At 42.9% G+C, this 58,447-nt stretch overlaps 1 protein-coding gene across 2 annotated transcripts; it reads left to right on the plus strand.

Moving 5' to 3' along the window:
- The first annotated feature begins 2,070 nt into the window (after positions 1-2,070).
- On the plus strand, positions 2,071-57,399 carry SUV39H1 (SUV39H1 histone lysine methyltransferase). Of its 2 annotated transcripts, XM_069209568.1 has the most exons (7): positions 2,071-2,202; positions 28,003-28,248; positions 29,466-29,611; positions 39,676-40,341; positions 53,240-53,386; positions 54,488-54,617; positions 55,347-57,399. In XM_069209568.1, the coding sequence occupies exons 1-7, from the start codon at positions 2,184-2,186 to the stop codon at positions 55,478-55,480; spliced, it is 1,488 nt and encodes a 495-aa protein (XP_069065669.1). In that variant the 5' UTR covers positions 2,071-2,183; the 3' UTR covers positions 55,481-57,399. The 2 variants fall into 2 exon arrangements, with proteins under 2 accessions (XP_069065669.1, XP_069065670.1); XM_069209569.1 differs by lacking the exon at positions 28,003-28,248 and having other exon boundaries at positions 55,347-55,621.
- The last annotated feature ends 1,048 nt before the right edge of the window (positions 57,400-58,447 follow it).

The following is a 58,447-nucleotide window of genomic DNA, read 5'->3' on the forward strand; positions in this document are numbered from 1 at the left end:
ATTTGTTTTGATAGCAGTAGAATATAAGTTTCCAATACACTTGAAAATTACCAAAAATTTGCTTTGTTTTGAGCTTTATATACTCTGAAATATCTGCACAGTTCATTTAGATACATTTAAATTTTGTTTTGTGCTAGAAAAAAATAACATTATACAGCACATCATGAGCAACCAGCATGATTGTCACATAAATCCTATCAGTTTGAAGTCAGAGAAAGAAAAGTAAACAACAAGATTCCTGAAAGACAGAGCCTGACTTTTGAACTCTGTCTTTGAATGCACAACAAATGTGACAAAATGAGTACAAGATTTAAAGTCCCATTTACAGAAATCCAGTCCTGGTGGAAGAATCCAGTAAATAGGGTTTAGGCAAGGGAAGGGATGAACTCAAACTGAACAGCATAGATCAAATAAAGCTAATAAATAAAAAGCAAGCAAATGTGAGTTGCAAACCACAAAGTTGATGGTAAGCAACAAGTGGAAAGCGTTCTCAGGGAAACTTTCCGAATGTCTTCAAGATGATGTGAGCAAACCAGACAGCCATGCTGTCTGTTAGGCTTTGACCTAAAAATGAACTATTGCGTTAGGTAGTGGCTATTATGAATCAAGCTTCCATTGTGTACCCAAAGCATCGTAATCAACAACTTACGCTGGAAGTTCAGTTGAAGATGTGGTATTTCTATGCGCCATTGTTTGAGAAATGTTTCTTTTTGTGCAAGTCATCTCTGGACTCAAGTCACTGAGAGAGTAGGTGGAAGATTTCTCTTACTTTAAGACATGGGTTAGTGTTAAAGATATGCTTTCTTGTCTAATACCGAGGAACGAAGAACTCCACCCTTAACTTTATCAACAGCTGCTGAGATGACAGAACATTTCCGATGGGGATATCCACTCATGACAAAAGCCTCTAACCAGTAAACTTAACCTGTCCTTGCCAGATGTCAGTGAGAATATGGTAAAAAAAAAAAAAAGCTTTCTATTTCATACCATATCCATGCCTGGGGTGCCGTGTATCTCATGGGGGTGCAAGGTGTGGTCAGGCCTTCCCAAAAAAACATTACTACATCTTTTGCGGTTTACTTAACACATCTGTCTCTAGTCACCGCAGAAGTGTGGACCTCTCCCCGGGCCCGTCCTCAGCCAGGCCTGCTCTCCTTTCTCAGCTTTACTCTGCACGTTTTGTTCTCAGTCTTGGCTTGCTCCTGCCTGCGAAGCGGTGACCCACCCTCACTAACTTAGATTTAGTTCTCAATTAATTTCAACCATGCTATCGTAGCATTGTTAAGATGCAAACCAAGCTGCATAAATACACCGCACGAATGTGAGTAACTTGCCTCGACAAACAGAACCGAGAAACATTGATGCTAATATAGGAGAAAAGATCATTCATACATACAGGTCATGGAAATGTTGCAGTAACCGAGCTATTTTAGACTTCCTTTTGTTATTTAAATATAGTGAGGGCTTGTTCCCTGGCAAAGTGACTGTCACAAAACGCTACTACCAAAAATCAAGGGTAAGCGCCGCTTTAACTGATCTGACATTTCAGGCAGCTTGTGGCGTAATTCGAAAGCTGAATATTAAGAAGAATCACCATAAGGGTCTTGTCAAGGAAACGTTAATCGCTCAGGAAAACTGCGGGGAGAGCCTGCAACAGGAATATCGATGCGGCCTTGACACGACGAATCTGCGTCAGAGCTGGCTGTTAATTACAGTTTAACATTTCCTTCGTGTCTAATCACACTATACTAGCATTACAGTCCTTCTTCTATGTTCATCACGGCTCCCACTGAAGTCAACCGAAAGATTAAACTGCCGCCTTTCAATCCAAAACCCTGCCCGTCCTCTAATCGGTTCCAGCAGCGTCCCCTAACGGCCTCCTCCATTGGCCTCTCCGTTGTCCGTCATCTTTTACTCAACCAGTCCGAGATCAGCTCTGCCAAGACATCCTATTGGTCGCCTCCCGTCCGAGAGTTCCAAGAATCTACATTTGCTGTCTCCCACCTCCCTAGCTGAGCGGTCTGTTCCATTGGTTAAGGTTGACGTCTCGCAGCCACTCAGCTCCAATCCCGGGATCGTTCTTCTCCTCGCCCGCGCGCTATCTTGGGAGAGAGGCTATTCGCGCAGGCTTGTACTGGAAAACTGAAAAAAGTTTTTTTTCTCAATTTGGCGCTTGTTGGAAGATGGCGGAAAATTTAAAAGGTAAGCGGAGCAGCGTGGGGAGTCCAACTGCCACTAAAATCTACCAAAGTGTACATGCGAAACAGTGTGTGGTGAGTTGGACAGTCGCAAGCTGTTTCTGGACTGCACCAAACTCGAACTGTCGTTGGGAGGAATTATAAGTCAGCCTCGTTCCTACTCAATTATCCTAGAGTAACATTCCCTGGTGCAGCTGCTCAGCTTTGGTTATGAATACAAGCGAACGGCGCGAGACCCCTTTTCGTTTGTGCTGATTGGTGGCGTGTGCGGCGGGTAAGTTCGAAGCTCGCGCCGGTTGTCCTGTGCGTGAAAGGATAGCAGGCGCGTTGGGAAAGCAGGAGGTATATATCCACGCGCGTTAGACCGACTCGAGGCCTCTGTCGGCGTTCTGATTGGTGGTGGGGCCCGGCGGTTGGAACCCGGCGTCTTTTTAAACGGGCTGGTGTGTAAATCGCCACGCGCTCGCTGGTATAAATGTGGAGAGCCAGTGGCAGTTAAGCAGAAATGCGTAGCTCTGAGACGGAGTAGAGGGGTGGCGGGAAAGCCGCGAGGCGGCCTCTGGGGTGGGATGGGTCAGCCTGTCCTTTGAGCGGTGTACCCTAACCCCTTCGGGTTATTTACAACCTCGGCGATTTCCGGGCGCCCGGTTCCTCACGAGCTTCTTAGCGCTGCTGTAGCCAGTCTGTTTTCCGCGTGTGCCGTTCATTTTTTTTCTCTTAAAAAAAAACTTTACTTAGGATAGGGTAGACTAAAGGGCCCACCGTTAATTTCTCCTTGAAATGTCCCGCAGTGTACTTTTTAAAACGCTCTTCAACGAGAGGCAGATTGATGCATTTAGCACGAGGAGTGACCGGGCTCAGTTACTGGTACTGACGCTCCTAGAGTTTAAACGGCCTTCCCCGTTGCAGCTCAGAAACGTCCAGACTCGCTGCGCTTCCTTGTTCAACAGATTAATTTATCTCAGTTCGCGCTGCGGTGGGGCCAGGGACCCCGTGTGAAGGGATCGGCAAAATCAGGCTCCTGGTTGTGTTTTGGGAGTCTTCCCCCGGCCACCTGCAGTGATAGACTGAGGAGGGCTTTAAAGAAGATGTGTGACTTTTATGGATTGCTGCACAATCTTGAAGCGTGTTACCAAACTCGGCATGTTGAGTTCCTGCATCCATAGCATCAATAACCTAAGGTTTTAAGAGCACATTCATATCTACTGACCACGGCTCAGCTCCCGCAGCTGACGTTTAGTTTACATGGTTTCGGTATCGGTGTTTGCAGTATTTCCTTGCCCTCGGTACTCTGTTCCTGCTTCAGGATTTTAAAAACATTTCCTCTTTGAACCCAGCGTCATTGTATCTCCCAATTCACTCACATGGGCTTGTGTTGGTGATTTATTTGAAAGGCCATACACGATATTTTCACATTTACATTGTTAGCTTCATTTAATATTTTCTAGTACCCCTGCCTTGAGTTGTATCTTTTTTTGATTCTAATTTCTCGCATTTGAGAGCATAGTCACCCACGAGATTTCAGACTACTATCTTGTTCAAATTCAAGTAATTGGGAAACTTAATTCCAGTGGCGTTAGCCAATAATGCTGCGTTTTCTGCATGGTCATGGGTTTGCACCATAATCATCCTTATGCATAACTTGCAGATTTTTTACAAAAAAGATGTTCGTGGCTCAAACGGATCAGAAGTTTAATAAAAATATACCACACGTTCCATTGGAAGGCTTCTTTTCGCGAAGAAGCGGCTCACCCTTCACTTATTTGCAGCATGTAGCTGTTAAACTGATATTAATAGAATTAAACATTTACCCATACAGAGTTGACTTGTGTAAAAGTGACAGTGAAATAAGTGTGTTGCATATTTATTTCTTCTGTTGCTTAATTTAGTTATCCCTGCAGCGTGAATTGGTTCTTTCCTGACTCATGGTTCCAGTCATCTGCTTAAGAACCATACATTTACATGTTAACGTAACGCTGTTGAAGTATCATAGGAATAGATTTATGCTTTTTAAAAGTGGGCCAGTACCCACCATAGCATCTATCGTACCTAGGTAAAAATACATTGAAATACCCTTTCAGAAGCACAACATTCAAAAATATACATCTGGGTGACAAAAAGCTCTGTCATATTTGGGGAATTTCATTAATGACATCCTTTCAGGGCACTCAAACGTGGTACGAGTATTATGTTATTTTGCCACACTGGTGTTTAATTCCAAATCGAACTTAATCATCCCATTTACAGTGAGACCGCTTGGCCATTTCTTTATTAAAGATATGCTAAGCATGTACAATCAACTTACGCAAAATTGTATTTACCGTGATCGCCAATCTTTTCGTTCTCGAGAGCAGTTATTGGATGTAAAAAAAGGAGTAATACCATAGCTGATTGGAAACTTTATAATAATTATGGACCAGGTATTAAAATGGTTCACATGTTAGTCCTGTATTTAATTGTAATTCGGATTGTGTAGTGATGCCGTAGTAAAGATCCAGTGACAATTGTAAATATTTGAAGCTTTATTCCTAGAACCGGGCACCACAGAATGCATTACTTCCTCTTCCCACCAGCTCTGCCCTTCATCTTCCGGCACTGGAATCGGAGATATTAGAATTCTGGAACTGATGACAGCATACTTATGCATCACAATGTTTGGCAGCGAATACCACAACTACAAGCTGCTATATACGACATCCCTCTGTAATTTGAACAAACTTTATAATAACTACCATACCAGTATTCCTCACATCAAGACATATAAACCAAAGAAAAATACATAATCGTATACCCTCCTATCTAGATATGAAATTACCCTTCTATGTAATAATGCACACCAAACTCAAGAAATGGGTACCTATAAGGTGGATAATTTTCTGTCCAGGCAACTATACAAAAAAAATTGGAGCTAAAACCATGCGTATCAAAACTACAATGCTAAATATGGAACCATAAGTACCATAAAATGGTAATGCTACTCAAACAAGTGTGTGTGCCCAGGCTTATCTCTTGAATTACAGTAATTTATAAGCAGACACGTCCTCAAGGCCGATGAGCCTTTTGGGCTTGTTTAAGATGATCATACCCTAAATAGGACATACGTCATCAATATTAAACCATACAAATAGTTAGAGGGTCAGTAAAGAAAGCCCCATGACCTATTTGGCCACAAGAACCACATGTTTGATTATCAATTAAACTGTTTATTTCCCTATGTTAACAATGCTACAGTCACAAAAGTTAGTCTCAAAACCAAATGGTACATGTAAAGAAACAGCCTGACCAAATATTCTAAAGAATCTCAATTTGAACAAAGCTATAATCACAATGATTTCGATAATGATCATGCAAATTAATAACAATATCTGAGCAAGAGAAATGGCATACATTTGTTCAGCAACAGAAATAGCATTCAAGTCATAGATGAGAAAGGTAACACCTCACTAACCACAGATTAGTGTTGGCATGTTGGGTTTCATGTAAAAGTTCTAGTAACAGATTTAGAAAACATCTAGCTATGGCACTATCAAAACAGCAGTTGGTACCTGAAAAACAAAAGACAAATAGTGCACAGTTTGCTGATATTACCTAGCCTTAAGGATCAGCACACAGCATAAGCTTCTTCAGGAGGACATCCGCATCAGAATAGAGGATTTGGAAAAAGGGTGACAGTTTAGAATTTAGACTATAAGATCAGTAAACCATCAGATCAGTGGTTCAGCATTGACCAGGCAAGGTAAATTCAGAAAATAATAAAGTACCAGAATGTCAGTAAACTCACTGGCAAGGAACGAAGTGTCAAAGTGACAGGTCACACAAGAATGCACCCAAGACTCAGAACACCAAGTTGTTAAATTAAATCTCACACACGGTTGCTATTGGTCAGAAACATCAGGCGAAGAAAGAATTATCCAATTACAAAAATATTGGATATCAGGAAAAATATACTAGCCAGACATCCTCATATCGGTGATTGATTGGTTCTTTGTTTGCATACATCCAGTCGATACAATAAGAATCAACTTGTTCATCAGAGAGTTCATTGTTCTTCTCCATTCCAATTACTCTACAAATCAACAGTGACAGTGATGTAGAAACATTCTTGGGTTATTCAACATTTCCTCGAAAGAAATGCATTTTATTAATACAAACTCAAAACAAGTTTGAGATTCAGACAAATAACTTTTTATACAGCGGGAATGAGATCGTTCTACTAACGTATCAGTTTGCAGTACTTTGGCATATGCTCAATTTGACCATGGCCTTGTTAAAACTTGAGGCCTTTTCAGTTAGCTTAAGCAAAGTTCAAAATATTTAGCTGCAAGTATGACTGAGTAATGAATTTTCAAGCATATATAAACTCGTAATTCATATTAAGACATTAGTTAATCATCCTATACACAATGGTGGCCAATCAAGTGAGCACCTTACGAGTCACACGTTACTTTCTGTGCTAATTACATCCTATGTCAAATATAGGAATACATTTAAAATTATTAGCATTATTTTCATTGCTCACACAAGCAATCTACGAGCATGCTGTCTTTTCACACATCTTCCAAATCTCCCATACTCGCCTATTGTTTCGTACCAGCACCTCTTAAACAGGCCCACCACTATACCCATCACATCTAGTGCCTGACCGCGATGAGTTGGCAGGTAGAGAGAGGGTGAAATGTGCTGGCTGGGATATATCTCCCCACATTTCTCTGTGGAGGCACAGATAGGAAGGAATGCAGACCCTACTGCAATTGGACGTCCACCCTAAGGTGTGCCTGGTAACTGCCCTTCTCAAAAGTTCCAATGGTCTGTAACCGGTCATCACACAAGGAGTAACTCTTTAGACCCAAAGCATATTCATCACTTCTTCCTCCAATTCAAATTGGCATTTTTGGGAAGTTTTGTGGCTCCCTTTATCACACAACTAAATAGCTCCACAGCGCCCATGACCAACAGGATGGTGTACTGAAGTAGTATTAGGAGTGATCCCATTCCTCTTCAAAAATAACTTGGTTATCAAATGTGAATTGTGGCTCATTGTCATTAACTATAGTTTTTTTTTTTTTGTAACCTATTTCTCAACCGTAACTGGTTAAGAAGCTTTACAAATTCATTAGAATCTGCCCTAGAAATAATGTCCACCTCTGGCCGCTTTGAGAAATAATCAGCATAACACAGAGGTCTGTGTGCCTTTCACATATCAAAATTATGACCTCAGTACCATTCTTACCCTATGGCATGTTAAGTGCACTAACTGGGTGCAATGATCTTGTGGTAAGGCAACATTACATAAAATGCATTCTGTGACTAATTTCTCATTGGGCCACCAATAGGAGTGTTTCTCTCTATTGTTTTTTATTATCATTAGACATATATTTAGTAATTTCTCTGTAAGGCTTAAAGGACGCACACACTTTAAATTTTTCAATTCTGTTTCGTAAGAAAAGAATGTAATATGTGAGAGCCCGTATGCATGCAAGCACCCCTCGCTTGATAACTGAATCCCTCGTCTGTGACCTAGAGTGAACAGGCCACATTGGCCTCCCACCAGTTACCTTGTCAACAAAGCTCCTAACTCCCTCCTGCCTGCCTCTGTGGTGACACTACTTTTATGTGTAGAATCAAAGGCTGCATGTTAAAACATCTTTTAACTCATTGGAAATCTGGCACTCATCAGACCACCCAAATTCGTTCTTCAGCTTCACAAGTTGTTGAATTGGCTACATTTTGCATGAAAAAATATTTACAAACTAAATTACATTTAGCAAGGCCCAAAATTGTGCTCACTTCATTCTTATTCTTGGCAGAAGGTGAATTCCTTATGGCACCCACCAATTCTGCTCTGGGCTTTATGCCTTCCCCACTTACTTCATAACAGAGATAAGTAACCTTTTCTTTCAGTTTTACATTTACTGTGTTCAGCCATGAGACCTCTTACTTAAAATTTCTCATACCTATACAAGCCTTTTACAACATTCCAGCTTAGTTCTTCCAGTGACCAAGATGTCATCCTGGAAAAATCAGTTTTCCTGAACAGTTCCTGCCTTAATCTTTAGAATGTTGCTGCTGCTGAAGCAAGTCCTAAGGGGCCTCTGACAAATTGGTAACACCCGCATGTAGTGATAAATGCTGTTAATCTCTTTCCATCTGGGTGAAATGCAACCTGATGAAAGGCTACAGTAAGGTCAATGGTACTAAACCACCTAACACCCTTTGTCAAAGATAACATTTTACATTTTCAGAAGAGGGAATAGATCCACTTAAATATTCGTGTTTTAAATCCCTTAAGTCCACACACAATCTCAATCTGCCATTAAATTTGTATGCTACCACTAAGATAACCACCCAGTAATAACTCGCATGCAGATTGCAACCTCTTCCAGGTCTTTTAATACTTTTTTTTCCCCCTTTCCAAAATGGGAATACTTCTGGTTTTGTGAACACATACAACAGCAAAATTCTATGTTGAAGCCCCTTTAAGCATTCTCATATCTCTTGGGGAAAAGACTTGTGAATCGCCAAAATTTTTGCATTTCAGTTTCACTTGCTTAGCACAATCATGACAGCTTCTCAACTACTTTGGTCCAGTCTCCTGCCTGAATACCCCAGATCCCTCCAACCTAATACAAATGGCCCATCCTTGGAGTTTACAATTTACACTGTCTGTTTTTTAACTCTAATTCAATTTCCTGTATCCTGTGTGAAACTTCGAGGTGAAGTATCAGTAGGCTGCAAATTTGTAGAAGCAGACATTCCTGTTAACAGTGATGAACCTGGATCAGTGATATCTTGCAATTTAACCCCACCCAAATACATATTGCGTACAGGTTTCTTCTTCATGCTTTGTCTATCAGGTCCAATAAGCTTGTTGATCTGTTCTTCAGTGCTCAACGCGGGTTAGTGACCTGTTCTAATTCAGACCCACCTTCATCATTTGAGTCTTTGTTCCTCCATGCTTTGAAGAAATGTTCTACAGTAGCGCAACCTGAACACTTTTGCTTACATGTAGGACACCTCTTGTCATTAACCTTTAGGCGTGTGACCATTAAGGTATCTTCTCCTCTCTAAGACTCCTTAATGTTTGGTTGATCCCCTGACTTTTTTTTTTTTCTTCTTTTTTTTCTTCTTCACTTTGATAGATGTTTCCCTTTGGCACATCTTCTAGTTATATCTGCTGTTTTTAACAAGGTCTACAAAATCCTTTAGTGTAGACTAACCCTTTGCTCATAAATTTCTCTGAGTAAGATTAGAGACATGTATGACTGTTTGGTACTGAATAAGCTGATCATGCAACACCTCAAAACTGAAAGACCATGCCAAATTCTCTAAGGCTGAAACAATGTAAAATCTATATATTCTTTTTCTCAGTGTAATACCCTCAGTCATCAAATGTGGAGATATGATTGATGAAATACTCACTCTTCAATTAAATGGAAAAAAATAGATTCACTTAAAGGCTATCTGAATGGCTGAGGTGGTAAGATTCTTTCGGTTTGGTGTAGCCATACTTGAAATGCAAAAATTACAATATTTTTTACACTGGACAAACTGTTGTATTTTGATAGTAAAATGCACACTTCAGAGTAAACTTGGAAGAGGCAAAGGAGCTAGTTTTTCCAACTCGTGTTACTAATGAATACATTACTGATGCACACTACACCCATGAATGGTAAATTATTAAAACGGCAGCCATGCAATTGTGACTTAACAGAGGTGATATGTTGTTTAGTGCGTGCCAAACTAATCAGTAATTTTGAGCCAAGGCCCTTTTTTACAGGGATTCACCAATTAAAGATGTATTTGTGAGTGTTGGAATTTGTGCCCAATGCTTTTCTCAAATGTTTTGACTTTTTTCTCACAATGGGTGTTGCAAGAGCCACTGTTCTCGTAGTTAAGTGACAATATTGCTTCCAAAAACATAATTGGTAGCTAGAGTTTGTGCTTGGAGGAATGCTGCAGCCCCCACCTCCCACTCATTGCATTACTATTATGTTGTTGAGGAACTGTCTGAGCAAAACTGCTTTGTTAGAAGAATGTTTATTTATGATTCCCTTTTGGTGTGTTAAACATTTTGGAGATTGCGCAGAAACAGCGTGTGGAAATTACGACGTTAAAAGAATTTGTATTTATGGTGTTAAGTCCTCAACAGGGCCGCTTATCATGAGTTTTGTGTGATGAGCATCAAGTCACTATATACTTTTACTGGTGTCCACCAATGCCAAACAGGTTGTTCCTTTCAACTTGAGAGAGATGGCGAAGCTGGGGATTTCTTGAATGGCAAGGGAAGTTGTGGAACCCATTAATCAGGGAAATGTGTGATGTAGTATGGAAGGTGGTGCAGGTTTGGTAGAATGGATGGTTACACAAAGGAATTATTTTTATTTTTGAGCAGGTTAGAGGGAATGTTCTCTTACACTGCAGAGTATCTGGTGCAAGTGTAAAACTTAAGTTGTTGCAAGTAAAATGAGAGAAGATCAGTACAGGATGGGCAAAGAAGTATGATGAAAAAACTATCTTATCTAAAGGACTTTGTCATGGGTTTGCAATTTTTATGGGCTTTGTTTGTCAAGGGTTTGTTGCATAGATTTATTTCCTGGTCTACTTCTGTAAATTCATGTGCATTCATGAAATAAGTAAATCTGCAATACTGCTTAGACTCATACCATGGGTGCATTTTGTGACTTCGTTTAAGAATGTACAAATTCCTATCTATCATAACGGAGAGTTTCAGTTCTATTAAGGACAAAGATTATGCTGTTCTTTCTTCACTTTATTTCTCAGCGGCCATTAAAGAACAATAACCATAAGAAAAAAGGAATTGCCCAAAAGGCTTAGGAAAAAGGAAGCACACCATTCACATCAGTTTAGCTAATCTGGTTCCAGCACTTTCTTTCAAGGTCCCCTATAGACAGTCTTGCCCCCTCTTTCTTCCTGCATCAATGGCCAGTCAGGTTGCAATTCATTCAGTTTAGAAGACTGTCCGTACTGGAAAAAAGGAAACCGATTTTTTTTTAAAATCCTGAAACCTCTTTTTCCTGACAGTCTTGCACGTGGCTAACTTTAAGACTAAGCTTTGCGGTTACATCAGGAGTACACCACGTTATGAAAGGGAATAGACAAAAGACTACTTGCATGTAAAGCAGATGCCGCCGAATAGACTCATTATATACTGGCAAGGCACCCACTGTAAAGGGTGGGTTAGTCCTCACTTTTGTGTTGGGACCGGAGGGGAGGATTACACTATTTCAAGGCTTCTGCTCTACCAGCGACTCAATAGAAGGTACTAGCTCATAGTTGAACCTTTATGAAGATGGAATATGAAGACCAGTCAGCTGCATTTAGAATGTCCCCAATATGTGCCCTTGGGGTGATAGCGCCCGTAGCCCCTCTTGCTGAATGGGCCCTAAAAGTCCTAATGTCAGTACCCGCTTCTTGCTTGACCCACTGTACCCATCTGGCAATGGTGAGAGAAGAGACCACCTTATGGGGCTTTGTTGCAGCAATGAGCAATTGTTGTTCCCCGGGGTGACCAATATAATCCATCATATACTAATACATCTTAATTGCATGCACCACACACAGCTTTGGAACAGATGGAAATCTAGGATGTGAGTCTTGTGAATTGCTCGTAGTTCTTCTAGAGATATGGAGAGTAATCCAGTTTCGCTACTCCACTGATTGCCACACTAGTTCCTGGCATTAAAACTACACTCACAGTAAAGCCAGCCGACCGAGGGAGAAATAGAAGTTGAATCAAAACAAAATGTCTTTGTTTACGCCAGGCCTAGTTAGGGACTCTATTCTCTTTAAAAAAAAAAAAAATGGTTGCATCTTTGTTACTGGCTTTCATGAATTCACAAGACCTTAAAGATGTAGACCAGGAAATCGTACTCCTAGAAAATAATCGTGAACTGCATTTTAGCATGAGCAAATATGTATGTGTAGATTTGCTCATGTGAAAATCTGTTGAGTGTTTACAAATTCACTTTACCTCCATCCACTTTTTTTCCAACCCTAGAAGAACTACTTCTGCCATTATTGAGAGTACATTTCCAATCTTCCTCATTATGGGAAAAGATTAGAGAAGAGCTTGTGAAAATCCTTAAAACATGCAAGTTAGTAGGTTTGCAACTCCAAGGCATTCCAGTCTTGGAACTATTACTTACTGGTTCCTCCAGCCCCAGTATGCAGATCTGTGGAAAATAAGGAAATTGCTATAGTAGTAGCCCTGGCATAATCAGAAAGGCTGTTACATAATGCGATTGCTGCCATAATGTATCGCCACACTAGATGGCACCAAACGGACAAGTAGATTTAAGAAGCAACCTGTCCCATGGGCAAGTAGCTAGTTTTATTAAATTCCACAGCCCGTGCCTGTCTCAAAAGACCAGGGACTTTCAAATGTTCCCTTTTAAATCCACCACGCCATGAGATGCAGAGCACTCTCTAATACTAGATGGTGAGGATTGGCCATAGGATCTTGGAGAAGACCTGGAAACGGGTAGATGGAGTGGAGAGCCCCAAGAAAGTTCAATCAGAACTGGAAACCATACTTGAGATCTTCATATTGGGGAAATTACCACTACATCTGCTTGTAGCCTCTGGATGCGAGTTGGGAGGTGGAGAGCCTCATTATTGCAAACAGGGGAAAAGCATAAACTCCCTCATTTTGCCACACACACGCGTGGAGGTTTATGTGGAGCACCTTCCTGCAGAAGAGCACTTTCCTCCAGTAGTGCACTCCCCACAAAATGCTTCCTATCCTGTGCCACTTGCATCTGATTGGATTACCAGATTGGGCCAGGATCTGAAGATGGCCTGGCTGTTCCAGGCTTCCATGTGTGCTAGCCACCGTGCAGTTACACTCTGGCTTTTTCTGACAACAGGACCTGTTGTGTGTAGGTGAGGCCACACCTCAGGTAGTAGGCTTTTAGACGTTGTAGGGCCCAGTAATGCGAGGAGCCCAGAAATACGACCTGGATGGAGGATGACTGAAGACTCTCAATCCAGGCAATGGTTGGAGACAGGTGGAGGGTTTCAATTTGTTTTGCAAGTTTCTAAGAAGGGAGATATGGGGTCGCCCTGACTGCTTCCACCATGAAACCCAGTAAGACTGTGGGGTGGGCTGGCAGCATCCGATTTGTGCTTGTTGAAGACAGACCCGAGTTCTGTCACTTTCACTGGTCACTGACCCATAAGAAAGATATCTTCCAGTAAACAATTGGATGAATAGCCTTGGCATGACGATGTTCCACTGCTGGCTTAAAGATTTTGATGAAGCACCTTAGTGCGGAGGACAGTCCGAAGGGAAGTGTTGTGAACTGATAAGTCTGGAGATGCCATTGAAATTGGAGGAACCAACGATGTGGTGGGGAGCAGATGAGAGAAATAAGCATCTTTTAAGTCCAGTTGTACCATCCAGTCGTTTGCTTGCAGGATATCCCGGAGGAGGTGAATTCCCCTCTATTTTGAAGTGGCCGCAAAACAGCCACTTGTTTAACTCCTTCAAGTTGATCACGGAGCACTGACTCAAGTCCCTCATGTCCACCAGGAATATGTTGCTGAGGGGTGAAGCCTAAACAGTCACCCCCCTCGCCAGACTTTCTTCACGTCCAGTAGTGTGGCCTCTTCGGAGAGATTGACCAGAGAATTTGGTCTGGAAAGCTGATTGGGGGAAAAAGGGGGGGGGGGGGGGGGAGGGGGCATAGACATCTAAATGGAAACCTTGAATAACCCATCCGTCTGATGCAAGTGCCTCCCATTTATGAGTAAACTCTTAAGATGCACCCTAATTTTACTGGTAGTAATGCTGCCACACTCTTCTTGCGAAGAAGACTTGTTGCCTCTTCCTTATGATCCTCTGGACCCACAATAGTGGTAAGAGCTTCTGGTGGGATAAAAGGAGCCGATCAGGAGTCATGCCATTGTCCCAGGCGTGTTGATGAACCTTGTCCGACATCTTGCAAGGAAGCATGGCCAGCCTAGTGCCCCCCTGTCTTGACCAGCCCCAGCAAAAATACGCTGGGTGACAATCCTTTCTGTTGACGCTTGGGCCTTGTCCAAAGAATTGAAAGCCCCATCATCCCTTTGGATGATAAGGCTTTCAATTATGAGGTCGCCAAATCTCCTAGTTTGGAGTCTACCTTAATTGACAGAGGCTACACTTGATGGAAATGGTGCAGTCGTCCTTTCCAAGAAACATGATGGCTATTGAGCCAAGCCTGACATTCCCTCTGGGGAAATGAGGGTCCAATGCCTTGGTGTCCTCTGTCACGTCCAGTATTTTGGAGAGGGGACCAGATATGTCCAAGAGTTTATCCTGACATGATCAGTTCCCTTCTTAAGGTCTCGGAATTATTCGGCCAGGAAAGTAGCCATCTGTCTGTTGATTTCCGGTGTCAAAGCCACTCCTCCATCAGGGGAGGGGCACGGACATTCTGCCTGAAGGTGGTGGTTGGCTTTTGTAGGCAACTAGCCACGTAGATGGTTACTTCTGGTGCTGGTGTCCAGAACACTGGTGCAAATGGTCATCTGGGTCTAGCATATCAGGCCCATCACCCTGTGGATCTTTGTCCTTGGCGCTCATTATTTGTTTTGGGAGGGATATGGGGGAAAGTCATTACTGCTAAATGATCCGGGGCTTAAATAGGCCTTTTTTAATCTGTCAAAAATGTTGATCGCTGGAGTTTTCTGCACATTTTCTCTTGTCCTCCTGAGGTGTCATGATGGGCTTCCTAGAGGTAGGGGGCCCAGGTGAGTTTTCCCTCTGTGTTGACTGTCTACTGTGCTACTATAAGGAATAGTTTTTTCTCTAGGGGCGCCACCGCTTCAGACACTCATTTAGTAACAGAGGTGTCAATTTTCTCACAAAATAATCATCTACAGGGGTGTGGTATTTTTTAAATCTACTTGGCCAAGGGACAAAATGCTAATGAGATCTACATGTCCTGAAAAATCCACTTGTCCCACCTACTTCCTACATCAATTATAAGGGCTAACACATACGTGTAATATGTTTATTTTGTTTTATTAAACCAAGAACTATTCAGTGCTTTGTAATCATGCTAAAGAAAAACTTGAAAAACGGCTACATTATCCCTATTGTCCTAAAGTATAGAAATTGTATAGGAATACAGCAGTAAATGATCTTGCATTGCAAGCTGCTCAAAGACTCATTATTGACAATACTTGAGTAGTTATGATAGATGTGGCCTCTTATGTCCGCGCACATGCTTTGCGCCTCCTGTTGTAAGCCAGAGATCAATAGCTCTGCTGGGGTCATATTCCTCAAAGTTGGGACCTTCTATTTTAGGAAGCATTAGATCTTGGAGAACATCTTAATTTAACTGTGTTCTTAGTGGGTTCTTAATGACATTCATTGCAGAAAACCAACGTTCCGCTTCTGCTGTAAACACTAAATGTGAACATCATCTCCATGAGCTTTAATGTATTAGTTAACGTAGAAAGTTTTGTTGCTAGCAGGGTGTAGTATGCAGGCAATACAAGAATCTTTGCTCTCAAAGCTTTTCATAGGGTTTTAAGTCCACAAAACTCTACAATTGCCAACTGCTCGTCTGTGGTGAAAAGTACTTCAAAATGTTGAACAATTGCCTCCATATCAGCCCATATTTATTCAGTTCCTCTCTACTCTCTGGCCATAGTGTATAATCAAATGCCTGAAATCTTTGAACTGGCATGGAATTAAAATTTGCAAACCTCATCAATATACTTAAGTACACTGTCAATGAGCTCACTGTCACTTTGGATTGTTGTTGCTGGTGGAGAGCAGCCTGCTAACTTTATTTCCCAGCCATCAGTAGAAATGTTTCCAAACGTTTTTTTCTTCAGGGTGGTACACTTTTTTTATTTTTTTATTTTTTTTATACAACTGCTGCATGTATTCACTCAACGCACTCTTAAGGCCTACTAGGGTCCATGCACACCTCTACAGCAGGTGGAACATGCAATAAAAGCCGTTCATTAGACTGAAATAATTCTGAAAGCTGAGACACTGGCTTCAGAACATCTGTCAGGCTATAAAGGTTTTTTCTAAATGTAAAGCTAGTTACAATTGAGAAGTACTTTTTTGCCTTGGCAGCACAATCATCACTCCCAGCTGCAACCTGTCCCAGGTGTAGAACCACTGTCTGCAGGTTTTGTTGCATGGCTGCCAAAGCTCAGGGTTTTGCTGGATACCCATCTAACCTGTTTAATATCAGTGAAATGTGCAAAGTTTTCATCAATTCTTGAAGTTTCTTTGGCATCTCGTCACCTCTTAGGACTATACCAGTAAAATTTGAAAATCAATTTCAAAGTTTCTTCAAACTGACAAATAGAGGGTTTGGATTTTACAGAGTCTAGAACCCCAGGCTGACGTTTGTGAGCTACACAGTGGAACGGTAGAAGAAAAGGAATATCTTTCGTTAAAAGTGCTGCAACTCCTTCCTTAGATCCCGTCATAACTGCAGCACCATCAAAATTGACAGCTATTAGTGATGGGCCTGGATATTCTGTGGACCTCATACCTACTAAATCCAAAGATAACCTTTGGATTCCTTTAGCTATACCATCCAGGACACCGTGAGCATGTGCATGTTCAAGTGGAACAAGATCTGCAAATAGAGTGTAGGGTTTCCCATCACTGACTACTCTCACAGCACGGTTTCCTGTTCAATGATGGCACTATCTGTGCTTCCTTCCGCAATAATGCAAATGAAGTGAGAATTTGAAACCATTTTTTGATGTCCTGTCGAAGTATAGCTGCCTCGCATCTTATGAACTGAGGCCTTTTCACAGGTTTTTATAATTTTCTCCTATATCTACACCAGCTTTCTTCATAGCCCTACATACGTTTTCCATGTCTGAGTAGCTTACCTTGTTTTACACTTAGGTAAGCATTGTTGCAAGATGGACAGTTTCTTTCTCTTTCAGCTTTTGCAGTGCTTGCATGAGGGGCTGCTCTGTAGGGGGACTGGAATTTGAGGTACTCGCTCTGAGTCTGAGACTGCAACGTTGTTTCTTTCATTTCCTGGTGGTGCCATGAAACGTGTCATATGTGCCTTTCTAGTTTCATGAGCTCGAATTGGCTCAATGCGCAACTGGTCACATCCACCTAAGAATGCATTTCTACCTGAACCTGAATAGCTGACTGCTACAGTAGGATATTTTTGGCAAATAGTGCAGTACATTTTAGGTCCTTCTCCTTCCTGGCTTTCCTTCGGGGCTAGCCATGGCAAGGATTCCACCCAGTTAGACTGAAACTCGTTTTCTTTTTACAGCATCATACTTTTTGTTCTGGTTTAGGTTAGGATTATGTGGGGTGGTACAACATGGAACCTCAGTTGATTCTTCTTGGTTTCCTTCTCCTGGCTTTTCTTTATCAGTGTCTTTACTTCTTTTGAATCCAAAGTTGAAAAGACTTTGCTAAGACATATTTTCTGTCAACCGGACAAAGTGATGAAGTCTGAGACTGCTTGATTCAGTTTTACACCCACAGTCCCAAAATGTAGAGCCAGTTGCAACAAGCCTTTCACATAGACTCCAATAAATCTAGAGACAGTTTTCCAAACTCTGAGAACAAGGGGCTGAGACAACCTGCTGCAACAGTATTTAGTGATTTCCTGCCAAGTTGTGAACACACGGAGTCTGGTGCTACAGTGGCTGCATAGTAGACCAAGAAAAGATTTACACTAAGAACAAGGATGTGGGCTTTGGAAAAGGACAAGCTTACCTAAATGAGATTCAAATCTACCATCATGTTACCATAACAAAAACTCAAAACCATTAGAAATTATGTATAATTGACTGCTTAAAGATACCTCTCGTGATTAATTTTCCTGCTAGGGAGAGAGATGGAAGTTCTCTAGTGGCAGCCATAAAGTTAACGTACAGGGTTAATAAATATGCCTGCTGCAAAGAACAGATTTATATTTTATGTCCTATTTAAGTCGATAAGTAAAGTCACAGCCTTTACAAGTGCTTTCAAACAAATTAATGCGTGTGAAAGGGGTAATTGGAAAGATGAGGGGCTGGGTGGTAGTGAGAGAATCGAAGGTGGCCATGGGGTGATGAGGGCACAAAAGTGTCGCACAGGGTACCACCAGCGCTAAAGCAGGCCCTGAACTGACGTCACAGTGTGAACAATGACCGTGCAGACAGTCAAATGGAGGAAATTGAGCAAATCTCAGCAGCACTTTTTGCTGGGATTTTCACATTTCCTGACCTTCGTCATTTTGAATGTTTGCGCATGCCCACTGTGATGTTAAAGAAACCTGCCCAATGAACACACGGGGAGCAAGGCCCTTTACTGTTAAACAAAGACCTAGATGCCTGTGTGATGACTAGGCAGGGCAGGCCATCGTCACCACAAGTATGTACTTGTAATGACGATGGCCTGGCCTGCCCCACCCAGTGCTTAACTTGTGCTTGTTGTTTCCGGTGCTGAGAAGCGCCACTTATTTTTTAGGGTCGGTGCTTATGCACAATGGGAGAAAGGAGAATGCTGCAAAAGTGAGCTGAAGGGGGAGGGATTGCCAGAGACATTAAATGAATAAAGAGGCGGCTGCCCGAGATGGCTTCAGGATTACGGTGCCTCGGTATACTATTCCGTGTTCCCATGAGCAGCCCCAGGTTTAAGAGGAGGGCTTTTAGCACCAACACGTTTTAATTTACAGTTTTAGCTGTCAGAAGCAGGCCTGATCACACAGGTAGCATGGTCCTTTTTACTCCATATATTCCAGCAGTATTTAGACATTCCTTGAAGTTCCTTTCCAAGAACACTGCCATGCAAAACATTTGGTCCATTACAGGTTTTGCAGTGGTCATTAAGCCTGTAATGCTACAAGTTTGAATGTAGCACATTTACAGTGCAGTTTTGTAAAGCAATAATCTAGTTCATTGTGTCTTGGCCAGGAGGGGGGGTAGGACGTGGCTCATTATAAATGTTGACTGTTTTCTGCTGGCTGCAGGATAGTTCAGTGGTCAGGGTTTGACATACGACCTTCCAGTTTATCACATTTCAGTCACTGTGACCAATTCCGTGTCTCCTGATCAAAATTATTCTGTCTCCAATTCAGTATATTGCCTGACTCAGTGTTAGTGTGCTTCCTGTGAGGGGAAATATCCCATACACTGTGTGATGGGATGCAAGGAAACACCGGGGACAAACAAGGAATTACCCCCACAAACAGGGCGCACTGTGTGTAAAGAGATACAGGAAAGAAGACATGAGCACACCAGGAAAGGGCACAGTGTGTGATGGGATGGAAGGAAATAAGAAAGACAGAACGAAGAGCCTTGTGCACTGTGGGAAGGAGCGCAGAAAAAGGGAAGCAGAAAGGAACAAACCTGGAATCAGCAGCACAAAATGTACACAGCATGTGAATGGGTGCACGGTAGGTGAGCAGATAAGTCTAAACATGAATTCAGCAGCAGAAAGTGCTGAAGGGATTCATTGTGATGAAACCAACCGCAATAAACAGATATTCTGCTGACAATGCAACCAGAGTGTGAAGTGAAAACCACAGCAAAGAATAGCTTGCACCCACTGTAAGAGTGAAAAGAGATACAGGGGGGACAGGTGAAGGAGTAGATATGGATACACAACTAATCACCAGATTTCAATTTACAGAGTTGAGGGAGTCAAGAGGAAAATCAAACAGAAGGCAGCACACACGGTGTGTGAAGGGCAGTATTCCTTAAACAGTGTGTAACTGGATAAAGGGCAAAAACAAAACTCAGTGGCAGAAGGGAGTCAACGAGACATTCGCTGTAACAGGAGCATGGATTGGTGCAGTGGCAAGGGTAAGGCCCTGCAGGAGAGGTGCAGAAACATCCAATCAGCACTCAAAGTGTAAACCGCGTGAAGGGAGAAGTGACAGGAAAACACACCCTTCAAAAGAGGTGGATTAACATTCTGCAACAAAGTACAGAGGGAAGAACATTACGTAGTCTTAGATCCTGTCCATTATATTGGTATATTATACACCAATAATTAGCAAGCAAGCATATTGGGCAGACAAAGGAGGTAAAAACAGCAGAAGACTATAAAAGAGTTATGAGCAAGTCACAACATATATGCCAATAGCGTACTGTTGTGGAAAGGAGGTGCCTGAAAATGGATAACATGCGCAAGAATTAAACACAGACAACATAAGAGATGGGTACACAGGTCAGCTCCAGTGAATATGATACACAGCAAAAGAAAGCAACCTACGAGCAAGGGGTAACCAGAACACCAAAGACGCACAGACCACAGAAAGACGCGGGTGTCTAGCAGACCTAGATACAGACAAACAAGGACCCAGGAACGGGAACAGTGCGTTTAAGATAATTAAGTCTAGGCAGACCAAGCCAATGGGCTGCTGGCCAGGAAGAGGCAGCAACGGTATGCAGAGGGAGAGACAGGGTTGTCTCAAGGAACAGGGCTGGAGAGGCTTCTTCCCAGCACCCAACTGTGGGCTTGATAACCAACTAACCAAAAAACTGCCAATCCGGAGAGGGACGGCTTCTTCGTTGGACACCTATAGTACTTAAAATGCATAATATATGTATTGCTGAACAAGTGCCATCTTTCCCTGCAAAGAATAAATGGAAATTAAGTCGTGAGACCAGACCCTTCTGTCCGCCGAATGAACCCGTCCTCTAACGAAACCCAAATCATATTTGGTGCCCCAAATTCCCATCATGTCAACCACAAAATGAAGTCCTTTACAGGTACCATGAACGGTGCTGCAATCTTCCCCCAAAGTGCTCGTCCTTGGATCTTAAGCTACACCTGCATGTGCCCTCCAGTCCCCATTTCACTGCCAGCACATGGCCTTCTGTTATCTGACAACCCGCCCCTGTGGTGCCGGTGCCCCCACAAAGATAAGCTGCAATTGTCCCCCAAAGTGCTTGTCTATGGATCTTAAGCTACGCCTGCAGTCTCACGCTCAGAGTCCCCGCTCGCTGCTGCCTGGGCACCCCAAGCTCCCAGCCCTCTGCCGCCATCCCCGGAGCCGAGGAACATATGTACCCTCCCTGCAGCCCTTACCTGGTGTGTTGCTCGAGCGTGGCAGCCACTCTGCTCCGGTTTACCCGCCACAGGGTTTTTGGAGAGGGTGGGCCACATATTTTTCGAGTGTCTCCTTGGGGGAGGGAAGCGCAGACTGGCAAAGCCCAAGCGCTCACAGATAATTATTTATTTAATGTCTACTTGTCCGTCAAATAAGACATTAAATCTTATTGCCTATGGTGACAATCAACATGGCTCGGGCGTTGGGCAATACGATTTCCCCATCCCTGCAACTATGAGGCGGTACATTGGGTTTCCCTCCTCCATGTATTAAGGACACAGGCGAGGATTATGCCTCTTTCTTTACTACTCTTGAAAGAGCAGCCAATCAAATTATTAATAATGTACATTAACATATAACCAGAGTACCCATCCCATCATGCCTGGTGTTCATTTATTAATCCCATAACTTCCTTCTTTCTTTGCAGATAAAGTTCATAAGTTTTCCAGGATAACAATACTAAACCTAGAACAAACAAGCATTTCTACGACAGACCAACTATATGGATACTGGAGACTTGAAACCATAATTGTCATCTCCACTGAACGCCTGGAGAGCATTCTGCACTCCGTCTTTTGATCTGTATCTCCATCTGAAGATCGGTCCTCATTCCATCTTCTGTTCTGTACCTAAAACAACGCATAATATTATAAACCTAGAAACTCTCAGTAACGTAATTCATGGCGGGTTAATCATATAGACTAAAGAGGCATGCAGTTTCCTTAATCATTAACATGTTGACAATAACGGATTATACAATTTATGTCCTCATTTATTCTCCCGGATCACAGAAACCAGGATGGGATAATCCTCTCCCTGTGTCCTTAATAGAATTGAAAATTCTTGGCGCGTATGCTAGCAGAGTTTTCATTCTATGTTGGGATCAGAGGTTCAGATTATGATACTTTAAAGCTGAGCAATTGCCAATGAAGCAACATCCACAACGGGTTTATAATAACAGTTTAAAAACTGATGAACAATCTGCTGTTTTCATAATATCTTGCAGAGACGTACCCAGCCCTACCGTTTTCTAAGCCATAGCACCCCTAAGGGAGTGTGCTCTGAAGACTCCAGTATCAATACCGGCTTCCTTCATGACATCTCTGACCCATCTCACTACAGTAGCGGATGACACAGGTTTGAAAGCTTCCTGTAAAGCAATCTAACTGCCCGTTCGGATCATTCCTTATCGACTGTGTATTGAATTTGTAGGTTTTTAAGCATTTAACTGCACATAATTGTTCATTAAATGGAAAACCAGATAGTTATAGATTTGGTCATGGTTTTCGTTCTTTTAGCAATGGAAAAAGATACTCCCTCTTGAGTTAATACTCAACCTGTAAGATCCAGCGCCTTCACGTCCACTGTTCTGCAGGAAACTAGACAGAGTAACATAGCCAGTTTAGCTGAAAGCTGCTTCCTAGTCCACAAACTATTCTGCGGCCATTTCCTAAAAAGGTTTAAAAACATATTACCATCCTACAAAAAATTATTTTTAGGTTGTGGGGGATTTTAAATTCTAATACCCTTCAATAATTTACAAACCACAAGATGCATGCCCACTGACATGCTACCTAGCTGTACATGCCCTGCTGGAATAGCTGAACGAAAATTACTTACTGACCTGTAAGATAAGCCTTCATGGATAGAATTCACAATGTGTGCAATTCTACTTCCACTGGATCCACGTATCGTTCCATGCACTTACCCATCCAGCATTTCCAGGCTGACGCTTACCGTCTCCTAGTGGATGGGGCCTATGCTTGTTTAATGAGTTCTGTAGCTGTCTCTGAAATGCCTGGCAAATACCAATGCTCACACCAGAAAGGTTAATTGGCATTTATCACTCTAGATAGCACACTTGGAAGGTATGGATCATATAGACCCAGGAGAAATGAAAGGGTGAGGCCGCTCTGTGGGATTCGAACCTGATACCTGAAGGTCCAGCACAGATTGCGAAAGCTGCTCCAACGTCACCATCGGCTGAAGTTCTCCCAGAGGTCCATGGAGCATGTCTTGATTTCATTGACGAAGCCGCGGATATTCGCATGTTGGTGCAAACAGAAGTGGAAACCATGGTTGTGCTTTCCACACTGGGCCGATTAGGATCACTTCTGCTCTCTGGTGTTTCACTTGAGCTGCCACTCTCGATGATATGCTGAATGGAGGGGGGTGTAATTCAGATTCCCTGCCCAGTCCTGGAGAAAAGCATCGGTCTCCATTGCTTCTGGATCTGGTCTCCAGCCGAAGAACCTCTCCAGCTGTTGATTCAGTCGAGATGCGAACAGATCTATGTAACAACTTCCCCATGTGTCTTGAATCAAAGCAAATAACTGAGGATGCAGTTTCCAGTCGCTGGGATCTTTCAGAAATCTGGAATTCCAGTGCGCTATAGTGTTGGACTGCCCCAAAATAATATATTCTGCCATCACTATGATCTTGCGCTTCAGGCAAAGGTGCCAGAAGTCCTCGGCCATCTCCACCAGGAGTCTGGACCTGTTCACCTCACCCCAACCTGTTAACGTACCAGACCGCTGAGATATTGTCCATCCCCAATAGGAGGCAACTTGATGGTGAAGGATCCTGCCAACAGTTCCAGGCAATCTGTGCATCTCCAGCTCATGATGGGTGCTTCTGCCTCCCATGGATATATCTCCACAAAGCGCTCCCCAGAGCCATTGGCTGTCGTCTGAATCTACTATGAAGTCTGGCTGACCGAAAATTGCCTTGCCATTCCACCCTTCGATGTGTTCTAACCACCACTGCAGTTCTGCTCTGACCTCTGAAGATGGAGGAACCTGCTCTGAGTAGGCCAAGCCTTTCCGGAACTGCTGAATCTTTAATCGGCAAGACTTGGTAATGCAGTGGTTCCGGAAACACTGCCTGAATGGATGAAGCGAGGAGACCCACCAACCTTGCCATCTGCTGCAAAGACACTGTCGAACTGGAGAGGGCTATCCTCCATTCTTTCTTGATGTCCCGAATTTTTGAATTGGGGAGCAGAAGCGTCACTTTGACAATCCACTAGAAATTCTAGAAACTTCATGTACTGAGATGGGACTAAGCTGGATTTCTCGTAGTCGATCTTCAAGACTTAGGATTTGTGAGCAACAGTCAGCTGGAGATGCTCGATCACCCTCTCGTGTGATTGTGCCATGATTGGTATGTTGTCCACATAGACAATCATGTGTATTCCCTTCTCTCTCAGGTACTATCACTCGCTTCATAACCTTGGTGAAGCACCATGGGGCTGAGGCCAGTCCGTACAGTAGCACCAGGTATTTATACCACTGGTCTTTCCATTGGAACTGTAAGAAATGCCTGCGGAGAGGAAAAATAGGAATGGTCAGATAATGCGTCTTTCAAGTCCAGTCGGACCATCCAGTTGCCTTCCTGAAGAAGGTCCCTCAGGAGGTGAATCACCTCCATTTTGAAGTCTGTAAACAATCCAGAAATTTAATTTGCCCAAGTTTCAAAACCAATCTGTGACCTCTTTTTTGTATTAGGAAGATATTGCTGCAGAAGCCTTGAGGATGGGAATCTCATTGCATCACGGCCTGGTTCTGCAGCAATTATCCTATTTCTGCATCTATAAACTCTTCCTCTTGTTGGGAGAAATGGAGAGGTTTTGGAATCAATCCATTGTTGGTAGGAGGTTTGGTAAAACTCTGTGAAACCCTTGGACTGTCTGAAGAACCCACGCATCGTGTGTTAGTTTCTAGCTGTGTATTAACAGTTTGACGTGGCCCCCGAAAGGAACGCTTGATAGTCATCTTACCTGAGTTGCCAGAGGGATAGTATCCCCTCAAACCTCTGCTGAGTCTTGATTTGTGCTCTCAGGCTCGAGAAGCAAAGACTTTTCCCCTCTAGTGGAGTCTTGATAGCCTCCTTGTTGACGTCCATACGCCCCTCTTTGGAGGTCTTGCAAAGATTGACAGCCTGACGATCAGCCTCTACCTCGTCTGGCCCTGAGGAAAAGGTTTGGGTGAGACTTTTTTTCAAGGAAGTCTGAGCCTTGTCAAGGGCTGTAAAGGTACTGATGTGCTTCCCAATATCCTTAACAAATTTTCCTCCTATGAGTCCATCTGCTAAGGGCCCCGCTGGCGCCAATTCTGTAAGTTTAGAATCTATCCTCATGAGGATAGACTTTCGGCGTTCCGTCTAACTCACAATTAACTTTGCCAAGGAGGCAGATGGCACACTGAGTCCAACCAGCCAAAATATCAGGGTTGCTGGGATCACCTTTTTCTTTAGTGTTTAGAGTCATCTCTAGGATCTTTGTGAGGGGACCCACAACGTCCAGCATCTTATCCTGGCATGCTCTCCGTGCGCTGTTGATTTCCCTTCTTGGGCTCTCTGGAGTATTTCTTTAAGGAGGTCGTGATGCTGGGGTCCACCTCTGGCATAAGTGCCACCTTGTCCGGCAGGTCTGGTCTGGGACATTCTGCCCTGAGGGGATTGCGCCCCTCCTTATCAAAAGGTTTGCGCAAGTTAGTATGTAGGTAATCTGCCACCTCTCGCTCAGGGGCCCAGTCTGAAGACCTAGGATGGATGTCCTCTGGGTTGCTATTAAAAGGAGTAGAAGGAGATGGATCAACGGGAGAGGATTGCTTTGTTTTTATGACTGCGTGATCGATCATCCCCTGAACTACCGGAGTCATCAGATTGGGACTGTATCCAAACTTGAGGTAGAATGAGTGCGCTTGGTCCTGGGCACGCAGTATTTGTGATCTACAGTGGGTTTCTGCTCCAAGGAAGAGAGAACCTCCTCATGAGGCCAGTGATTGGACTTCTCTTTGCGTTTGCAAGGAGCATCCAAAGACTCCCCTATGGAATTAGAGGAGGCTGGAGTTCTGCAGCTTTGTGCTTTGGCAAATAATTGCAGTTGGGCCACAATGCTGTTGCTAGGGCCTTATTAATAGACTGTTGACTGGAGGCGTCCAAGGCCTAAAGTGGGTCAATGTCTTCATTGTACTCCATATCCTCCTGAGTACCCTCTTCATAGGTCGCCCCTTCAAAGAAATCTGCTATCATTGGGAACAATCACGGTCCAAGTCACACTTTGTGTCGGGGGTAACAGCCCCAAGGTGCAAGGAGTTAAATGAACAGAATGAGAATCTGCCACAGCAGCCGACTTTCTGAGCTCCTCAAGCAAGCCTGTCATATTATTATTGCAGCCCACACCTACTCTGGGGATGTGGACGTCCAAATCGAGCCAGAACTTTTAACCGAGCATGCACCTCCGTTCAAAATCAATAAATTTGGACTTGTGATGCCTTCACTATTGCAGCATCTGCCAAGGCGCCTCACTCGCACTCTGACAGCTCGAGCGTATGTGTTGCCTAGCAACAAATGCTGTCTGTCAAAACAATTGCCGGACTTGCATGTAGCCCAGTCCTACTAGAAATCACCCAATCTGGCTACGCGCAATTCCTTTGAGTGCCCTTCTCGAGCCCGATTAGGGAAGGCACTGATCATTTGTGCCGTTGCGGTTGTGTTGGCACAATAAAGAGGGCTGGACAACTGCAGTAGCGGGGTGAGGTCGATTGTCAGCGCGATGCAGTGCTCGTGGCTAACATTACAACTACAGTCGAAGTCACTCTTATACTGAAGCACTGATTAACACAGTGCCACACCAATCCTGTCAGTTTCAAAATAAAGGCATGAAGCATCAATCGTACTTATCTTGGTATGAGCAGCAAAGAAAGAGGAAGTTGTGGAAGCGTACCGTACCTTTGAAGGGTCAGCTCTTGTGGGATTGGTGGATGGACACAAGGCATGATGGGATAGGTACTCTATGGTTATTTTGTTAACGTACGTTGTTATTTATAATTTGATTGGCTGCTGTTTTAAGAGCAGTAAAGAAAGACGCATAATCTGAGCCTCTGGTCCTGACAATCTAAGGGGGATTAGTCACTCACTTGGGTCAGTGTCCAGCAGCTAATGACCTCCAGGCAGTCGCTCTAAATAACCCTGGCAAGCATACTTGCAACACAGTGGCTGGCCGCGCTTCTTGCTTTGAAATCTACAGCGGTGTGCAGCTTTCACTGCGGGGAAATACAGAAGCGCTAAGCGAAGACTGTATTGAGAGGCTGCGAAGGAGCATCTAAGCTTTTTTGCAGCCGTTCTGTAATGGAAATAAAGGGGAATTGGCCTCACATGGCAAAGACTAATCTTAAATAATACCAAAGACCGTTTGGAACAGAGGCCAGTGTGCTTAACTGATGGCTGCTGGAGAGCAAAGAAAGCGGGGGTAAGAAGGTCTACAGGGGATCTTGAAGGCGTGCAGCGCCTTGAGACGCTCACAGGTGATTTGCTGCACTTTATAAATCCTGATTGATTGAATGTGCTCGAACCTGATTGGCTGAACTGACATTAATGTTCTGCTTCCTATTGCCTAATCCTCTTGAGAAATGAACTACTTCTTATGGGTATTGTTCCAAAATGGCTGCTGACCGTGAAGGGAGAACAGTGTAATCCTTATCTCCGGTCCGGACATAGAATTGGGCCCCTTAATAGGTCTGATAACCAAGACCTTTTGTTCATATTAATATTTTCTCTAACCATCTATTGGTTGGCTTCACTGTGGGTGAATTACTTGCCTTTTAATCTTAAAGCTACTTTGGGAGGAGTCTTCAAAGGAAGAGAGGGATAAAATCAGTCAACTGTGTAAAATTCAAACCGGGTTAAAAAAATCTAGTTCAGTTTTGAATATTCTTATTTATTTATTTTTTCCCTTCGTTTCTCAGGTCAGCCTAGAGATCTCTTCGGGCCACTCCGGGGGCCTTATCAAGACAAGAGTTTGAACCCTACCACGAGTCTTAACCTCCATTACACAGAAGGAGGATTTGCTTTGAGGCTTGAAGCTGTACCTGTACCTTTACCTTCACCTGAAATGGAACCAGCAAAGGAATGCCAGGCTTTGGGACGGACGCTGGAATGTAAGACTCCACAGTCACCCCAACAAGAAAAGGAACAACCCCTTAAATTACCAGGTGCGTAACATTTTTTTTGGTTTTCTTGTGGCTGGTACAGTGGCAACAATGCTTATTGAACTATAATTAACGTTACTAGTAAAACCTAAACTACATCATGATTCTGCTTCTCAAACTCATTTGTGACTTGGAGCCAGTTTACGATTGGTTATTTTAGGTGTCATTTTTAAGTTTCAATGGCAGAGCCTCCTTCACCCACTTTCCGTTCACCTGCCTGTTCTCACCTTGCCTTTAACAATCGTGCCACCGTGCCCCATCCCAAGATCCCCCCAGTTAAATTTTTATTGATCTAGCATGGCCTTCCAGTTGCTATTTCTCTACACCCACCCCTGTATCTGTTTCGTCTTATGACTTTTCTGGCTTTATCTGATGGGCATTAGTTAGCGTCTTATGGTTTAGTCTGAATTTGTGCCCTCTCCTTCCCCATAATTTTCTTGATACCACTGTGCAAGAGAAATGTGTTTTTTTTATTTTGGGGGGGGGGGGTGGTATTTGTAGAAGCGCATTCAGACCAGAGGTTCCAAAGGCTGAAGCAAAGCAGCCAGCTACAATGCAAACAGCCAAGTCTTTAGATGCTTTTGTAATGGCAGGAGGGACAATATCTCTTTTCGAGGGAGCAAGTTCCAGAGCCTGACCGCTGAGGAGGCTTTGTCTCCCTGTTAAGATTTTTTTTTTTAATGCCTGATCATTCTCTCTAGTGTTCATGGCAATTCATTACATTAGTGATGATGTGGTAGCACTGTTGTTGGACCAGCGTGGATGGTAAGGTCCGCACATTAGATTCCAAATGGAAATTCTGGACCGTTTTTAAACCCCTGTCAAGTCGCCTACTTACCGGTTCATTGGGATGGATTGTTCTTCAAGGATTCATCGTTGCAGTTGATGCTGTGCTTATAAAGGTATCCACTGGCTCCATTATCTCGTAGATTCACAAGCTCCATGTCTTATTAGCTGGCAGAGCTGTTGGATCCCTCTTAAAGGGCATAATGTTTTGAAATCTTGACCAGCTGACCTGTTGGACGAACTTTGAAAATAACACATTTGTTGCAAAACTTAATCCGGAAATTTTGGGGTAATGGTAGTCACAAGTGGAGTAGGATGCGCAGTGTCTCTGCTTGCCTCAAGTCTAAATTTCATAGTAGCACTGGACTTGGATGTAAAGTTTTATTTGACTACTTAGTTTATGCGGTTTGTGATTATTTCTGTTCTTCCTTTAGGTTGTGTGGTCTCTTGCAAATCTTCATGGGATCGACTGCAGGACCTATGTCGTTTGGAGAAGTTGTCATGTGCTTTGCTTGATGTCAATAAGAAGAACTTATTTGATTTTGAAGTAGAGTACCTGTGTGATTATAAAAAAGTACAGGTAAGTGGAGCTGGTCTCCATCACAACTGGGGAAAATCTGTGTTGGTCTTTTCGCTCCCACACACTCTAAATTAGAGAGCTAGCAGTTTTTTGCATGCTCTTGCTAACTTGTGAACAAGCATTAACTGCTTGGTTTTCAGGGACTTGGCATGTTTTACCAATATAAATATTTTTCAGTTTGTGAATGAATACTTGTGAGCTATGTGGTTACTTGAGTTTTATGATTGATACAGGAAGAAAGGTGGGAAAAATTGTACTGCTGCCAAGAAAGTTGCAGGGTAAGGCAGGCTACAATAGTTTATGCAGATTCTAAGTTCTTCCTAGTGTGTGTCTGTGGCTCTTAGTTTTAGTGCAATAGGACTTGTTTAGAGGGGCTGGTGGTATTCGTCAATGTGTTTTATTATGGTACTACTGTGGATTTCCTTTCATAAAATGGGAATATTTCAAAGTCTTAGTATTACGGAGGAAGCTGCTGCAATGTAACGAAGTCCTTGTATTCTATGGGGTTTGATGCATTTATTATAGGGAGAAGGATTGTTTTTAATGGCCTTAATTTTAAATTGGTTGCCCTAAAAGCAGAGGATGCCTGCCTTGTCTGTGGCACGTATATAGAATTCTTGAATGTTGACATTAATGTTGGCACCTCACTTCTGCCAATGAACTACCTGCCCACATCATAAATTTAAATGAATAACCTGTATTTTTCGGGGAAATGGTGGCACTTCTCGTGTCTGAAATTATCACTGGGACCATGCAATGACTGCCGTCTAACTACGAGAATAGTAAAGCAAATGAGTTGTATACCAGTGGAGACAAACACGGTCTGCAGTGTCTTTGCAGATTGTTAGGTTAGCAAGTCATATAATTGAGTTTCCATTTATGCACCTCTCATGCAAACTTGGGACTGACTTTTGATAAATTTGCCACAAGTCACTTCACTAGCAGTGCTGATTTAAAACATGCACCATTACTGCCCTCCTGAGTTGAATGAATAAAAGCACAAACCTTTATGCTCTATTAGGCCTAATATATGCTGTCTAGAGTGGCATTTTTTTCATCCGCTCTTCTCAGTTTTACCCCAGCTTCTGGTTGGCTAGCCAAAATGAGTACAGTAGAGGGAGTGCAACTTGAGTTTGTTGATTAGTTTGCTTCTTGGTAGGTGGGTTAATTGAGCTTCTAATGTGGTCTTTTGATACTTAAAAAGAATTGTATCTCTGATTGTCCTTAGCACTACAGCTATGTTTACTGCAAGAAGCTGGGAGTTTTGGGGTGCTGGGGGTTGAAAGATCTAAAAGGTCCCAAAGGTAGATAGTATGAATCTAATTGACTGAATGCTGGTTTAAGGTTTTTAAGCGATATGATTCGGATACTAAATAGCTTGGCGTACTGTGGGAGGAATTTAACATTGAAAGAGATTTTGATGCTTTTAAAATGTTGTCTTTAGGTTTTACCTAAGACCGTGCATGTGCTGTCACTTGGTGTAAGTGCTTATTTTCTAACAGTGTGCGTGCTATCCATTGCTTACCACAGGTATACTGGTCACTCATTTACTTGCTTTTTATTGGTCAGCTGCTGTTTGCTTACTTCCTGTTTGCTCCACTTCCCTGGAACATGGCTTCCTTACTTGTCCTACTAATGGCAGGACACAACCTTACTACCACCCAGTGAAAGTGTTTGTTTTTCAGATGCCTTCGGAGTGTATTACTTCCTTTCCTGGTTCCTCCTCACAGGACCCTCTGTCGAGCTGCTTGTCCTAGCACTCCTCCCTCCCATCTGTTGTGCTTGTTCCCTACCCTTCACTCAATTCCCTGTCTGCTTGCTCCAGTCCCTCCTGTCCACCCTCAATTGAGCACCCAATTAGACACTTTTTATTTTTTATTTTTTACTTCTTTCTTTTCCTCCTTCTCACCTCACTCAGTGTTACACACCCACCCGACCTCTGTGTAGTCTCCACCTTGGTTTTATTTAAAAAAAAAAAAAAACGATGTGTTGGCCACATTTAAACCAGTTTTGCGTTCAACACACACTTGTGGCCTATTTGCCCTTCCTCCCAGAGTTTGACTGCCATGCCTTCCGTCACAGCAGGAAAAAAATATCACTGGCGGTCAGTGCTGGGCATGTTACTGCATTATTTACTTCCACCGATGCACTACACTGGCCACACTCTTATCTCAGATTTTTGTTGTTGCTTTGTTGTATATCCTTCACTTTTTCATTCCTGACCTTGCAAATTTTCCTAGGCGTCAGACAGGGTCTGGAAATCGTTAGCGGTTCTATCTGGGGGCATAGTGCGGTTCCATGTTCTTCTGACCCATTCAGCCCCAGATGTGACATCAGCACCCATATGTTGGCCACCTCTGCATATTGGTGTCCGTTCCTTTCAATGCCTTCCAATGTGGATCCTAAGCTGCTTCAATACTATCCCTGACAGAATTGTTTTCTATTGAATTGCTTGTGTGGAGGCATATACCAGCCCACCCCCAAAAAAGACTACAGGGTTTAAGCAGTGCAAACTGTCATCCACAATTATCTGTGAAAGACACCCACAATGTGTCTGTGGTGTCTGATCCAAACACGACTTGCTGTTGTAGGAGTCCTGCGTGAAAATGAATCTGAGCAAAACCTGAGTTTCAGAACTTGAGATTTCAAGCAAAGTTGAAGGTTTGCAGTGCATTGTGGGTAAGAAAATGTCGCAGGGTGCATGTGAAGCACTCCACCCTGGACTCGCGCAGATGTTTAGTTCATGTGTGTCCAGGTCTTGTGGATTTTTCTATACAGCAGCGTCCCAAAGTCCAAAAAAGTGCAGCCCTCCCCATTCCAAGTGGGACGATTTGGAGAGTTAGACAAGCTCTCATGGCCCAAATGTAAAATCAAAACCCACACAGGCATACGCAGTCCATTGATTTTTTTTATTTTTTATATGGTGGTTATGAAAGAAAGAGCCGAGTCTTGTAGTCTTCTGTAGAAAAGATAGTTATCCGTGGATCTTACATTTGGGGGTAATGAATTCCATAGTTTGGCAGCTTGAACGGAGAAGGATGTACCACCTATAGTCTTATTGTATGGTGGTGTTCTGAGGCAGGGTGCCAACTTGAGTGGATGTTTAATTGTTGAATGTATTTGGTTATTTTGTTTCTGATCAAAAGCGATCCTGTTCCATGTATAGCTTTGTGGGTGATACAAAGCAGCTTGAAGGTGTAGCAACGGGTAGCCAGTGCAGTGCTCAAGGCAGGGGAGATGTGGGCTTATGGCTTTACATGTAATAGTAGCCTGGCAGCGGAGTTCTGAATACATTGTAGTTTTCATAATAGATAGATCATCCATGGTAGAGGCCATTGTCATAATCCAGTTTGGATAGTATAAGATTCAAGCCTGCACCTTGTGAGGAAATCCGCGGTGGGGGAGGATGCGTTGCAGAGTCTTCAAGGTGATGAAGCTTGTTTGTGCTAACTTGTCCGCTTGGGCATTCATTGTTAACTTGGAGTCATGGTAATTCCAAGGTTTTTAACTTCCTTGGATAAATGGTGGTACTAGATAGGCAGGCCAGGCGCACAGAGGGTTATAATTTTTCCAGTCACCAGATGAGTATTTCCGTTTTGGATTAATTTAGTTTGAGATGGCTCCAAGTCCTCCACTGATAACTGGCTCTGAAGCAACTGAAGATTGAATTTTCAATGTCTTTGGGGCATTCCAATTTAAGTAGTATTTGAGTCATCTGCATAGTTGTAGCATGCAAGTTTAAAATCATTGATCAGTTCTGGTAATGATATCATGTAGATGTTGAAAAGCAAAAGGTAAGTTGATTGATCCTTGGGGGACACCTGCTTTTGTGAAGTACTGTTTAGACGAGAAGGGAGAGAATAGATATTAGTTCTCTTTTGAAGGTAAGATGTAATCCAGTCGAGAGCAGTCCCTTCTATGCTGGCTTCGTAGAGTCTTTGAGTTAGGGTGTCATGGTCAACCGTAGCAAAGGCAGCCAAGAGAAGTAGCGCAGCCACTCCATTGCGATAGATTGTGTTAAGATCATCCCAGATTGCTATGAGTGCCAATTCAGTGCCTCTTCCTGGGCAGAATCCAGTTTGGTAGTCAAAGTATGGGATTGTCTTCAATGACCTGTGACATCTGGGCGAATGTTGCTCTTTCTCTCATTTTGCCCAGGGAAGGTCCATTTGTGATTGGTCTGTAGTTGTTTGGGTCGTGCAGGACTTGGTTTGTTTTCTTCAATAACTGACATATGTATGCCTTTTTCAGGTCTTCAGGAAAAGTTCCTGTAGTTATTGATGATTCTTCCTACAGGTGTGGCAGCAGAAGTAGATAAAAGAATGTGCTTGATGTGAGGAGGACAAGGGTCAGAAGGGCACCCGGAAGGCCTGCTTGCTTTGACCAAAGCCATAAATTCACCTTGTGATATTTGTTTGAAGGACTGTAGAGGCTGGGTTGGTTTATTCTTAGATGGGATTTTAGGAAAGGGGTTGATGCTGATGGTTTTCTTCTGTTTTACATTGTTCCGATGTGTCTTCCTTGGTTGTGTAATGAGTTGCCAGTTTATTTGTGAAATCTTGAGTAGTGGGATGACTTCCTTCAATGCATTTAGGTTTTTCAAAATTCACTGAGAATTTTATGAAATTCTTTGGCTGCAGATTTAGCACTTTGAATTCTGAGTAGTACTTTTATTATTTATTTTTAAGCTCTTTTGATGAGTTGTATATTATGTTAAGTTTGTGTACCTGTAGTTTGTCTGGAATGTTTTGAGCCAGGTCTGCTGCAACCTTCTGACTTGTTGATTTTTTTGATCTTTTTAAGTTCTGTGTTTCTTGAAGGTGTTTTTATTTTGTCCTGTAGCCACTCAGTTTTGAAACAGAATTAATTGTATCTAGATCTGTGTTGGCTGTTAGCTGTGTTTCTAAATCATCAAAATTGAGTTTGCTCCGTGGTCGATAGGTGCATGTATGTAAGAAGCTGTGTGGTGATTTGTGACATTTTATGTTGGAAAGTTATCAAATGGTGGCCTGACCATGTGATTGGCCTGATGCAATTAACGGTAACTAGTTTGGGCTTGGCAAAAATGACATCTAGGAATTGTCCAGCGATGTGTGTGGGATTGTGTACAATCCCATGTAGGTTGAATGCGACTGGGCCAGTGGTGCTAGCTTTTGGATGGGGCATATTGGGTTTGTCAAACCAAATATTTAGGTCCCCAAGAATTCATCTGTTTGAATATAATGTAGTAAGGTTTGAGACTGTATCTAGAAAAGCATCTGGGAATGTTGTTGTTGTTGGGTGGGGGTCTGTAAAGGAGGAGAAAGTTAGAGAAGGGAGTTGGAGTAGGCTGGTATCTGGTGAGGAGTGATTCACAACCTTGTATGGGAATGTTATCTGTTTTACTGAGATTCATTGCTTGTTTGAATATAATAGCTAGTCCACCTCCTCTCTTGCCTATATGGTTTTGTGTGATAGTTTGATAGCCCAGAGAAATAACTTCATGCAGCACTAGGGCCATGTCCTCTCCCAACCTTGTTTCTGTTATGAATATTAAGTCCGTTTGTGTGTCTGAGTAGGTCGGAGATGTGTTTTTTTTTTTTTATTTTTTTTTTTTTCCTTTTTCTTAAAGAGTGATTGAGCATTCATGAGATGGCAGTTTAGAAAAGATGTTAGTGGCGGTGTTTTGTTTAGGAGAAGGGCAAGCAGTATATTTTGAGCTTGTAGCAGGTGTGTTGTGATCACAATAGCCCTGTTTTTCAATATAGTGTTCCTCTTCCAGCAGGCTTAGGCGGCATTTTATTGGGGGTGTGTGTGTGTGTGTGTCGGTGGTGGACTTGGTGGCTAAGAGACATGAGAACTTTTTTTTGTTTTGTTTTGTTTTTCTGGTAGGGTAGCCTTATGTAATAGACAAGGGAATGAGAAGTTAAGAGTGGCATGTTTGTTTTGTTTGCATCTGTTTAGTGTTGAAGGAATATGGGTTAGGGGTGGTGGAGGAGCATGTGGATGATAATGTAAGGCTCTAAATTGTGCAGTGGATGAGAGGTGAATAAATGTTGCTGTGTTGGGGTGCTTGTGGTAGATGTTTGAATGAGAATGTAAGGGTAAAGATTGGTCAGGATTTGTATTTTTTTTTTTTTTTGTGTAGTCATGAGGGTTGGAGTGGGTGTGTCGGAATGCATATTGAAAGTTTGTTATTTTGGTGTGCTGATGTGGGTGGTCTATTTTTATGGAATAGTGAGAGGGGATATTGATGTAGTGGTTTTCTGTGAAGGATTTGTATGAGTTAGTGCTGGTGAGTGGTATTTGAGTATTACAGGGGATGTTGATGTGTTTTGGAGGTGTGTGTAAGAGGGGATGGGTGTGTGCCTGGAGTTTTTGTTGTGATGACTGGAAGAGGTAATGTGTGGTGGATTGTATGGTTGTGTGTAATTGGTGAAGAGAGGGGTAAGGGTGTTTGTAGATGGTGTTGGAAGGCAGGTTTTAGGTATGGTCATGATAAAAGGGGGTCTGTGTGGAGCAAATAGAGGATAGTGCTGTTGGTTTGTATGAACAGGGAGTGTGTATCTGGAAGGCTAAAAGTAATGTATAATGTGGTTTTGTGTTGTGTAGGAGATGGCAGGTTGTGCTAGTAGGAATGGACCGAGTTGTGTTTCCTGTGAGAATGAAGGTTTTACTGTTGTAGTTGTGGTGTATGTGTATAGGTGTGGTATATGGGGCTTTGTGTTGGTTGAGACATTGCAATCTGTATTGCGGGCAGTGTGGGATGTCTTTGATGATAATGTGTTTGCATGTTGATGGATGTGTAGGGAGTAAGTTCCTTTCTGGTAAATGGAAAATTGGGCAGCATTTCTGGCCCTAGGCCCTACCAGTCTTGAACAAGCAACTGCCTTGTCCCCTCTGCCCATAGCCTCAACGCCCCGGCTGAGACGCCTTGGCCAATAGAAAGCTTGTCCTAACCAATTGGATTTGTAACCTTAAATCTCACAATCAGTGGGAGACCCAACCCTACTCACCAATCATACGTCTAATCCTGACTACCAAACACAACCCCAACCCTAAACCAGGAGCCAATACGAATCTCAACCCTAGTACCAACCCTAATCGCTAAAGCAAACAAAAAAAATTGATCACAACCTCATATGCAACAACCAATAGAAGCCTATATAAGGGCCAAGTTAACTGAAGCCCCAGCCCCTGTGGGAAGAGAGGAGTGAGCTGCTCTTTTCAGAATCTCCTTAGATAGACCGGCTGAATCCACACTTCCAAGCTAGCAGAGTACTTTCCAGGTAAGGGAGGGATTAAAAAAAAAAAAAAAAACACTGAAATACTGCTTTTCACGCACTCATTTAGCTTTTTCAAGTCAAAAACAGGTGATGCAGACAGTTTCTAATCACAATTTAAATCACAGAAACTGATTAAGCAGTCTCTTAAATAGTGGTTAGCCACTGAGGTGTATTTAGCATTTTTATTTAAAAAAAAAAAGATGGGCGGGGTGCATTATGCAGTCTTTTGCCACAAACTAGGAGGGAAATTTCAAACAGTCACTGCTGAAAACAGCACTTTAAAAGGTGAAGCTGTCTGAAACAGTGTCTACAGTGAACAGGCACTGGTAGAAAAACTTAAACCAGTAATATTTCCCAGAAAAGTCTGGGGCTCCTTAACTAAGTCTCCAAGGAATCCTTGATCACTGGGCTGTATTAGGGTGTAGGGAAGCAGCAGGGCTCAAAATGGAGATTGAGTTTAATGGTTGAGATGACTACATCGCTGCTGGTTTGAAGTCATTGGGAGAGGTAAAGCTCCTCTGAATCTAGCCTCTTCAGAAGTTGTGGCATTAGCTAGCTATCTGCTTGGTACTGAAGGCATTCCTCCGGATACTCAAGGGGTACAGGTTCTTGTGGATAACCAAACTAGCCTGTGGTTCTGCAGCATGGGGTTGTGGGTCCTGTCCAAGGAGGCTCTGTCTCTGGAAGTGCCTGAATATTTGTCATATCCCCGGTCACACAGCACCTGACAGGATCTTTAAACGTCAAGGTGGACAAACTCGCCCAGCGTTGCTAAGCAGATCACAAATGCCTGTTACACTCTGAGGTGGCACAGGGCATCTTCCAGCACTGGGGTGAACCTTGGAACGAGTAATGTTAGTGCCTATGTGCTTTTTAGTTCCCAAGGCTGTTGTCCTGATGCCTTCCACCTGCATTCTTTGGGAGTCTGGGTCTCCTATATGACTTCCCATCCCTGTCTCACCTTCCCAAACTGCTGAACAAGATCAAGAAAGACCTTGTGACTCCAGATTGCTACCCTGAACTTCTGGCCATGAGCCCATGTCCTTTGTTCTGGTTATGCATTTGATAAGGCGTTCTTTTGTGTAAGCAAGGCTGCACTATCTCCACCTCCATGTGTGGAGATTGAGCAGTGGTAATTAATGGCTTTTGACTTTCCTCCCAAAGTGTCCACACATGCCCTCTAGCCCGACTGTATAAGCAGGACGTCTCCAGCAGCATCCTTGGCTGCAAAGTAGTCTGTCCTCTGTTCTTTCTCGGCAAGGCCTTGCACTGGCAACAGTCGAAGGTTACCTTTCTGCCGCCTCCTTACACTTACCGGATCAGCCATCTCTCAAGTCACTAGTTATGTGTTTATCTTTTATGGTACAGATCCATTGTTTCCACCAATACCTTTTACCATGCAGCAATGGGACCTTAATGTGGTCCTTGCAACCCTGATGATCACCCTCTTTAACACATACAGTTGTCCTGTCCTTTTGCTTGCTATCACAACTGCATTTCCCATTGCTAGAACATCTGCTATGCGAGTCAAAGAACTGTGTAATTGTTCTGTGCTACCGCCATGCGCTTCATTTAATTAAGGTAAGCTGGCCTTTCGCACAAAACAAAAGCAGCATTCCTGCCAAAGGTAGTTACACCCTTCCACATGGGAAAATGTTTCACTTTGCTGGCCTTCTATGCACTGGCCCTTCCTTTCAAAGAGGTATTATGACTACACTGTGTGGGCCCGTTGAAGCCCTGAATTTCTACGTCGACCAAGCCAGAGATTACTAACCGTATGTCAAACTTTTTGTTGTTTTTCACATGCGAAAAACACCAAAGTTGTGCAAATGTGGACCATCTGCTATGGGCTAGCTTTAAGGGGGGGAGGGCGGGGGGGGGGCCAGCCCCAGAATGACTGGGCGCTCATTCTATCAGAGCAAGGATGCTACCACTGTTGGCATGTGGGGGCATTCCATCATATTCACTAAGCACTAATGCCTGGACAGTCTGGTCCAACTGCACTCGATGTGTCCTGCAGGATTTTATTCTGAGCCATTCCACAGACCCTCCACCAGGGCAGTACTGCTTTGATATCTATTCACAGGGTGAGAAATTTGCAGTTAGAAGTCTGTCAGAAGAACAAGTTACACTTTTTGTGATAAACTAGCTGCAGATTCATAACTGGCCCACCATTTTCCATGTACTGTGGAATGGATTTGTATAGTCCACTGATTAGATCCTTAAGTCTAGAAGTCTGCACACTGCTGTATTGTGATTCCAATGGCTCCTCATTTGACAGTGTGGACCGGGATCAAAAAGAAAATGACGTCCGCACTGAGGTGTTGCGTTCATGGAGGTCCCTGATGTCACACCTGTGATTATTTGATGAGGAGCTGCATAACACCACCTGATATGTGAGGGGCTTGCTCGCAAACTGTTGCTACATCCAGTCTGATACCAGGAGCAATTTATAAGGTGAGGAATCAGCAGTTGGTCAGTCTCCCAGAAAAGGGGTTACCGAAGGCAACTTGTTTGACACAGCCAGTACCTCTGATGGGTGAGATCTCTTGCTTTTGCCATTGCTACTTGTTGCTGCAGATTAAGGATGCAGATTCTAAGATCATTACATACATAAGAGAGTACATTGTTCTGCTGGTAGAGATTGGATCTGACTGTTACTGTATAGCTTGGTCACTAGTGTAAAATCTCAGTAAATTTTGTGAAGACTACAATTTTCAGAAAGCAGAGCTGCATCATATGAACCTTTGTCTCACCATAACCTTGAATGCTATCTTCATTATGTTTTCATTTTTGCAGGATGAGGAATTCTATATGGTGAAATGGAAAGGGTATCCTGAAACGCAAAATACTTGGGAGCCACGCAAGAACTTGAAGTGCACCAATCTGCTAAAGCAGTTCCACAAAGACCTGGAGAAAGAAGTTATCCGTCGAGAAGGCAAGCTACGAAAGGGTGTGCGTCGACTGGACCAGAGCCTCTCCAGCTACTTGGTCCAGAAGGCCAAACAACGCAAAGCCCTGCGTCAGTGGGAGCACCATCTTAATGTCAAGCGCAACCACAATGGCAGCATCAAGGTGGAAAACGAAGTAGATCTAGAGGGCCCACCCAAAGACTTTGTGTACATTAATGAATACAAGGTTGGCGACGGCATCAACCTAACTGAGGTGGCAGTGGGCTGTGAATGCAAGAACTGCTACATCGATGCAGTAGATGGCTGCTGCCCTGGTGCGTCCCAGAACCGCTTTGCATACAATGACCAGGGCCAGGTGAAGATTAGGGCTGGCAAGCCTATCTATGAGTGCAACAAACGTTGCCTGTGCGGCATGGACTGCCCCAACCGGGTGGTGCAGAAGGGCATCCAGTACGACATGTGTATATTCCGAACCCCCAACCATCGGGGTTGGGGTGTACGCACCCTGGAGAAGATTCGGAAAAACAGTTTTGTCATGGAGTATGTTGGGGAGGTAGGAATTTTATTTTCTTGTTGGTCACTGGTATTCTTTTTCGTTGTTCTGTTAGGCGGGCCTAGTTCTCTTAAAAAGGCGCTTCTGCTGAATGAGGTACAGGAATGTGATACTGCATAGAATGGACCCCATCTCGACACTAGCTTGGAGGCTTCTTGACAATTTAAATTGTATTGTTATAGTTCTTGAGCTAGTACAAATACTGGAATGATTTGCTACATACATTAGGTAGTGCCTCTTGTGTCCAATTCCCAGCTATCTTAATTTGTTGCTTGAAGTGAGTAGATTGAGTGCTGGCTGGAAGAATGTTGGTGTTCTGGTGGTAGACGGTGGAGGTTAATGAAACCCTTTTCTGAATAGTGCTAGAGTAGTTCCTGCCTTATTTAAATGATTTGGAAAGAGTGACAAAGATGTTGATTACTTTGGTTTGTGTGTCCTATCCCCTCTCCAGTGTGTACTTTCACAGCCCAGTTTTATTGTTGGACTGAACTAATTTGCTTATTTACATATACTGGTGCATAATGGCTAGTTGCAAGAGTAGGTGACGTGGTCTAGCTTGTTCCTGCTCTTAATTTCGCCTTGCTGCCTAGAAGGTGCAGCTGGAATTGCGTTTTTTTATTTTTTTTTACTTTTGTTCAGGTTCTCATTTAAATTTTTTATTTAAAAAAATATATATTTTTTGCATAGTCTGACGTCCCTCCTTATCTTTAGCTTATGACTTTTGAAACTAGGGTAAACTTCCTTGGACACTTCCAGTTTTTGCATTCCATGAAAGAAATGTTGGTAACTTAATTTCAGTAGGATTGTGTGCACTTTGTGCCTCTTTATGTAAAAAGACTTTTTGAACTACCTTATTTTCTCCTTCATTTGAAATGTTCAAAACATTTATGAAGAAAAAATTATTTCTCATAAAATCTCCTTCGCCGTCCCTGGCCTCAACCCTTTGGCTGAGCCCAGTAGCCTGAAGTCTTGTGTCTAGTGCATGTTTTTGCATGTTCTTGCTTTACTGGAGTTGTGCCTCTGTTGCTTTTCATTCCGTCTTGCATTCACCCCGCTCTGTCCATGAAATTATTTTAGCTGTGGTATCGGGCCAAAGAAGAATTTGCATCTGGTGATGTCTACCATAAGGTTTTTGGCACCCCTTTGGTTAGATATACCTCATTTTTCTGATCCACATAGATTGAGCACAGACGTGTAACAGTGGTAGACAGGGAAGATTTAATTCACCCACCCACGTTCACTGATTTGCTTCCATCTAACTACTAGTTAGTGTTGATCATTGTAACATCTGTGCAATTTGACCATTTATTTTTCAGAAATGTCGTACTAGCTCACCCAGTTTCGAATCTGTCACCTTTCCCTAGGCACCTAATCTACACTGGATCAGAAGAGTAGGATTGTAAATATAAATAAATAAAAGAAAAATGCAGACCAGATGCAGCAACTAATGCTGGATGTTCACCATAACTCCCTGGTAGAGAGAAGTCTACGCAAATACATGCAAACCACTATGACCTGAAACTACAGACTAGTATTTTGGAAATTTCTACATAAGGTTTGTTGATTCCCCAGGACACGTCGGTATTTCCGACCTAGCGACATGATGATCATCATCAGAGTTTATATGCAACACTGTTTCCTAAAGGTAGGAGGCTGGCTCAGTTTATCGTGTAACCTGTATGTGAGGCACTCTGCACTGAGTCCAGGCATCCCTTAGTAATAGTTTAACTGGTTCTAGATAACTAGCGCTCCCAAAGGCTAGCTGTGGAGAGCAGCTGAGGCTTATCCAGGTAGGTGTAAAGCAGCTGCAAATACCACATAGGTAGGTCCATGATGTACACAAAAAGAACCACACCAGTGTTATAAATATATATATTATTTTTCTAACACAACCACTAAACTAACTTTGGTATATCTCCTAACCAGCGAGATATACACACAAAAATCTACTTAGAAACAGGTAAGTACAAGTATAAAATAACGCAGGGGGAGGGGGGGGTGTTGTATGCTGCAAACCGTATACTAAAGAAACAGAATGTGAAAATCGCACTAACCCAAACTACCACCCAAGGGCCCAGAACACCAATGGTAAGAAGTTAGAATTCGTGAGGCGCCCGTATATAGAGATGATACCCCAGGTTATGTGCCCATAGGATAACACAGGGAAGACAGGGTTGGAGTTTTCATATTTTAGGACCCTTCCCAGAGGACCCCGAGGAAACCTGTTGGGACAAGGAAGGTTCAAGAGCGCCCCCACCTCTAGATACAGAGAAGTGGAGTACCTACACCAAGTGCATAGGGATGAAGTTGTTGGAACCTCCCGTTGAAGTCCATGGTGACCTCGGTTGTCCAGCTGCTGGTGTGACCTGTGGACCAGATCGCTGGAACCCAGCGTGGATTCCAGAATTGTGGAGATGATGGATGGATGGATGGTGGAAGTGTGACTGTGGAGTCCAGGCGAATCAGGAAGATACTAGTTGTCCACAAGCTGTCCCGCTGTCCTTCCATGCTGACAAAATCATGCAGACATTCATGCAAGTAGTTTATCATAGTGTAACTGAGTCTGTATTAAAATTTCTTGGAATAAAATTGGAATGTCGCTGTAGCCCTTGCTTAGCCTTTGTAAATTTAGGCCTGATTTCTAGATGTCTTTATTTGAATAATTTTGTAAACAGACTTCAGTCCAAGGATGTTTTGATGAACTAAAATGCTGTTTGCTCAGTTTTGCAATCTGCTGTGCGATACTCTTCTACTGATCAATAATAATTCTTTAGTGTCGTAAAAAGATATTGTTCTTAACCGCCCGCAACCCCCCCGCTCCTCTTTAGGTCGAGCGCGCTAGCGCGTTGACCTGTTGTAAGTTTTGTGGGCTTTTACCACGCCCACTGCACACCCATCACTTTCACTCGTTCCTGAACTTGCCTTTCAAAAATCCTTGGTTAATGGTTTCTGTTTGTCCCCTCATTGCAGACTGCCCCGTTACATGGATAATTGCACGATTGCTGATACGTTTGACTGCGAGTGAACTAATTTTTGTGTCTTCTTCGAGCTCATGATGGTGCTTTGAATTGGCTGCCTTGAGTCAACTGTTTTACTATTCATTTTCAATTTAAGTGGCAGACATCCAGTTAGGAATTTACAGCGCTAATATCTCTAACTCTAGCAAACACGCAACCCATTGCATTGCAAATGCTTGTATGTTTTTTTTATTTATTTTTTTATTTATTTTAAATGTATTCGGTTTCGCTTGCAAAATCTAATAACATAAATCTTTATAGGGCTTACGTCCCACCCCCTTGCTTTTAATTGGTTCCAATGCTTGCCACTTTTCCTCCGTGTCTTTTGGCTGTAGCATAACATTTCCTTTTCTTCGTGTCTCAGTCTCCAATGGCCCAAGTACTGTTTTCATCTGCTTTGTGGGAATAATAAAAAAAAAAAAAATTCGCTTTTGCCTACACAGCGTTTGCCTTTGTAGTTTAAAAAATATATATATATTTTTTTTTTTTAACTTTCTGCCGAGTGTATGGCTCTCTACAGTTTCTTTGTCCCACACATTGCTCCCTCTCCTCCCACGCACCACTTCAAAGACCACCATCTTGACACATCCCTGTCTTTGACCGTGTGAGATTGCTGACATCTTTGAGTCCGGCAGCAGTTGCACAAGTTCTGCTTTTTCACTATCCACTATCTCACGTACATCACATAATGGCTTATTTTATAGTTGGACATTTCTCTCCCTCTCAACACAAGTATCATTCTTGACACATTGTTTGGCACCAATGTGCTCCTACTTTCGCTGCTGATGTTTTTCCGGCTTTCTCATTTGGTTACATGTATCCTGTTTACTGTATTGATAAGTCTTCAGAACCTCTACGCCTACCACAGAGTACTTCTTATAGTTATAGTGCCCTGTGCTGGAGGTCCTTATTAAGCTTATGAAACATTCAACATATCTTAGTTCACTGGCAGGCCTTTGGAACTTGATATAAGAATAAGGTCACCACCCATCTTTGTTCATGGAACCCAACTGCTACCAGATGGGTGCCTTATAAATTATAAACTGGTGTTTTCATGAGCGGTCCCTGTTAGACGTATGTTACACCTACATTAACTCAAAGCAGCTTCTCTTTGCAGAGGCACTCCAGGGAAAATAAACTAGCATTTTGCAGCACAAATCTGGCTCAGACATGACCGCAACCGCTTCTGACAGTAACACCAGTTAATACCGAACACCAAGTAAAGATGGAATCAATTGCTTTAAAAGATGGTGTTTTTGACTGTTTTGATGGAGCCTTTAACTCTGAGCATTTGATGGCCACTACATTATCGAAAGTTGTTTTATCTGACTGCTGCATGTACAAGACTGTCATTTTTCTCCTTGACGCACTCCTTACAATTGATCCTGGTACTCTGTGGGGCTGAGAAAATAAGTTATTGGTCTCATCCGAAAGACAATATCTGAATATTGTGTATTCAGGACACCTGGGTAACACGATAAACATTGTGGATAACACTGGGACACTTAGCTCCATTATTGCATTTACTTGCTAAATGCAGCAGTAATCCTGCAACTGAAAGCTGTGGTAATGGTCTGCCTAACAAAATGATGACACAAAGTGTACAGTTGTCTTATATTACTGAATGCAGCCCAGTCTTTGTATTTAGAAGCCTTAAGAACACTTACCAACTTTCATTTGTGCACAGAGAGCACTCACAACCCTCTCCATGCCCTCATACACTGCTCCCACACCTCGTAACTTCGTATTAATCCCATAGGCAAAATGTAATACATTTACCAATGCTTGTTGAACATATAGATAGATGTATATAATCCCTGTGGCAGTCGCCACTAGGTAGTTCTAGTTAGGACCTAGTTTCTATTTACAAAACAAAACGTTTTTTGTTTTGCTAATAACTTTGATACCATGTGATGAATCTCCACAGAGGTTTCCAAGAATATACAGCTGCTCACTTCAGCGTCTGTCTGGAAAGTTTTGAGGTGATTGTCCAGTAGGAGATAAGAAGAAAGTGGGTCCCAAAATGCTTTCCCCATTCATTTTTCCATAAGGATTTTGAACAGTGATCGCGCCTGTACCACTGGACGGAATTACACCAAATTTGGCAGTAAGGTAGTGGTCCAAAAAGCTACCTTTTTTGTTTTGGTGTAAAAACGTTCAGTTTTAGACAAATTAAAGAAAATCTGAATTTGTTTTTGTATAGGGATGCGAAAGTATCACAAATCTTCCCAATCTCTTGCTGAGATCTGATTGGCTGCCAACACCTCAACCAAAATAGTGTTGGCAGCCATGTTGGGACTTCACTTCAGCAGAGTCCCCGGGGGAAAAAAGTATGTATGTGTATACATGTTCGATGGCATATGTAGCTGCAGATACACATGCTCTGCATAAGTTGCCATCTAGTGTTTGGCTCTTTTACAAGTTGTTTTTCTTCAAAGAAGCTTTTTCGCGTCACAAGATCAAGTAACTCATCCTCTCAGTGATGGTGTGCATGGACATAGTCCTTTGTTTTTTCTTTCCACCATCTGGTTTGGATGTGTTCTTTCTCACTCTGGTAGATTTCGGTACTATCTGAACTTCCCTATCTTTCCTTTAAACGTCTGAATCGTTTTCAAACGCGTTTTCCATACTACACTGTATCTGATTGTAGCGTCCGGATCGATTAAACACCCTTTCAGGCATGCGTGCCCTTCTTGGGCCTACTACGTCACAGGCTCATGGATCAGACTCTGTTTTTATTCTGCACTCTGTGCCACGCTAAGTTCCCTTACACCGACCAGCACTCTGTGTGTAACCGCTGCCTCTCTGGACCACAAAGAAGAAACTTGCGAGACGTGCTGATCCTTCCGCTCTAAGAAGACTCTGCAGGATTGGATAGCACATCGGTTGGAGATGGCATCGAAGTCTACAAGAACAAACCCTGACATTTTCTGTGAGGGGCAGGTGCAGACTGCGGTCTCCTTCGCAGAATTGATTCTGATCGTGACTCTGATGGGGACAGCCAAGTTATTGCTGCAGCGCAGTACGTGAGTTCACCAGCTTCCTCCCATCACCAAAAGTCATCACAAATGGTCTTGGGTCCACCACTACTTACCAGCCATGCCACACCTGTTTCGGGGATAGAGTTGCAAGATGGAGGCTTCCACTTTCAAACTGAAATGTTTGCATACCTCCTATGAGCCGAAGCAGCCAAGCTCCTCTTTGGAGCCAAAAAAACTCCCATAGGCTTTAGAGTCCACATTTTCAGCCCAATTAAAGCAGTCAATCACCACGCTTTCGGAGCACACAACTCTAGGAAGCAGATATGTTCCATCTACAGAGGAATCAGCAGACATTAGGCCTATTGATAGACCATAAACAACAGAAAAAACAGATTAAAAAAGACACTGGAAAGATTGTTGCCTTTTCCTTCAATAATAGATGAAGCTGTCTTTTCAGGAAAGTTTGGAAACTGGGCTTTCACTTGCAAAAATATTTAAGCAGGAGAAACCAAAGACAGTACAATAGACTTCATTGTACTCATTTGCTTCCCACTTCTCCACCACCTTCACCTACACAGTATTCTATTCAATCTCCTGTCTCTTCACATGGGGATTATATGGGTGACAATACTTACAATTTAGACTCATGGGATGTATATAATCCCGACCCTATCCCATCTGTTGACCCTGATCTATATCTTACTAGGCCATCTCCAATAGAAAACACCACAGCCTCTAATCAGGTGATTGCTAGAGCAGCCACATACCACAATGTGCAGCTGCACTCTGAACCCATAGAGGATGACTTTCTATTAAACACCCTATCCTCTACACGTAAACAGCACCAATGTTGCCAGTGCTACCAGGCATGCTGATATTTTTAAAGCTCCAGCAAAGGCTAGAGTACTCACACTGAGGGTGGACAAAAAATATAAAGCCGCACCATCAGACCCACTCTTCATAACACAACAGTTACCACCTGATTCCATTGTCCGTGCAGCTACAAAAAGGGCAGTCAGTCCACAGGGGATGCTCCTCCCCCTGATAAAGCCACAAATTCAATGCAGCAGGCAGGAGTGGCAACTCAAGCTGCAAATCAGTAGAGCATTGCCAACTCCCAAGCTCTTTTGGCCAGGTGCGACAGGGCCCATTGGGATGAGATGCAGGAGTTCTTGAATATCTCTACAGAACAGCAAAAAAAGGACACAGTAGGTAGTGGCAGAAGGACAAGCTATTGCCAATAATAGCACAGACAATTTGGAAGTGGGCAATTCCCAAGTGCATTCACCTATTAGCAGAGTATATCCCAGGGATACACAACCAACTAGCAGGCATCTTATGCAGGACACAGCAACAAATACCCGAATGGGAGATTCACCCACAAGTAATTCAACAGTACTTTCACATGTGGGGAACACCAAACAAAACCTAAAATGCCTAAACTTCGCATCCACTCTTTAGTACCCGTCCCCTGCGTAGACTGTACCACAACTGGCAGTAGATCCTTCTCCAACCTTGCCGCCAAAACCTGGTACTCCCTCCCCGTCAACCTACGTCTAACCCAGGACCTCTTGACCTTCAGGAAGCGCCTCAAGCAGGTCATAGTTTGGATATCTAAGCTTCCATCAGAATGTTATGGACATTCTAAAAGAAGCATGTAAACCTGCAACCAGGTAGTGTTATGCAGCTAAATGGAAATGTTTTGTATAATACGGTCAACCTAAAACATTGATCCACTTAAAGCATCGGAGCAAGATTGTATGTTTTTTGCTTTACTTGCAAAATCAAGCATTGCATATTCATCTATTAAGATTCATTTAACAGCATTATCAGCCTAGCTCCAAAACAGACAGCATACCTCTCGGTTTAGAATTCCTGTCATAAAAGCTTTTATGGAAGACCTTAGTTGTTCCACCAGCTCCTGCCTTGAATCTTAACATTGCGCTCGCAAGGCTTATGGGTCCACCATTTGAACACATGCATCTTGCGCTCTTCGGTTCATCTCATGGAAAGTTGCTTTCCCGGTAGCAATTGCCTCCTTAAGAAGAGTAAGTGAAATTCAAGCATTCACTTTAGAAAAACTTGTCTTCCAAATTCACAAATACAAAATAGTACTTTGGACAAATCCAAAATTTCTACCTAAAGTGGTTTCACCATTTCACATCAATCGGTGGAATTGCCAGTTTTTTCTTTCCACAGCCAGATTCAGTTGCTGAAAGAGCTCTCCACACTCTTGATCTCAAAATAGCTCTCATGTATTATATAGACACAACAAAAGATTTTAGGTGACTAACCCCAGTGGAGGGCCTCCTGCCTGCCACCCCATCCCCCCTACCCCCCCCCCCCCAACCCCAATATACCCATAGACCATGTACCTTGGGATGGTGGTGATGTGATTTTTGAATGTAGAGAAACATGCCGTTATCATATGATATTCTCTCCTTGCTATCTGTATCCCAGTTACCTGCACATCTACAAATCTGTTTGGCCAAAGGTTTCAGTATGTGGGCAAGTAATAAGGGGTACTACGCTTTTGTGCTTTTGTGTGCTGTTCAGTTTGAAATGCTACAGAAAGCAGAGCATAACGTTTACTCGCATGTGCCCTGTGGAGGTGTAGAAAATCTTCACAAAAGTTTGGAAACTGGGCCCCAAATTTATTTTGCATAATGCCCGAAATAAGAATGGTCAGTGGACTGTATTGATAGCCTTCTCTATCTAGTAGGAGTAAGGCAGCGGAGTCACTAAGCTCACTCGGAATATGACTTGACGGTGCAGAAAACTGGTGTGCTTGTGACCTACAGCAGTTTTAGTTCTTGTGAACCACACTATGTAACCTACTGGGGAAAATTTTTGCCAACATTTTCATAACAGTAACTTTCATTTCACCTGTGACTGCCAAATAATACCAAAGTTTTTATAAAAAAAATAAATAAAAAAAAGTCAAGCTTCTTCGTTAGATAATAGACCGTATCTGCAGAATTGCTATGAATTGCTCCGTAGCACGGAGATGCATGGTAGCCGTGCTAGTCTGTGTCCTGGGTTCTAGTCTTGCTCTAGTTAATGTATTTAGTGAATTCACATATATTAGTTATCGCTTTTATTTCAACAGGTGCAAAACATTAGCTACAAACTACACTATTAACTTGTGCTCTGGTTTCTGGCTGAAAACTTGAGCCGGACGTGCACGTCATCTGGCCATGTGCGTTTATCTTATTCATTTATTGGTGATCAAATCAAATCATTAACATTTATAAAGCGCGCTACTCACCCGTGCGGGTCTCAAGGCGCTAGGGATGTGATAGGGCATCACTATTGACTTTTTCGATACCACATGGCCTGTTATCGGTTTTTGGCATAAAAGGGTAAAGGCTTACACTAGTTGGTCTGCACTTCAGTCTAAAAGTAACCAACTTGAGGCTGTGCAGTTGGCACGCATCAGTGTATCCTGTTGGTACTGCTGAATTTGGAGTTCAGCGGTTCTTCCCAGTTCTTGATTTTGGGTAATCAATGTGACCAGCGAAGACACTGAAATTATGAGTACTTGGGTCTTGGAGAAACTCAGTCAAATAATTCTGATCAGATTTCAACATTCACTGAGGGGTTGAGGGGGGGTGGCTACAGGGATGACTATTGATTTTATATTAATTTCTACAGTTGCTGTACCTCTACCTTCTAATTTTAATATAATGGTAAATTGTATTGGTGATAATCCTGTATGCTTTACCTTGGAGTAAAAAAATACTCAAATTCTGCACTGGCGTAATGCAATACGAGCCTCTTTAAGAATAAAGGACTTCACTGGGCAAAGGTCGACCTGAAAATCGTTCAGGATAAGAGTCAGTTTTTGTATGTTTTTTTGAAGAGGATTGTATCAACAGCTCAGTCCTTACGAAAGTTAAAATCTTATGCAGGATGCTTTCTGAAGGTTTGGTCACTCATAAACCCTGTCCTAGGATCTCTTTGCAATGCTACTTCATGTCACCTGTTAGGCTGCGCACAAGCATCTAAAGGCTGTACTTTCAAAATCCCTGCGGATGTTAAAAACTATCAGTCTGCCGTTTAAGAAAGAAGTCTATAAGAGAAGGCCTGGGAAGAGCTGGCCCTAGCCTTGGCCTCATCACTTACGGAAAATGCGAGGTTCTGGGCCATCATAAATCAGCCTTATTTTGGTAAGAACGACACTCCCAAATTGGAAGCTATAATTCCAGAGGACCAGTGGGGGGCACATTTCAAGGGTATTTTTCAACCAACTAAAAGTGGCTGGCCGCTTCAAGGGGCTTCAGTTTGTTTTTCTCAACCAGATCCAGCACAAGTACCCCTGAATTTCTCCAAAGAAATGAATGAGGTTCTACCTCTGGTAAAGCTCAAGGTCCGGACAGGGTCCCTGATATTTTTAAATCAAACAGATTTATGGGCTCCAGTTGTGACCACAGTTATAAGAAGCTGTAGTGGGGGATATTCCGGAGTCGTAGAAAACGGCCATCCTTGTCCCCATATTTAAAAAGGGAGAAAAATCGTGCCAGCCTGTTTTAGCCCAATATCTCTAATAGACTCCACAGCAGAGATCATGGGAAGGGTCATCCTTGCCCGACTTGAGACATGGGCCGAAGAAAACACGGTTTTAACTCTCATCCAATTTGGCTTCAGGCCGGGTATAGGAAATGTGTAGCAAATAATAAATCTAAGTTTGATTACTAGTATTGTAAAGGCCAAGGTTGGTGCCATTCATATGTCATTTATTGATCTGTTAAGTGCCTTTGACTTGGTTAATAGGGATAAATTATGGGAGATCATGCAGACAATGGGGGTGGATTCAGACTTGCTTATTTTATGGATACACTTGCATTATGATCTCAGTGTCAGTCGTATATGGCCCACCAGGGAAACTATCGTCTCCAATAAAGTCCATGAGAGGAATCAGACAGGGCTGTATTTTTAGCCCCTTTTTTGATCTTAGTTCATGTTAATGGTATTACAGATCATTGATCCAGGGCAGGTGGGGACGTTCCAAAGGTGTGGGGGGGCGGGGGGGGGGGAATTCTGTGCCAGTATTTTTGTATGCAGATGATGCGGTTCTGATTGCTCGCACTCCCATTGCACTGCAGAAGTTATTAGATCTCTTCACTGAATATATGGAAGGCCTGAACTTAAAAGTAAACCACTCACTTATATTCCATGACATGCAGACATTTACACATGAAAGTGACGCACTTTAGAATGAGAGGGGTTCCATTTTAAAACGTACAAAGGATTAGTTATTTATGTATTTTTATTTTTTTAATTTTTTTTTAGCTCTTTCCTAGGGTGGAAAACGCACCTCTTTGCAAAAGTACAATTGGAAAGAAATGTGGAGGGCATTTTTCGATTTGCTAGGCTATAAGGCCAAAAACCTCTGGCAGAGATGATCACCCGGTATAAAGCCAAATGCATTTTTGCAGCTATTTATGGGGGAGGGGTTTGGGGGTAATCATAAATCACATAATCTCAAATATATTGAGAATGCCTTTACCCGTAGGTTGCTTGCAGTCAAAAAAAATACAGCAACTTTTACATGCCACAAGGAGGTGGGCCTCTTACATAACCGATCAAATAAGTCTTGCCACTCTTATTGTGGATTGTGTTGGCAAAACCCACAAGCAAATTTAGTCAGAGCCTGTATGCTAGATTGTCTAGCTCTGGATAATGTCAACAAGATACTGTGGTTGCTGTATGTAAAATCTGGCCTTCAAGATTTGGGTTTAATTCCCCCACGTTTGTCATGGAATGCCAAGTTGATTGTGAAAGACTGGTATGCAGCCTGCTGTGGGGAGGAGAGGCTAAGGCGTTTTGGATATGAAATCAGTGGATCTGTGTTAACAGGTTGTTACAGTTAAAGCCCTGGAACGATATTTGAGATGGATAGAGAATCCAAATCACCGGCTTCTTTTAACCTATTTTGGATTCAATCGGAAGGCATTTTAAGGTTGCCTTCCTGTCGCAATGTTTTTGGCTGTGGGACTTACCCCCTTGTTATTGTGATCTTGTCACCAAACAAAGCACATGTCACTTTATTTTGTTCTGTGCAGATCCAAGAAGGTCCTTTCTGACTCCATTGTTGCGTCAAGGGGAGTTTAGACAACATAGTCCCGAAATTGAATTCTTACAGAAATTAACCTCTATTAAATTTTGCCATGCTGTTAAATTGTATTAGGAGTGCAATTCGAATTAGAGACCGAAATGAGTTCGTAAATTTAACCTAAGATTTTAATGTGAAAGATGTAATTTCCTCCTGATTTTTGGGGAATTTTATTGATAGTGATTTTGATGTTTTTTTGCCCTCTGGTGGTATTTATGACCTTTTTATCTTTTTTGTGCATTGTACCACCTTCCTTTTTATAGCTTATTGCCGACACAAAGTTGAATGACTGAATACTTTGTTCTTTCACTGTAGCTGTGTTGACACTGTAGTCTCTGCATACTGATTTACCCATCCTAGGGCAGGGTTTTCAGCATAGGTGGCAAGCATGATATTCCCAACAGTGCTGCTATTTAAACACAATGTGAAATCATATTGGTGCTTCGTCCAGATAAACTGTCATTAGCACCCAGACATTTACCCAGAGGGGTTGTGAGTGTGTGTGTGGGGGGGGGGGGTGTTCTTCCTCGAAGTGTGGTGGTAGGAAGTCGCTGGGGAGAGGGGAGTGTGGTCTAGTACAGAGACCCAGGCTTTGCTTATTGCCTGTCTTCTATTGATGACTAACTCTGCCTCCCTTACACTTCAAATGATCTCCCTCTAATGCTCCTCTGTTTTGGAGGTGAGAAGTCTCTCCTTAGTATTCAGGCAATAATAACACCTCTGTTCACCATGTGTCCTCACAGCTGTTCCTCATACTTATATTGATTTTCTTATTTCCTGGAAAGATTATCACCTCAGAAGAGGCGGAGCGCCGGGGCCAGATCTATGACCGCCAGGGAGCCACATATCTCTTCGATCTGGATTATGTGGAGGATGTGTACACAGTGGATGCTGCCTACTATGGAAACATCTCCCACTTCGTCAACCACAGTGTAAGCGAAATAGAAGCCATTCCTTCATTATTGGATCTCTAAGCCCAGCCTCATCCTCGTACAGCACGTAATATCAGATGGGATTGGGGGAGGGAGCACATCCGCTTGGTGCTCTTCTTACACATTGGGTGTTGGTCTGAGTGATACTGGTGTAGGCTGGCATCCAGGTGGTGGTTTGCCCAGATGTAGCAAAGCATGAAACTGTTATATGGGTTGTGCTGAATATACAACCTAATTTTTAGGCCGAGCGTAATTGTTAGACCACGTGTATACTTTTTAGTAAACTTATGGCTTAAAGCAATTTCATTTGTTGGTTGAAGTGTCCTTTAAAAAAATCTTGCTTGCCAGTGGTCAGTTCTGCCTTTTTCTCCCTCCTTTTTCTGTTTCAGAGCAATGACCAAATACTGTATTATTCCACTTTGGTTTCTTTATCTGTTGCTATGATTATTTTTGTTAATTCTTTGGTGCTCCCCTTTCACAGTCAGTGTTTTAGGTTGGTAGATGCCTCAGTTTTAAAGCAGCGTTCCCTTCCTCCCACCACTGACATTTGTTTTGGCTTTATTCCATGCTGCTGTAGTTTACCTCTGGCTCCTAAAATAAGCTTATCTTACCAAAGAAACAGCTGGTCGTTTAGCTCACTGCTCACCGAAGCCATATATGCTCTTTCAGGTAGAATGTAGCTAAACCTAGTAGCAATGATGTGAAACTTGCTTAGCTTCACATTTGGTCTCCCACTTCCTCCCAGCACTCACGACATCGCACACAGGGCATTGCTGATCTCTTTCATTGGGGCCATAAATCTTCTCTGGCTGCTCTGATCACTGAAATGTGAGACAGGAATGCCTGCAAGAATTTTTTTTCTTAAAATAAAATATATATATATATATATATATATATATATACACACACACACACACATCCATTCGTGCAGTCATCTAGTCTCTCGCTAGGGGTTTGTGAATTGAGGATTAATAGTTAAATCTGGGAGGAAAAAAATAATAATGCAGGGATCCATGTGTTTATTCTTGCTAGTGAAATTAGCTGCTTGCGTACTTCCCCTTTTTTCTGCTTTGCCCTTCTGACGATGTCCTCTTTCCCCAGTGTAACCCTAATCTCCAGGTCTATAATGTCTTCATTGAAAACATAGATGAAAGGCTACCTCGGATTGCTTTCTTTGCGACACGCACCATCCGCCCAGGGGAGGAACTCACCTTTGACTACAACATGCAAGGTATACTATGGTTGAGTTGCAGAGCTTCTTTACACGAGTGGTGAAGCCCTATTCTGCTGCATCTTGAGCTGTGTTGAGTTTGCCTGAATTTTCAGGAGGTGCTGCATGTCTATTGTCATGTAAGCTCCACTGTAGGCAATGCATGGGGTTGTTGCTTTTAACAATTGAAATGCATTGGTAGGTAACTGCTTACAGGTTCACTTCTTGATAAGTGTGATGCAGGTTCCCTGGCAAATCTGTTTGCTCGCTGTTGGTGCATGTCGTGTTAGCACTATGAGTAAGATGTGTTGGCAGAATTGTTTGCAATGATGTCCGTGCCCAAACAGCAAGGAGTCTGGCAGTGTGCTTGCAAGCTGAGAGATGACTGATGCTTTAAGTACTTTACACTAGTGTTCCTTTCTAGGAGTCTGGCAGTGCTGGTGTTTGGCGCAGGGTGTGAGAGGTGGCTGGTGCCGAAGTAGTTTTGTACTAGTGTTCCTTCCTAAGAGTCCAGCAGTGCGGTTGCAAGATGAGAGAGAGAGAGCGAGCTGGTGCCTTTTAATTTGCTACCAGTGTTCCTTTCTAGGACTCTGGCAATGCCGGTGCAAGGTGTGAGAGATTGGGGAGGGAGGATGCGCCTTTAAATAGTTTGATGCTAGTGTTCCTTTCTAGGGGTCTGGTAGTGCCGGTCAGAGATGACCGTTGCCTTCAAGTAGTTTACTAGTGTTCTTTCTGTTGCCTTGTTAACAGTGGATCCTGTGGATGCTGAAAGCACTCGGATGGACTCCAATTTCGGACTAGCAGGCATGGCAGGGTCTCCGAAGAAGCGAGTGCGGATAGAGTGCAAATGTGGGACAGAGGGCTGCCGGAAATACCTCTTCTGAAAGACACCAAGGGACGCACTTTCTTCAGCCCAGCACAAGATGTTTTTTACAGCTCTTTTAATTCTGTTTTTTTATTTGTATACTGCGTTAAAGACTGACTGGGGAAATAACTTGTGGATGGAAATTGCTGGCCATGTCCGAATAGAGGCTGGAACACGAGTTGTGGTACAAAAGGATGTCTGCACCAAAGCCACAGAGCAGCTCTCCTGTTTAAACCATTGCACATCCCATTGTTGGTTGTGCTGTGGTTCACAGTGGAGACTGCCATTTCTCTGCTCATTTTAAGGCAGAAGGACGCAATTTTATGATGCTTCCCGTCCTTGACCGTTTGAGACCTGGAGTTTGGGTCAGCCCTATCAAATGGTTTTTACAACTTTTATATTCCATTTTTTTAATTCTTTTTTTGGATGAGGCATCCCAGTTCTGTAGCAGAATTCAACTTGCAGTGTCGCAATTCTTGGCTGGTAAAGCTGTTAGTCCATGAAGGTGTACAACTGCTACATCTCGCGTTCTAAGGGCGGAGGTGGTTTGGCCAGAGGGAAGAAATACTATATATGTAGTCTTTATATGTATCCCAGTTTAATCCGTAAGATAATGGGGGTTGGAATATTCTGCAAGGAAACTACTAAATTACCTGAGATATCTGTAACCTTTCCAGGTATGGTGCCTTCTCTTACACCAAAATAAAATAATTCTTCCTCAGAAGCACTGTGAACAGCCACATGCGTAGATGTACCATTGCTCTGTTCATCATAGAACACCACACAGTGGAAGCTTTGGAGTGGCGGTGTGGGTGTAGTCTTGAGGAAGACTAGATACTTTCAGTCATGCATCAAGTGACGGGTGGGGTAAGGATTTAGGGCAGTGTTTATAGTTAGGTATTTTATGAGAACTGCAGTATTCTAGTAGGGTGGCGTTTGCAAAAGTAGCCAGGGATACTGTGCCTCTAACATGATTGGGAGTGTATCACGTATGCGAATGCACGTCAAACCTAATCTTAACTGTTCCCTTAGTGTGGTAGCAGGTCATGTGTTGGTCCTTTAGATTAATTGATATGCACCACTTTAAAAGTTTTAGATGGGTTCTTGCTTAGCGACCAGAATGAGACCATATATGCATTAGTGTGTGCTTGATCACAGCCAGAAGCCTCCTTGGTACCACCGTGATTCCATCTGATAACCGATTCCAGCAGAGCCCCAGTTCACTGTTTTCTGTGAGTGGTTAGCCTACATGAATAAGAGCTTGCTGCATTGTGGCATACACTGCCAGACCTCTCGTCTGTCTTAGAATGTAAATATGTATGTGTATTACCTCATTTTTGTATATAAAATCTTTTTACAAATGTAAGACTTGAACAGGAATTAGGAGCAGATTTTTTTTTAAATTTTTTATGTTTAACTTCTTCGGTGGGGTGTTTTCCTAACTCCCATCCTTCTGTGCCATGTTTTTTGTCCATAATTACCTCTTCAAGTGCTCTTAATTGGAAGTGAGTAGATGGCTTTTCTCTCCCACATAGGCTGGTTTGCGTTTTTTTTTTTTTTCCCCCTCTCCCCCTCGGTATTCTGTTTATTATCAGATGTGCCATTTGCGTGTAAGGCTACTGATAAAGTACTAAACTAGATGCCTAAAGATCAACACCGGCCAGATTAATTTACGAACTCGGGAGGCTTTGCAAGAAGATGGAGTTGCTCTCATTGGGGGCAGATTAGGCTTCTTTTTAAGGCAAATAAAGTGGGAGTTATTTTAGAAGGGTCTTACCACGTTCATATTCAGGAACCTGAAATTCCGAAGTGCACGGGCCCGTTGGTTGTCCCTTTCCATAAGCAAGCGGTTGGGTAGCTCATCTTAAAAGCCATGCAAATGCCAGTCTGCGTTTCCGTTTATTTTTATTTTGAATAAACCATTATGATTTTTTTCTAGTTGTTTGTTTTTATTGTTTGTCATAAAGTACACTCGAGACCACTGACGTTATGTGACCTGTTCACTGCACTTTTTCCTCTTGCCCTTAAGATCTGTTGTGGGCATGTGCTTCATGATGATCCTGCGAAGAACTCCAAACTTGATCCAAGTTCTGAATAATCATTCCCCATTTCCTTTGGGCAGCTCGGACTATTCTGTCCTACTTCGTAGCTCGTTTCATGATGTACGAAAAACTAGAAAGCTTGATGAAACGTATGTTGCAGTCCCTGACTGCAGGGAACAGTCAGGTCTGAGCAGGCCGTAAGTAATCGCCACGAGTGCTTTAGACTATAGGTGAGGACTGGAGCAAGAGAGTGAGAGCGAAGCTTTTTACGTTGTGCTTTTTGTCAGTCCCATTTTCTGTGAAATGTCATCAGATTTGCCAAATGATGAGTTTACCCGTCATGTGCAGGAGCCTACTAGACAGTAGCAGACTTATTTCAAACGCAGGTTTCATTCCTCCGCGGCGCTCGACGTCGTACAATGCCGACTGTTCAATGCTTTTTGGGACCGGTTGTAGCACGTTTCAGTATTGTTGCTATGCGACATCTCACCCAGTGTTGGATTATTTTATAAAGTCACATGCTATTTGACTATTGTTCCAGGCCTAACTTGTAGCCCTTTGGATTAGGCACGGTACACATTAGGTTTTTAATCCGAAGCCCACTACTTGAGCTTGCTTACCTTACCATTCTGCAGGAATACCTCCCTCTTACACCTCACCATTTCAGATATTAAAAGATGTGCTTGGGAGTCTGCCAAGGACGCTTCATCTATTTTCCTGAATTTCAAAGGTGTAATTGCTGAATGTCTGTCTGGACATTCTTCTCGTACCAGCCGTAATGTGCTGCTTAGATTGTGGATCCCAGGGAGTTTATTCAACACGGGTGCCCTATTGGGAGAGAGGAACATGTCCAAAAACAATCCACACTAGAAGTCTGTCAGCTCAAGGATACAAGCCAAGCAAGGAGCTAAGCAGTTGATACTTTTTGTATTTTTAAAACTTTT

Source organism: Pleurodeles waltl, chromosome 10, assembly GCF_031143425.1.
Source record: "Pleurodeles waltl isolate 20211129_DDA chromosome 10, aPleWal1.hap1.20221129, whole genome shotgun sequence".
Lineage (NCBI taxonomy): Eukaryota > Metazoa > Chordata > Amphibia > Caudata > Salamandridae > Pleurodeles > Pleurodeles waltl.

Excerpts from the sequence above, each read along its gene's own strand:
- SUV39H1 (XM_069209568.1), top strand. Across the intron at positions 53,387-54,487 it reads CCCACTTCGTCAACCACAGT|TGTAACCCTAATCTCCAGGT; the intron begins GTAAGCGAAATA and ends CTCTTTCCCCAG. Across the intron at positions 54,618-55,346 it reads CTTTGACTACAACATGCAAG|TGGATCCTGTGGATGCTGAA; the intron begins GTATACTATGGT and ends CCTTGTTAACAG.